The sequence below is a fragment of the Neomonachus schauinslandi genome, chromosome 2, assembly GCF_002201575.2.
Source record: "Neomonachus schauinslandi chromosome 2, ASM220157v2, whole genome shotgun sequence".
NCBI lineage: Eukaryota > Metazoa > Chordata > Mammalia > Carnivora > Phocidae > Neomonachus > Neomonachus schauinslandi.
The window spans coordinates 8910721-8982809 of record NC_058404.1 but is presented as its reverse complement, the minus strand read 5'-3'; the positions used below and the strand labels follow the sequence as shown (position 1 = coordinate 8982809).

At 41.0% G+C, this 72089-nt stretch overlaps 1 protein-coding gene across 1 annotated transcript; it reads right to left on the bottom strand.

The window, feature by feature from the left end:
• Window positions 1-11875: 11875 nt before the first annotated feature.
• Window positions 11876-64302, bottom strand: NEIL3 (nei like DNA glycosylase 3). Its single transcript, XM_021694248.1, has 10 exons — window positions 64147-64302; window positions 50173-50300; window positions 41237-41371; window positions 40731-40944; window positions 32743-32817; window positions 30764-30930; window positions 21831-21988; window positions 19949-20369; window positions 14041-14215; window positions 11876-12058 (listed from the first exon to the last, which is right to left on the bottom strand). The coding sequence occupies exons 1-10, from the start codon at window positions 64300-64302 to the stop codon at window positions 11876-11878; spliced, it is 1812 nt and encodes a 603-aa protein (XP_021549923.1).
• Between the last annotated feature and the right edge of the window lie 7787 nt (window positions 64303-72089).

Genomic DNA, 72089 nt, shown 5'->3' with positions numbered 1-72089 from the left:
AGGCTCAGCAAACAGGTAGGACTGAAGGTGGTTTCCATGGTAATTTGGATTCTGAAGGCTTATTCACCGTCCATTTGCCTACAAGGAGAGAGTGCACTTATCAGCAAAGCAGCAATCCTTATCAGTTTTGAGGCCAAAGGATTGCATTTTTAGAATTACAGCAATCACCGAAGAACAATCAGTAAAACTAATAAAGTAATTGGATACTATTAGCTCAACAACCATTTAGGAAATGGCTGCTGGCCTAGGAACTGGGGGGTTAGTTTTGAATCAGGACATCCTTGCCCGCATGGAGCATTCATTGTAAGAAGGAAGACGGATATTAAACAACTAATTACACGGTAGATTATTTTGTTATAATTGTGACTCTCTCTAAGAAGAAAACATACAGAATGTACTTGAACAGGAAAACATTACAGAGGCCCCTGAGCTGATGGGAGGTTTAGAGATAGCTTTCATGAGGATCCCTTTGGTCGATTTAGGCATATCTTATAAAGGGGAAAGGGATGAAAAAGACAAGAATAAATACAAGTTGAGGAGTAAAATTAAACTAACCCTGTGAATAAAGCGGGTGACAATAAGTAGCTCAGAAATGATCTGTGACAAAACAATTACCCACACAGAGACTAGAAAGACTGCTAATGTTCTCTTGAGAGTGGCACCAGGGGAGGCTTACCTAGTAATCCACATTCCAGAGATGATCTACTATTTAGAAATGAGCCACCTCGACATTTTTAGAGCTGGGAAGATTTTACACCACTGGAGTTGACCATGGATCAAAATTATCTATGTTCGCTCCAGAAACAAAATGAGAGTGCTGGAAACGCGTTGTGATTGCAGCCCCATATTGCAAAGCACCAGACGATCGGCTACGGCAGTTAGACCGATTTGGGGATGCAAGACCATAAGGCATAAAGGTAGAATGATTGCAAAGCGATGTGCAAATAGAGCGCTCCCCTGTAATTTCCTATCCGAGGCAGAGAACGGTTATTGAAAATTTTAGATCAACCATGCACATGCTCTAAGTGGATCTCAAGGGCACTCGGGCAGAAGCTGCATTACCTAGGAACGTGTTAGGAGTGGAGTGCCGGGACATAAAATATGGAGTGCTAAAACGCCGCTCTGTGTAAGATAGAAGGGAAATACCAGAACAGAAAGGAAGCAGGGGCAGATGGAGCCGCAAATAGGCAAATGGCAACACTGTACCTTCTTGCAAAAATACAGGTAACATTTTGGGAAGAAGCTCCAAGGACTGTAAAGAAAACCGATTTACTGACCGTGGCCAGGATTATAAGGCAGTAAGCACTGGATTCTTTATGTATTCCTTAAGCTTCGGTTGAGAAATCATTTGTTTAGGGCGTTCAACTTAATGTTATGGAGGGTTTTTACCAAATCTTGCCTTTTGGAAGTTTACAGTTAAACATATGCAATTTGGTGACAAAGTAATTCACCCCAAAGAAAGTCTGCAGAAAAAAATTTTTTATATGAGAAGGAGGGTGGGGGAGAGAGGAAGGAAGAGAGTGAGGGAGGGAAAGAGGGAGGGAGGGAAAGAAATTCTAAGGCACTGTGTACAAACAGAACAGTTAAAACTCTTTTCCCTGGGTCTCTTAGCTTCTGAATCTTAACTTCAGTGAATGTTTGTTTTCTTCTTCATTCCCATCCTCTGTGAATTGTTCAATTGACATTCAAGACAGGATGTTTCACACTCTGAGATGAGTGCTATTTGTTTTGTTTTCATCTAAAAGTCTATTGGGGAGTTTTAATCAAGGAGGCTTCATGGGAGTTAACATGTATAAAAGTAAGAGTATCTCATTTTAAACAATCCTGTAAATGAACCAACCACTGACCCAAAGAGGGAAGACAGAAAAAAAAGAAGGTCGAAAGTGATGGCCAGGAAACCCAGCAGAAAGCAAGGACCAGAGGGCTTGCAAAATACACTAGAAGCAGAAAAAACGATGGAAGGGAATCAGCAAAGAGACTGGTGTGATTACATTATTTAATTATGCAAATAATTCACAGTGTTTTAGACTTGGAAAGGGATATCAGAATTCTTCCACCACCACCTCCTTGTTTTATGTCTGAAGACTCTGAGGTCCAAGAGACGTTCCATCTCTTGGCAGGGTTGCACATTTTTTAGCAGCAATTATTTTTATTATGTACAAGACCGGCATTAGAAACCAGGTCACCTGATCATCCGTTGCTCTTTCCTCAACCTCACCTTCCCATTCCATTTCAAAATGAGTCATTATTACAGCACATTAAAAAAAAGAAGCATTACATGTTGATTTTAACATAGTGGATTAAAACATTTCCTAAAACCCACGTAAATACTCCATTCCAGAAGAGTGGTTCACAGACTGGAGTTTGCACAAGAGTTCCCCGAGGGCTCTCTATGGCAAACATCTCTGGCCCTAATCCTGGAAAGTCTCCCAAGCTTTAGGGTGATGCTGATGTGGCCGGCCCACATTTTTATTAGTTTTCCTAGCATGGCTCCGGGAAATGGCTAGTGTTTATAGTAGACCGACTCTGAGAAATTTGTGTGAGAGTAACCAACAATTTGCAATGAATGAAAGACATGAGAATAATTACCACAACCCAAGTTGGCTGATTGGCCTCTAGTTATCTTCCGTAGGTATAATACAATAAATAGCCTCTCTCCATGCCAAACACCTCATACAAACTCTTCTGTGCCTATGGGCTCCTCCTAATCTCTACCTGTTTGTGGCAGGCCAACTCCTCACCTCCAGTGTTTCCTCCTACAGGAAGCCTTCCTGGTGTCCCTCAGGTTGCCATGGGAACTCTTTGTCCTCTCTGTTTCTCTATGACAGCTCTTGTCATACTGGATCTAACTGCAATTGTTGCCTTGAATGTTTACTTGCCCCCAAGACTTTAAACAATTTAGTCAAGCACAGCAACAGCTCCCCAAATATCTGTTAAAATATTACAAAAATGAGGATAACCAGAGGAAACAAATATAAAACACATACAATAGAACTAATTCTCTGTGAGTGAAATTCATGGTTTTTAATTCTGTTTATTACCCTCTATCTATCTATGTATCTATCTTATCCTTGGTAGACCTATAAATAAAATGAAAACTAACTTCTGTCAAGAAATAATAAACATGCTAAACATCATTTGACATGATACAAATCTTCAATGCAAATATTCAGAAATGCCACCCAAAAGTTTAGCACCATCAATGATGATTCAATGATTGCTGAACCATTTCCTTTAGAGTTTTAATTCCTAGGATTTTACAATGGGAAGAAGCCTTTGATGGAACCTGAGGTCCTTTCTAACCACATCTGCCCTTGGTGGAGGTCAGTCACTGAATTTATTTGATGACATCTGGAAAGGACCTAAACATCTCACACTGTACCCAGTTCAGTTTTAAGAACTCTAATTTTGGAAATTTTGTGCTATTAAACCCATAATCTCATGTCTCTTAGTTCTGTTTTTCTGGATCTGTATGAGAAAACAGTTCTTTTTTTGTCGTATCAGTCCCTCAGATTTCTAAAGATAGTTATCATGTTCTGTTCAGCATGTTTTCTTTACTTAAAAAGACAGAAAAAAAAAAAGGATACTCATTTAAGAAAGAAATACTTACCAAGTACATTTATTAATTCAAATGCAGCCATATATTTACTGTAAAAATATCATCATTGAGGTATATATCTGAATATAATCTCATTCAGAAGGGATGTATGGGAATGTGCAAATCAAATTTGACCAAAAAAGACAAACAAATATGAATGATACACACTCATTACAGGAATTTTACTAATGGATTTCCCTATTATCCTATTTCATAAGTGCTTTTTGGTCACTAATAATATCCTTGTTTCTATAGTTTTCACTTACGGAACTTTAGTCGCATGAACATAAGGAGCGCTATCAGAAGAAAATTTTAAATGGCCGTATGCCATCAAATGTTAGATTCCCGTCCCTAATTTCGTTTCATGGCGTTCCTCCCATCCAGTTCAGGACAGAGCTGATAAACCTCCCTTCCCCTTGAAGTCTCCATGTCTGATAAAAAATGGAATACTTGAGTTTATGCAGCTGTTCATGAGCTAATTATCTGCAATCATTTCTGATTACTTAATAGGCCATGGTAGGATGTGTGTTTGCTGCTATGTTGAGTTTAGACATTAGGCTTTAATGCGCTGATATGGTTAATTGTTGTGCTCACTGCTGCCTGCTAATAGACCATTCCTGAAAATGAGACCATATCTCAATGGAGTTTGCTTGTTTATTTTAAATAAGTAATAACTACAAACTCAGATCCTAGATCCAGTGTTTACCATTTTAAGAATGCACTTTTTAATGCTGTATCATTTCTAATGCATTTAAATTATTCAAGTTTGGAGAACACACGTTATTAAACTAATGAGTCAATAACCAACTCAAATACTTAGATTTCACATTCTTCCTGCTCCGTTCAGCTTCCTAAATTGTTTTCTGCCATTGATAGCAAAATAAATTCTTTTTAAATGCGGCCAAACAAGCTGAATGTAATAACACAATAATGAGAAAAATATATGCATATTAAAAGCAGACAAGTATTTATTAACATGTGAGCCAAGATGCCGACGCGAGAGGTCGGTCGGAGTGACATAGAAGCGTTAACACACAAGGTGGACGAGGAATTGTAACAATGCTGCTAATTTGCTTTGCAGTTTTGCATTTTAGGATAGCGTTTAGTCCAAAAAGCTAGTGTGCGGTTTTAAAAATTTAGAAGGTTCTTCTTTTGTCGACTTGCCATATATTTGTGTTTCTGATTGCCGCACAGATGCTTTCGTGTCTCTTCCTCTTTCCCTTGCTGTTCACAAGCTCTATTTTTTTCTTCTATCATCATGGTTTCATAGCTTCATCTCCTTTAAACTTCCTTTTCCTCTCGTGCTACTCTTTGATTAGAGGAGCCAGTAGGATCCAAATAATAAGTAGAAAGTGTTCCAACCCCCAAACCTTTGGCTTTCCTTCTGCAACTTCCAAGAACAGGGTCCTTCCATCCTCTGCCTACTCCAGACCTTGTTAGCACTGGATTGACCCCTTTTAAAGTAGAACTCAGTGAACGGGACCCTGTGGATTGTTTGGGTCCCTTGCTCTGGGTGACACGGTACAATTCTATAACTGGCTTTCCCAGAAACACGTATACACGTAGTGCTTCCATGAACTTAAAGCTGTGTCTCTCTCGCTCTCTCTCTCTCTTTTTTTTAAGATTTTATTTTTTTACTAGAAAGAGAGAGAATGAGCAGGGAAGGGGCAGAGTGAGAGGGAGAAGCAGACTCCACGCTGAGCGGGGAGCCCAATGTGGGGCTCGATCCCGGGACCCTGAGATCATGACCTGAGCCAGAAGGCAGAAGCTTAACCCACTGAGCCACCCAGGCGCCCTCCAAGCCCTGTCTCTTCTGCCGTCAAAGAAACGGGGAGAGAAGAGAACTAGAATTGTATTGATAGTGATTTACATTCCTTATTGGATTTATGGGATTTACATCTCGAATGCAATATATGCCTGGATTTCTCAGAAACTTTGGATTTCCTTCATGAATTAAGGTTCTTAGTGGTTCTTTCATGTTTTCTATTTCTAAATTTTTGAGGTATCACTGGAAACATAAAACTCACTCCGGCATCTCCTTCCTCATACCTTCCTTTTTTAAAGTTTTGGGCTCTCTGTTCCCCAGACTCAGCATGTACTTCCTCAGGCACTCACAAAAGCCTCTGTCTGGCGAAAATCAAATCCTTCTGTGAGACCACCAGCACTGCGCTTTCCTCTCTGAAACCTCCCACAATAGTCATGGCAATAGTAGTAGGAGTAGTAATAATAAAGATAACGAAATGAAACAGAGTTTTTTAACCGCAAAGTGCTGTGCTAAGCCCTTTAAATGGATACAGCATTTTATCCTCAAAACAGTGCTGTGGGTGGTACTGTTACCACGATTTCATTGACGAGTTAACTGGGACTTTGCTCTCAATAGCCAAGGCTTAACAGAGTATGTTCAAGGTCGCATGGTCAAGGTCAAGGTAAGCAACAGGGCGGGTCTTTGAACTAGCGGTCTTAAGAACTCAATCTTATTCCAGAATCTGCGTAGTTAAAGACCATACATTCAGTTCCCTGCAATGCTGGCCTTCTCATTTGTTCAAAAAGCCCCCTGTTCACATCCGTGATCTATCACAGGTCCCAGGGTGCACTGGCTTGCTCTCTGCCCCTCGGCTCCTGCAGGGGAGGCAGGGACTTACTTATTTTTACATCCTCAGAACAAAGAACGGGCGCATCTCGTAGTAGTGAAATGGAATTAAGTCTTCCTTTACAAAGATTTTTCTTTCTGCACATGCCCTATGTACATTTTTCTTCCTGTACGTACCTTTCCTTAAAATACAGTTTCAAGCCACCCAGGACTATTTGCTATCCCCCACACACTCCCTCTGTGTATGCAACGCTCACTGCCTGAAATGCCCTTCTACATATGCAAATCTTCACCAAGGTGGAATCCCACTTGCTTGCTGTCTCTTTGCTGAAGCTCTTCTAGCTCATGGATCCCATGTGAGTGAGTTCTCCTTCACTGTTCTTAACGCCCCTTGCTTACAGGGCTAGTATCCCTTATGATTTTCTACGTCACAGACTGCCAAGCTCTTCTTTAAACCTATGAAATATTGATTTTTTCACATAGTAGGTGCTTGATAAACATTAAATGAATTCAAAACTAAGAAGTTATTTAAACCAGTTGATTTGGTTTCCTATAAAATGAAGAGGATCAAACTCATGGGCACTGGGAGTTGTAGGTACATGTTTTCAACCCTACATTATTAAAAACAGTTGAGCAGTAAAGGCAGCATTATTTTTTCTATTTTTTTTTTTTTTTTGGCATTCACAAATACCTACGGAATGCCAAAAAAGAGAGAGAGACTTTCATTTAAATTACTAGAAAGATTGAACAGCTTTTAGAAACAGAGGAATTTCTCTTTTATAATAAACCAGCAACACTCTGTTCAATGACATTTAAGTGCATTCATGTTTGAGTTGTGGTAACAAGGTTAAAAATGTTCAGTAGACTGACATTATATTAAAGTTTTATCTATTAAATTCAACAGATGCTTACCAAGTTTCTACTGTGTGCAAGGCACAGAGCCTGGGAAGATTCTGTGAAGGACAAAGAAGAGTTATATAAAATCCCTTAAAGAGGGGACCTTCAGGAAATGCGGCTAGGACAAGTAACATTACAGGGGACACACTGTGGCGTATGCTCCAGAAGACACAGCAAGTTCTGTAAAGGTAGACAAAGAGAAAAGGGGGTTACATCTTTTGGGAAACTCACTAGAACCCTTATTCTTCCATTTCATACACCAACTTGCTATAACGGTGACTTGGAATATGCAATGACAGGTGCCTTTAGAAAGTACATGAAAATAATGGGTTAAAAAAATGAAAGGAAATTGAATAAATAAAAGCAAGAGAAGGCAGTGGAAATTTATCTTTTTTATTTTTTTTTCTTGCTTCTGATATTTTTTTTGGCATTTTTTCTTATTTTATTATGTTATGTTAATCACCATACATTACATCATTAGTTTTTTTTTTACATCATTAGTTTTTGATGTACTGTTCCATGATTCATTGTTTGCGTATAACACCCAGTGCTCCATGCAGAACGTGCCCTCTTTAATGCCCATCACCAGGCTAACCCATCCCCCCACCCCCAACCCCCTCCCTCTAGAACCCTCAGTTTGTTTCTCAGAGTCCATCATCTCTCATGGTTTGTCTCCCCCTCTGATTTTCCCCCTTCATTCTTCCCTTCCTGCTATCTACTTTTTTTTTAAAAAAAAAACATATAATGTATTATTTGTTTCAGAGGTACAGGTCTGTGATTCAACAGTCTTACACAATTCACAGCGCTCACCATAGCACAAATTTATGGGCATTTTAACATTGCCCATTTAACATGATAAATTTTAGGGGGAAAATGAGCATAATCTTATCATCGCACCACGATTATTTTCATTTGCGTTATGTTAGGTATTTGTGCTGTTCTAAGAACAGCACTTTTCTTTAACACGTAGAAAGGAGAACAGCTTATTTCAGAGGGTGGGCTTCCGCACGCTGCAAACCTCATTCAAGCCACGGCCTGTGTGACACGAACACCTCTCCTACTTAACCTACGTGAACCAGGTTTCCTAAACTGGAAAAGGAGAAGTAACGACAACAATAATAAAGCCGATTTCCTGGGTGGTCAAGAGGATTCAGTGAGATGCTCCAGGGAAATGGCAGCCACTGTCACAAAAGAACAGCCCAGGAAAATAGTGGTTCTTCACACCATCTTCCTCACTTTACCTCCTACCTCATTCTCAATCCCACCCTCCCCAGCTCCATCATTGAAATCCTTCATATTCATACGATATGGGTCTGAAATACCAAGGAACAGGCAGATTAACTCTAAAGAGCTGAATAGCAGCAGACCACGTAGCGTGTCCTGGAAATGCAGCACAGTGATGAAGAGCAGGCTCCGGAGGCTGAGCCCCGGTCCATGCTGTCGATGTGGGACAAGACCCATACCTGCTTCCCTCCAGCCGGAAGCATCAGGAGACAGAGATGCGATGGCTTCTGCCTTCGCCCCCCTGAAGAAGGTGGCCCAGACGCCCCCGGCAGCCCGGGGAGTCACCTTTTTGCCTGAGACAGTACCAGAAGCCCTGAGCAGGAGCCTCAGCAAGATCAGAAGGAAGCCAAGCAGAACCGCACTGCAAGGGCTCTGTGACCTACACCGCCCCTGGGCCCGACGCCCACAATTTACGCCAGAACCTACGCATCCGATCTAAGTGGAACAACAATGAGCTAAAGTAGAAGACTTAAACAGGCTCGAGAGTTTCTTAACATCATAACCAAATATCCAGGATATAATAAAAGATCACCCGTCATGCCCCAAACCGGGAAAGCCACAATCGAAAGAAGCAAAGACTCTCCACCAGTGGCGATAATGAGGTGAATCAGATGTTTGGATTATCTGACCAGGATTTTCCAAGTGCTTCCAGAATCAATTCTAAGTCCTCTTGAAACCAATTTAAAAAATGGAAAATCTCAGCAACCAGATGTTACACAAAAGAACCAGGTTGGAAATTACAGGACTGAGAAGCACAGTCTCCAACATAAACAAGCTTGCTGGATGGTCTCGCTAGTGGAGATGGCAGGGAGCCGCCTCCAGGACCACAGCAAATGGAGGAGCTAATATTTAAATCCTTGGGATCTCAGAAGGATGGCGGCAGTGTGTGGGACCGAGAAAATGTCGGAAGAAAGAGTGGTTGAAAAGCAGTAGGCATTACATTTACATACTTAACTTCCGACAACTGAGATAAAACGGTACCACTTCGCATAAGATGTAGAAAACCTGGAATCTTATAGCTCCTTCAAGCTCTCCATCTTCACGCTCGAGTCATCATAGTATACCTGCACACGTTACGCATCTCACAAGACAATGTTACATTATCTTGCATTCAACAAACAGCTCCATGTATTGTAAAGAAATTAAGAGAAAATAGGAAATATTTTATATTTTTTTAGATATTTGCCTTTTCCAGTTTTCTGTATTGCTTCTTAACGATTTGCATTTCCATCTGGCATCATGCTCCTTTGGCATGGACTTCAACGAGCAATGTTCGAATAGCTGCTTTAAAACCCTTGTTTGCTAATTCCCATGTCTCGGTCATCTTGGAGTCGATCTCTGGTGTTTGTCTTTTCTCTGAAACTGGGTCACATTATTCTGGTTCCTCTTATGTTGCATAATTTGGATGGAATCCTGAATATCACATGGAGGTGGGTCTGGATTTGGGATATCCCTCTAGAGTGTTGATGTTTTTGTCTCTTCTGGCAATGAATTTGGTTGGATTCGAACTGCAAATTCTCTCAGGCAATGGATCAAATCTTGATTTGGTTCTTTTGTCCTTAGCTGCTCTGTGTTCATTTTGTCCGTGAACGTGGCGGGGGTGGTCCAGGGGTCAGGCGAGGACAAGGGCAGAATTTAAGCAGAGAACTTGGGGCTCCCCCTCTGGGATCTCACCTATTTCCCCCTTTTCCAGTGGCCTCTTCAGGCCCCGTTTCTGCCAGACTTTGGCCAGCCTGCTTGGTACTGACTTTGTTCTGCCGTCAGAATAAAAACTGTTAACACATGGGAAGTTACCCCCAGCTGGTCTCCCCTCCCAAAACTTACACCTCACCGGAATCTGCCAGTTTTGGTTCGCTCCCTAGGATTGTTGCTGAGTGTGTGCAGAACCTGGTTATCCGGTTGCCCAGAAACTAGAGTTGGGTTCAGTCAGAGCTTGCCCCACCATGGAAGCAGAAACCTTCTTGAGGTTTTGAAGGGAAATGCAGTCAAAACCCAGAAGCAGGTTTGAATGAATGTCATTTTTCAAACATCCATTCTTTCCAGACAAGATCCTGTTTTGCCGGTCCATCTGGTTCTTTGATGCTTCTCAGTAAAATTTTCTTCATATAAATCCTGCATATTTCTCACCAGGTAAGTATCTACATGCATTATACTGATATTAATTGCATTTCATTTGCCTCTATTTCCCTGGCATTAATTTGCTCATTTATGGAAGCCTCGTTAGGGACGGGCCTTTCCCTCCCCGTGGCACAAGGAGTCTACAGTTTTGTTCTGAACGCCCACCCGGGTCAGCTAAGCTCACCTGTGGTCCAGCCAGCCCGGGTCTGCCTTGTACTCATTGTCCTGTTGAGCTCCTCGGGTTGGGATCACCGATCTTGGGCTGGTTCCAAGTCTGTCTCTTCAACATAGAGTTCAAACACAGATTACACCATAGCATATGCTCTGGCCTTGCTGAGAATTTCATATGCTGGGAACTCCGAGAGCTCTGCATGGACAATGTAGTGACAGAATGGGAAAGGGGGTCAAGCCATCTTCTCTGCAGTCCTTTTCTTGTCTAAAAATCTTTTTAATAGACTCAACCAGCTCTAAGTGGAATTTTCCACAAACATGCAGAAACAACATAAGACTGAGGTTTTCCTTTTCTTTTGGTAAATAATTATATAGTTACCTGCACTAAATTTGGGGGGAGGGGGTACAAAAAGACAGAGGGAAGTTAAAATGAGGGATAAAAAAACAATAGCACATTAGTAAGCTTTTTAAATGGACTTGATTTTAAAAATTAATTTCAGATATTAAAATCAAGATCAGAAAAACTGAGATCAACTTCTCTTTTTAAAGATCTACAGACAACTTCTGTTCCTAAATATTACTTTTATATTCTGAATCCCCAAAGGTTTCTAGGAAAATGCATTTGAAGTTATCCAAGTGTTTGGCTTATCTCTGGCATCTAACGGGGAACTTGATGTCTGTTGAATAGAATAAAACTAAGCAAATGTTCTTTTCCATAAAGGAGATCTCATTTCCTTAAATTTCATTTAAGAAAAAAGAAGTACTTTAATCGTATGCCGCGAAGAGTGGCGATACCCAAGAACATTACTCATTACAGATAGAAGACTCAGCTATTTCAGTGGACTACGTAAACTTTCCCTTAAAAAAAAAAAAAAAATCACTGCTTCCCCAAAGAAGTTACAAGAGACCAACAGCACACTAAAAATACTTTATTGTCATTACTAAATGCATTATATATACATGATAAATAGAATAAATGGTACATCTGATGAAACACCCAGTCTTTGTCAAGGTAAAAGAAATACCCAAAGAATGGAAAGATGGCACACATTAAGAAAAAAAAAAAATGAACAGGTCTCAAATATTGCAAGAACTATAAAATGTGCCACATTCTACAATCTTTCAATTAAAGATTAAACAATTAAACAAAAGGGGACTAAACATTACATATGGTTTGAAGAAATTAAATGCCAGATATTCTATAGAAGGAGCAAACATTAGCACCCTGGAATAATTTTTATTCCTGGTCCATTTTCTGCCCACTGGAAAAAATTGCACTGTTTTGCCTTCCCAAGAGGACACACAAAAAAATTCTTTCCGTTATTAGGTCCAATCTTCAACACCGTTCTCATGATGGAGCGTTTGCCATGGCTGCAGAATGGGAAGGACAAATCTGCCCACTACAGGGTGAAAACAGAAGGAATTGTAAAGTTTAAGTGCAGGTTAGAAATATGTGCAGGCTGAGCCTGGCTGCACATGATCAGTGCGCCCCACATTCCCTTCTACTATTAATCTGACATTGTAAATCTGACACAAGTCATGAGTTCTTGCCCTTAAAAGAGCTTATGGACTATAAGAAGCATCTCTTCTACAAATCTGTTTGAATTATGCAGAAAGCTGCCATGATTCTGAGTTTCTCTTTGTCTAAAGGCATACTTATAGGAGTTCCTTCCTCTTTGTTGAAAATATTTGGCAACGATCAGAATCTTGCTGGAAAGCAATCACCAATGTTTCTATCAGTCTGTTTCATTTAAAACGATTAAGATCAAAGATTTGTTATGAGTTTGATACTAAAGTTCCTTCATCTCTTAGGAAAAGAAAGAATCCAATACAGAATTACATGGATGAATTTAGGCAGATTCCCTTGTATTATTCTTAAAATTTTGGCCCCAAGGGAGCTTTAGAACAAGCTGTGATATTATTAATTTGCTACCTAATATTTTTTCCATTACATCCACAAAAGCTCCTTGAGGAGGAAATGTGTCAGTTCAGGACGATGGAGTTACATCTTGTGCAGGGGTTAAGACCTGGAAAATTCCTGAAGACAGAGATTTTCTCTCTCAGTGAGCCCAACCAAAAAATTTTTGTTCCGGCACTGAAACAGATCAGTGTTTTCTTTTTTTCAGTTATTCACCAGATACAACAACTGGAAAAACACAGATCTTTACACATTAGAGTCACACTCAGCATAGTGAGAGGCTCACACCCTGAGAAACACAGAAGGTGAGCCTGAGGAAGGAGAAGGACCCCAGATTCAAGTGTCCTATCCCATCGTCATTTCCAGGGACACTCACAGATCGGCAAGGAGGGAGGAATCACCCTCTATTTACATTGTTATCGTGCAAGCTTGTGTAATCGGATTAACTACGTTTACTCTAAATCCAAGGTATGTAAACTATTTTTCCTGTGTACTTCTATCCAATGCACAAACCAAGGGTTTCATAGCAGAAGTTAGGAAGAGCACGTTTGCATCTTGGATTATTCGCCACCTGGGTAATACCTTCCTATCTTTATAAACCAAGGGCAACACATCTACACTTGTGGTTACACATGTGACATAACTAGAATCATCTAACAGCTATTATTTGATTACTTTTTCTTTTTTTGATGAAGCTCTTTGAATTTTAAGTTCTTCAACATTCAGGCTTTCAAATTAAGTGTCAATATGGCAATTTAAAATTTAAAGGTGAAAAAGGAAATAAAATTTAAAGATGAAATTGGAAAAAAAATTGCTATTACTTTTTTTTTTTTTTTTGGAGAAGCAGAGAGGAGGGGCGGAGGGAGAAAGAGAATCTTAAGCTCCAACATGGGGCTTGATCTCGCAACCCTGAGATCATGACCTGGGCCGAAATCAAGAGTCAGACGTTTAACCGACTGAGCCACCCAGGCGCCCCACTATTCATTACATTTTTTTTTTAATTTTTTTATTCTTATATTATCCCCATACATTTCATCATTAGTTTTAGATGTAGTGTTCCATGATTCATTGTTTGTGCATAACACCCAGTGCTCCATGCAGAATGTGCCCTCCTCAATACCCACCACCAGGCTAACCCATCCCCCCACCCCCCTCCCCTCTAGAACCCTCAGTGTGTTTTTCAGAGTCCATCGTCTCTCATGGTTCGTCTACCCCTCCGATTTCCCCCGCTTCATTCTTCCCCTCCCGCTACCTTCTTCTTCTTCTTCTTTTTTTTTTTCCTTAACATATATTGCATTATTTGTTACAGAGGTACAGATCTGAGATTCAACAGTCTTGCACAATTCACAGCGCTTACCAGAGCACATACCCTCCCCAGATGGGGTGACTGGGTGATATTCATTACATTTTAATAACAGAAGTATTCAATTACATGAGAGGGAGCTTTAAAAATCTTACATGTACTTGGAAAAATCCACACTGTGCTTCTCTAGGTAGAGGACAAACATAAAACTGCCTGCCCTTGTTTTCGCCATCCTTCCGCACAACCTGGAGAACGCAGAGGCGGTTGTGTTTACTGCAGCGAGGACTGTCAGCATTTAATGCACCAGTGCCGTCTGTCATATTAATTCCAAGTTCACTGAAATGACAGGTTACAAAGTTACTGCAGTGTAACAGTGCTAAAAGGGATCATTCCCACCACCTCCCCACCGTGTTAGAATTCTGTTGGTACCCAGACACGGTACCAAAAAGTGGACCATGGCCAACTGTAGGTCATTACACACACTGTGACATCTTTTTAACTCTTGGGTTCCCCAGGTAATCCAAATTCACTTCCAAAGCTACCTATCACCCAAAGCACACAATTAAAATTTCTAAAGAATAAAAACAGCTGAAATGTGCACCCAGCACAACCACTTTACCTACTTTTCATTTGTGATATCCAGTTCTTCCCTTCCTCAGGATTACAGTGTGGCCCCTTTTATTTCCCCTAAAATATTCTCAAGTCCGCTGCTCCCCACCCCCCGAAGTAACTAGAATGAGTCTTCTCTAATTATGTTCTCATCGGTAGCAAACTCTCGCCGATGGCTCTGACAAGGCCAAAGAGATCACCCTTTCTATTGTCCACTTTAAAGCCAATTTTCTATGCTTTTCTTTGATCAAGGCTGCTATAATAGTTGCAGTCATATTTCAGCAAGGCACGGGCTGCCTGGCAGAGCAGAAATGTGTGTTTTGAAAGCTACTAGGGGAGCTTTATTCTCCCCGACAATTACGATCAAGAGTATCTGCAGGTTATTCCCACACAGAGTGGACTAAGGTCAGAAGCCGGACTTCTACTGTAGCTGGAAAAGCAGAATTTTCTCTTGGAAAGGAGCTTCATGATTATTTTAAGGTTTGGTTTTTTTTAATATTTTGCATATTTTTTAATAATGCCTTTATAAGAACTAGTCTTTTTAATAAAACGGTTGAAGAGAAAAAGAGTTCACATTAATTAAAACCAGAAGTCCTTCCCCTTAATATCCCTATTTTAAAACTTTTTAATGATAAAAAATTCATCCTTTCTCATTTGTTTTGGTTAAAATATCATTATTAAATAATTTCTATGATGGAATAAAATATCACTCTTAGATAATTTTTTTAAAAATACTGAAAAATCATAAATACGTCCCCTTTTTCTTGCTTCCTAAGCTACATCCTTCATATACTTGTTCCTATAATGATACCTCAAGGTATCATATCTAATTGAAATGTTCAGAGTTTGAGGTATTTTTTCCTTCCAGTTTTATTGAGATAGAACTAACATACGAGGTCTTTTATTTGTGATGAAATTGGTTTAAAGTCACCTATAAAACAGACACTTAAATACACTGTTTTAAATTAACTCAACTTTAAGTAAATTAACTTTAAATAAATAAAAGCTTTAAAAAGAAATTAATTAATTAACTCAAATATTCTGAGGGTCGTTTCTGAAGCTGGTCATGCAGTAGGCATTGCTAAGGAAATCATTATATTTCAGTATTTTGCCAGCAACGCTTTTGTGGCTACCTTCTTCGGGGTGGGGGACGGTAGTCAGTATTTTAGAATCAGGTAATACCATTCCGAAATAGCAAAACCTGAAGACAACCGGCCTTTCTTTTTCCATACTCCCTCTATTTACCAATGCCCCTTCCAAGAGAGGGGATATTAAAACTTAAACTTCGAGAGAAGCTAAATATGTAGATGGTTGCAGAGAAATCAAGAAATGTCAAAACCAAAGCAAGGGGATCATAAATGTGCTTAAAAAAAAAAAAAAAACTGTTAAGAGAGAAAGAAAAAAAGGTAAAGAATGCTAATAGAAAGGAGTGAAATGATGCTTTCTTACAGAAAAAAAAATGCACACATGCAAACACAGTTTTCTACATTATTTTGAAGGTGGCTGCCTTAGATAACAATTAGTTGAACATTTTCTAACCCATTTGCTTCAACCTAGGTATCTCCAGGGCTCCAAATACCCAGGAGAGGTTTAAATTCTCTTACCAGTAAAGCTTTCTTGGGGAGGGGCAAGGTGGAAGGTAGGATTACGGTGGGGGGAGAAAAGACCCCCATGTCCCCCTCGGGCTCCTCATTTCTGTCTGTCATTCCATTTCCTCCTTGGTATAAGTTAAAGACAAAAATATCCACACGCTATCCTATCCCTAGTACTTAGAGTGGGGTCCGCTGACCAGAAGCATCAGCAGTACCTGGGACAGCCTTAGAAACACAGAATTATCCACCCTGCTCCAGATCGCCCGCAGAATTAGAATCTGGATGTTAACAAGTTTCCCAGGTGATTCATATGCACATTAACTTGTGAGGCACTGAGTTAATGTAACCAAGGATGCCACCTGTGATCACATCAACACTAAATATGCACAGCTAATTTTAATTTTATGATAGAAAACATTATCCAGGATAATTAAATGTTCTGATTAATTGAGGACATCTTGGTTCCTCTTTGTTTCCATCATTATTTAAAAACTTTCTAAAATGTAGCAGAGCATTTTCTTAAGGTAAACTTAGCATACAAAATAGTTTAACTTATTTTGATAACTAGGACCATCATTTTGAATATTAACAGTGGATTATAAATGGCCTATTAATATAAGAGATCAGGGGTTGACAAATCTTTTCAGATGGCACATATTTTCGGCTTGTGGGTCTTAATAGTCTCTGTTGCAACTACTCAACTCTGCTGTTGTAGCATAAAAAGCAGGCATAGAAAATACGTCAGCCTATGGGAATGGAAGGTGTGCCAATAAAACTTTATTTATAAAAACAGGCGGTGAGCCGGATCTGGCCCTGCCAATGGTAAAGTAAAAGTCATTAGAAGTGAGCAATGCTTGATGCCTAATAGGTTCTCAATAAATACTTGTTAATAAGTAAATAGCACTGAACAGAGATCAGATAAAGACTATTATCAAGAACGAGGAGATGACCATGCATAGTCTGTAATTTTAAAATGGACAGTTTTCTTTTTTTTTTTTTTTAAGATTTTATTTATTTATATGACAGAGAGACACAGCGAGAGAGGGAACACAAGCAGGGGGAGCGGGAGAGGGAGAAGCAGGCTTCCCGCGGAGCAGGGAGCCCGATGTGGGGCTTGATCCCAGGACCCTGGGACCATGACCTGAGCCGAAGGCAGACGCGTAACGACTGAGCCACCCAGGCGCCCCTAAAATGGACAGTTTTCAACGATCGATTTATCATGGTTTAACTTATCTTACAGATAGGGTGATTCATTACAATGAAAACACTGCCTATAATGTTTTGAACTAATCAGTGCCGTTGAATGTAGATTTTGGAGCTCAGTGGTATTTCAAGAAATAAAACAGAGGTTCAGTGACTCATCCTAGATGGTCCCAGGTGGTTCTAAAATCCTTGGGGGCTGCAAACTGCAAAGGGGACAGGAAGTGCGTCTAAGGGGTCAGTGTTTCCCCGGTGTGAGAGGTGGAGCCTGCCAACCCTGACCAGGGACAGGAGAAAATGTCCGTGATTCTGCCAGTTTTATTTCCTCCTGCGAGTGAACCTCGGCTGAGCTCGGGAAAAGCCTTAACCGAAAACACATGTGTTCTTTGCATACGCACCCCAGTGTTTTGCTCTGCATTTACAATAATTGGATCAAAGACTTAAAACTGTTTCTAGCAATTCTTCTGAGCTGCTTAAAAACCGGTTCAACCCTCTAATTTATAATCCAGTAGCTGGATAAAATTCAAGTATATCCAAAGACCAATCTGGAAATATGCCTCATCAACATAGCATGTATCATGTGGTGATGAGATCAGTAATTAAGAGAACAAAAGGCGAATTAATTACCATATAATTATTAAAGAAAAAGAAATAAACTGGCTATAAATTCTCTGAGTGGACCACCTGCTTTAATCGTATTATGTTGTGAGCTTCTGCTCGGCATCTTGTCCACAAGATGAACACTGTAGCTGCCAGACAAGGAGAAAAATGAAATAAATGACAGTAATTTGCAATTTATTCCTTGTAAAGTAGCTGGGTGCAGAAGGGCTGCTGGGTGAATGTATTTCATCACTTGACATTTATTCTGCTAGTTGATTTTGATTGATTTTAGAGTCTCAGTCCTGGGGTTCTTATATTCAACACATACACAGGCTGCAGTGTTTCTAAGTAATGCTGTGTGCTGTGATTAATCATGTGACCCTATTACTAATGGCTTATGAAGAAATCATTTAAATTTAAAGTCACATTAATGTTTTTTTAAATCCCTAATTCATTAGTTAAATTGTCTGAGATTTTCTACAAAGCACTGAGGAAATAAAAATATGCCAAGATATTTCATCTGGGTGCAAGGAAGGCCACAACACTTTAAATTGCTCGCATCTACTTCTTTCTGCCAAAGCTACAGCACAGAAAAGACTTCAGGGATTTTCTTAGAGAATAGCCTCCCAACTCAGACGCTCCAGACCCTAGCTCCTTCATGACCTTTGATTGGGCTTCATTAGACATTAATTAGGATGAAAGTGTAAAGGGAGTGTCCTGATCCAGGCAGTTAAATGCTTGGCCTCCACAGCTTAATTCACATGTCTGTCATTCCCGAGTATTACGGACAAAAGTTAAAGCGGTTATTATAAATGATTATGAATAAGATTTTTTTTTTAAGAAATCAGCCAAGGATAAATCATCAAGACTAACTTGATGGTAAATTTAGAGTTGGGATAGAAGACTCGAGACAAAAGAATCTATTGACCAAACACTGCCTCAGAATTATGAAATAAGCTCCAAGGGTTCCCAGAGGCTAGTCTGGGACGGTACCCCAACTGGTCCCCTGTCTTGCCGCCTGAGGGAGGAATCTTCCCCTCAGCAAAGACACAGCCCATCTGAGGAGAAGCTAATAATGCAACCCCCCGCCAATGATCACTTTAAGTCCCACGCACACCACCTCTTTTCTGCCTGTCTCCCACAGGTGCTAAGAGACCCCTGGGAAGAAGACTCTCCACCTTCACCTCATTGTAAAAATGCAGGATGGACAGCCCTTGCTTTCTGAAGAAAAAAAAAAAACAGAACAGCAGGGGAAAAAATTGTGGAGAAATGTCTCTCTCTGAGGGAAGCCTAATATCAGGTTGTGAGAGTAAGGAAGTCTAGATAAAGGGTCTAAGCAAGGTAGTATGGAACAGGTAGTTTTAGGCGCTGCCAAAAATCCTGAGAAGGGATGACACTGTTTATTAACATTGCTATATCTCTGGTGACAGCAATTGACGGTGGGGGGGGTGGTGGCTTCTAGATGTGAAGTTCATAGTCTCAAAACATATCTGGTCTGCTAGTATTTACTAATCAAAATGACAACTTTTCAAGTTCAGATACAAAAGTGGCAGACATGTTCTTTGGGCCTTATTGGCTGAAATAAACAACACCATCCCACACGGCTATTGAGATAAAGTCACTTTCTTTAGCAGAAATGTCACTAAAAGTATCTCCAATTCCCTCTCTTTAGAAGACACTTAACTAAACTGTCATGAGTAAGTCTCCCTTTTAGAAGAACTATCTTTCTTTAGAAGGAAATATAAAAAAATGCTAACAGTGGTGACTGATATCAGGTGGGATTATGGGGGATTTAAACATTTTTCTTTATACTTTCTAATATTTTCCAACTATTCTGTATTGAACTGTAGACAGTTACAGTCAGAATACAATAACTTTTTACAAAGAGATGTAGAAGGTTCTGTTTTCATTCTGTTCCCTTCTCTAACATTATAAGCTAGAGAAAGCAAGGGAAGTAAATTACCATAATCATCTTTCCAGGTTTGATTTACCTTCCAAATGGATGACTTCCCTGCCTTCTTAAAACTTAATGCAACTACCTTCAAGATCAAGGTTAGAAGTATCACACCTGTGAGAAAATCCAGGGTCACCACTTTTGAGGTCTGGTGATGAAGTGTGGGTTGTTTTCAATTTTTTATATGCTGGGCTAAATAATTTAGACCGAGAGCAGACCGTAGGCGATACGTTTACTTTGTTAGATGGTTGAGTTATCTGGTGTGCTCTCTCCTCGCAAGGGTGCAGTGGATCACTAAAACAAACGTCAGCCAGAGGAGGGTTTTGAAATTCTCCATGTAGTATCTGGTTTTGGCTTCTTTTTCTTTCCAAAGCACTGGATTTATTGCTGAAATCGGTCAAGACAAGCGTTGTAGTGCCAAATGCCGTTTTCCTGTTGATCTTCACTTCTGTACTTGGTTTTGCAAAGCTATTACACGGATACTTCACTAAGCTGTTAAAGTCAATAGAATGTTCTTCATTCTTGATTACTGAATCTGGGAGGAGAGAGAGAGGATATTCTGCAGTATTCCTATAGTATATGGACTATTTGAAATATATATAAACATATATATTTGTAATATATTGACTATTTGAAACATCTATTTATATGACTAAAACTTAGTCCCCTATGATAGTGAATACATAGAACGAATAACACAAAGTTACTTTGGACAATTCAGGATTAGCCACGTTCTCGCTAGGAAAATAAAGTATCAAAAGTTCAACTACTCATAGAGGCTCCGAGGAGGGTTTAACAAAGATTTGTATTTGCTTCTTACTATGTCTAACCATTTAAAGGTCATTCAGGTATCAATTCTGTTACTATGCGGCAACATATTAAAGCAGCTGTAATTAAGAGGTTGGTATGCCATGAGGTTTCAGATCAGCAGCTAGAGACCTGTCTCTAGATTATCAGGAATGTTTCTGTGAATGACACAGTAAAGGGAAAGGCTTAGTAAAATTAAGCAAAGATGAATTACAAAGACTTAACGTTAATTAAAAATGTTTCAGCAACGCATCCCAGGATTTTGGAATCGGTGCTGTAATATGTTCTAAATTGTAGTCTTTTGTACTCAGAGAAATAACAAGAAAATAGTTAATGAGAGGCTAAGAGGCATTTCGGTTGAAATGAACGAGGAGACCTAAGTACTGTGGTTTTCTGAGGGCTTTCTGCTCAAATATCCAGAAACAGGAGGCGCTGTCCCTTCCAGCAAAGCTGTGCGCGGGGCCAGGCCCGCCTTTCTGGCCCAGAGAACAAAACGCAGCTTGACAGCCAGCACAATGTGGGGTCCACAAGTCAAGGATGAACTTTCTCATCTCTAATTGAAGGAAGAAAGAACGCTTTGAGAACACAATAGGAGCTGCATCAATGAGCGGGTTCTTAATCACGGGCTCTCTCTGAGGTTTAACTTTCTCTGAACACATGAAATTGTGAGCTGTAAAGACTTATTTTGAAGGATTTCAATGAAATCAGTACAATTGTCTGGGTAAAGATTTTAATAACAAGGGGTAGGAAGGATAAAGAAGGGAAAAAATTCAGCATTTTTCTATTCCACCTGCAACGATATTCTTGCAGAAATCCTCCCTTTCGGTTTATGAAGCACTTGGACTGAATAACAAACCCAAAAGTTGCTGAAATCTGCATAAAACAAAGCTTTATTGAATAATTCATTAGAAATAGTAGAGAACAGATGTGATCATCTCCGTTTTTTGAGATACAAAGGCACATACTCTTTTAGCACAAGCATGTTTTCCCTCCCTGTTGGGGGGAAAAAAAAAAGTATTCAACAGAATATTAGTGTGGTTTACATGCAAAGTCTGGCAATTCCTTTAAACCTTTCAGAAAGAGAGCATTTTACTTAGTTATGAAATATCAAGATGGAACAAGATATATACCTTTGTATCATTAGCCCTCTTTGAAGTGTTAGGAACTCAAGAGCAGAATTCAGGCTTACCGGTAGGCCTTGAAGTCAGGCAAGCGTCACAGGTCTTCGAAGATGGCCTATTTATCAGCGTACAGACCACACACGTCCATTGCTCTTCACATTTGCCAGCCAAGTGCTCCCCGCTGCTAGATGGCCACCTGACTGTAGTGTTTCTTGTGGGCAACTTGCTACAAAAGGATTTTTAAGGTTACTCATTAACACTGTTACTGTTGTTCCTGTACTTTCTAGGTATTTTAGAAATTCTTATAACCATTAATACCCAAGTGGGTACAGGCCCTAACTCTCTCGGAATAAGATGTTTCTTCTTGGGCCCTGTTGATTGCTATTAAAGACAGAAATAACAAATAAACCTTTTTATTTAGAACAAGAGTTGTTTTTGTTTTTTTAATTCACTAAAAATAGTTGACAATAACTGCTAGGAAGCATTTCTCAAATAAGGTTTTAAGTACGTGGTACTCTTCCCAAAGCCAAACTATCTTTACTGAACCAAATTTGCGGGGTGGGGGGTGACATGGGGGGAGAAAAGAATTAGGCAGAAATTAGAACATGTAAAGTAAAATGAGAAAAATTTTAGTTACTTCATGTGCATGTCTCTCTAGAATTTCTCAACACTGTCCACTAAGCACTATATCGATCAGCTGATCTATAATGAAGAAAAAGATACCTGGCCTCATATTACTTCCCCTCAGGTAAAACTGTTTCCTGTTAGGTATCTAATGAATAGATCAGTAAGAAAACAATAAAACCAACCCTGACTTCTGGACACAAATGTAAATCGTGATTTCCCACCTGGAATTCTTTTCTTTTTTTTTTAAAGATTTTATTTATTTGGCAGGGAGAGAGCACAAGCAGGGGGAGCAACAGAGGGAGAGGGAGAAGCAGACTCTCTGCTGAGCAGGGAGCCCCATGCAGGACTTGATCACAGGACCCTGACATCATGACCTGAGCCGAAGGCAGACGCTTAACCAACTGAACCACCAGGGAACCCTCCCACCTGGAATTCTTAATTGACTATTTATTGTTACACAAAATGCCATTAAAAGCTCTGATAAAGTCCTACTCTTAAATACCTAGTTCTGCAGAGCACGTTATGTGGGTAAGCAACATGAGAGCATCGCAGATTCCTTCAGGATTCCAAACATTCATGCTGAGAAAAGCTTTTTGGTAAAGGCTATGGGACCTCCCTTTTCAGAGCATGAGTTCTTTGACTTCAGAGGTACCCTGTCTCCTGTAACATTTTGCTCCTGACATATAATTACACCAGTTTTTAAATTCAGGCTTGTCTGGTGAAATAACAAATAGCATAAGAAAGTCTGAAAGTGAGATGCATCTCATTATGGCTCTTTTATCTTCACTGACTTTTAATGCTCCTCAGTATTTCTTATTCCTATGGAGCCCCAGACCTCCCATAGAATTTGTATACTTGACCTAACTCCTGCCGTCCTACCAACTTACTCTGAAAGGGAGCTAAATGCATTTATTCATAATTAAATAAACACAATTTAAATAATCTTCGGATTTTCTATACTACAATTTTCACCATTCTTATCTTCTAACCTACGGATTTCACTAATCAGAAACCTACGTTCATTGTTACATGCAGAAGCTTTGGAAGCATTTCTTCCCCTTACTGTCCCACTTCTTAATCACCTACTAAGAAATTCTTTCCAATCCCCATTTGGATGTGCAACAGGAATCTCAGAGTTAATATACATCTGTCATGGACTGAGTAACCATCTCCCAAAGATAATGGGTCATAATACCAGGAACCTGTAAACGTTACTTTATAAAGAAAGAGGACCTTTGCAGATATAATTAAAAACCTTGATGTGGGGAGATTATCCTGGGTCATCTGGGTGGCCCCTTAATCCAAACCCCAGTGTCCTTGTAAGAAAGAGGCAGAGAGAGATTTGATACCCCTGCAAGAGAAGGCGATGTGACCACAGCAGCAGAGACTGGAGTGAGGCAAACCACAAAGGAAGGAGCCCCGACCACCACGAGAGGCTAGAAAAGGCAACGGATTCTGCTCTAGAGCCTCTGGAGGGAGCACAGCCCTGCCCACACCTCTGGCCCCAGAGAGCTGATGTTGAGCTTCTGGCATCCAGAACTTCAAGAATAACTTTCTGCTGCCTTAAGCTACCAAGCTTGTGGTCATTTGTCAGGGCCACCAAGGAAACTAGTGGAAATAAAATTCAAGATCACCCCCCCCCCCCCCACCCCCACCTTGCAACTCTGCTAGTTTGTCTCATCTCAGTAAAGGGCTTCACTGTGCCCTCCACGGATCAGGCCAAAAACCCGGGAGTGGTCCTTAACCCTTCTTACCCTCACGTCCCACATCCAGTCCACCAGCAAATCCTGTCGGCTCTGCTCCAGAGCCAAATTTACTCTGAAGCTTCCATAGCTCGGTGTGTTCTCACGGACCAGAATGGGGAGTGGGGAGAATGCAGGCAGTAACCCCAGCCACGAGACGGGGTTAAGAGCACCGTCGGGGGCGTCAGTCCTGGGGTTCTGGCCAGGCAAGGCCCATGCACCGCCAGCACCATCTTGCATCTGCTCAGTGCCAGGGACAAGGTGCCCCGGTGGCATCGGGAGCAGGACTGTCTCTACTTTCAGAAGGACCTGCAAAGGTCTGCCCCATTCTTTGCTCAAGGGCCGTTCTGACCCAGGCTGCAAGGCCATTTGACACATTCAGCCCCCAGCAAAGGCAAGAAGTACGAGGCCAAAACGTGGAAGAAAGTGATTACACAGTTGTAGCTTGCAGCTGATGAGAGTGTCTTATTTATCTCATGTTTGTGGTGTTTGTAAATTATAATTTGTTGTTTCTCATTCTGAATACTCATAGTAGGACCAAACTTAGCATTCATACTCATACATTTTTTTTTCATAAAGAAGGCCCCCTAAATTGTGTAAGTTTCAGCCCTTAACCCTACCTCAACTTCTAAAATGATCCTTAATTCAGCCATTTCTTGCGCCCACTCCCTCCACAAATTGCCATCGTTTATCACGGGCGCTACTCTTGAGGGCACCCAGGCTCCAGCTCTTCACTCTGGTCACACTTACCATCCCTTGTCCGCACGGCGGCTCACGGTCCTCATAAAACACAAGTCCGTGTATGTCACCCCCCCCCCACAACGTTCCCGCGGCTTCCCAGCTAACTCAAAGTCAATACACCCCACGCCACCCAGAGCCATCTTTCAATATATAAATCAGTTACTTCTCTCCTGTTCAAAACCTCCGAAGGCACCTCATCAGACTCAGAATAAACCCAAAACTCCTTGCCCCTCGGCCCACATTCATTCTGCTCGGCTCCCAGCCAAGCCTGCCTCTTTTCTCCCCATAAAACCAGTCAGAGACTTCACGCTTCTGCAGTTACTCCTCCACACCCAGGAGGCATCAGACTCTCAAAAGTCTCCTCAGAGGGCGCCTGGGTGGCTCAGTTGGTTAAGCGACTGCCTTCGGCTCAGGTCATGATCCTGGAGTCCCGGGATCGAGTCCCTCATCGGGCTCCCTGCTCGGCAGGGAGTCTGCTTCTCCCTCTGACCCTCCTCCCTCTCATGCTCTCTGTCTCTCATTCTCTCTCTCGCAAATAAATAAATAAAATCTTTAAAAGAAAAAAAAAAGTCTCCTCAGAGACTTTATCCACCCAAACTATTGAAAATGAACTTCCCCGTCACTACGTGTCCCCTCACTGAGGGGGATGTGTCGGCAGAGTTCTGTGTTTCGCTGCCGGATACCTTATACATCCAGGGACACGGAGCTTTGTTTTTAAGATCTCCTCCCACTGGAATATAGAGTTCCATGAACAGGCCACAAATACAGGTGAAAGGAATGGATGTTGCCCTGCGTGCCCATGGAGGCTGCTTTCTGGAAGATCAGCGTTTCTGAGTCGTCAAAGGCCGTGGCCATCCCTCAAGCCCCGCCTGCTCGAACTCCCTGGATGTCACTCTGTCAAAACTTCCCACTGCTCTTCCTTGGGCGCGTTTTCTTCTTTTGGTCAGCAAAGTCCAGGTAACCTCAAGGCTCTCTCCTGGACCTTCCTAGTTTCCCTCTCTGCATACTCTCAGGGAGTGCAAATACTACCAGATTCGACTCTCAGCTCAGATTATCCCAAGATGGGTCATGGGGAGGAGCTCTGTTCTCAGAAGCCAGAGGCATGAAAAACAGGCGGAGGATGACCATGTCTCTAAGGAGTCTTGGCAATTCTCAGTGGAGACCAGTCGCTGGCATGGCAAGCAAATGATTTCCCTTTGTCTACCAAACCAGATTATTTTTTAAGGACAGCATCGTAAATGTTAATAAAACAAAAGGTACACAAAATAAAGTAGCATTTAAGGGTTGGAATAAAAAGAACGACTAAGCTGTTGCCCAATTGCTATTTTAGTGCAATCTAGTCTAATCTGATCCCTCACTCACGGAGCACCAATACTTTGTGGAAGCCCCTCCAGAATGTGTTTCTTCTGCTGAAACTAGAAGGAATTTACGATCGTGAGGCTTGAGCACGACACAGCTCACACCTGCCTTTATTCTTTCTCGTTGTTCTAGCTGTGGAGAGCCCAGGCAAGGTGGCCTTCAAGGGTTCCAGGTCCCGAGACTCAAGTTTTTTTTTTTTTTTTAAAGATTTTATTTATTTATTTGACAGAGAAAGACACAGCGAGAGAGGGAACACAAACGGGGAGTGGGAGAGGGAGAAGCAGACTCCCTTCCGAGCAGGGAGCCCGATGCGGGACTCGATCCCGGGACTCCGGGATCATGACCTGAGCCGAAGGCAGTCGCTTAACCAACTGAGCCACCCAGGCGCCCCCGAGACTCAAGTTTTGATAGCTTTGTTATTAATCCTGTGAATTCCACCAATATTCATTTTGGCCACACGACCCCAAGATTCCCCTTTCTGTTTAAGATCATTTGAGCTGGGTTTCTTTCGTTGTCCTCAAAAGACTCCCTTTTAAATTGTGTTTTTAAACATGACAACTGTGTCATCAAACCCTCTTGCCAGAACAAGCCTATCCTATCAAGGTTAACCCATTACAGATTTTCTTCAATTCGTGTCTCCCAAGTGCTCTGTAATTGCTCCATCCTCCTCAAAAATCTCTACCAGCTCAGACCTGCCTTAACAATTGGCTTGCAAACATCAGTAACTTCTCATGCACTAGCAACCAATTCTCAATAATTTCCTAACTAGATGGCTTTCAGAGACCCAAACTTTTTTTTTTTTTTTTTTTTAAGATTTTATTTATCTGACACAGAGAAAGAGAGAGCTCAAGCAGGGGGAGCAGCAAGCCGAGGGAGAGGGAGAAGCAGACTCCCCACTGAGCGGAGAGCCCCAGCGGGGCTCCATCCCAGGACCCTGGGATCATGACCTGGGCTGAAGGCAGATGCCCAACTGGCGGGGCCACCCAGGCGTTCCACCAAATGTATCTTCTTACAGGAAGAAAACACCCCCCCCCTTCATGTGGCTCTACAAAACACGTTCCTTCCTCTTGTCTTCAATGAATCTCTATTTCCTTCCACACTGATCTCAAAGTTCACCTTCTTCAGAAAGCCTTCCTTGTTCTTCCTGCATAGATTTAAGAATTTCCTCCTCTCAACTCCCACTGCTATTAGTAAAACCGTGCCCTCTGCAGAGCTTCCATCCCAAACCCAGTGGGGTTTTAATGAACTATTTACTCATTGACTCCCCGCCTTAAACTTTGAGTACTTTGAGGGGCTGCGTTTTATTTTGTCTCTATATTCCCAGTACCCAACATATGACAGCTAATAAAAAAAAAAGTAGTAACAAATGATTTTTTTAAGAATTTATAAAATAAGGACAAGTACGGAAAAAGAAACGATAGCACAGTTTCCTCTCAAGGAAAAAATACTCACCTGTATAAACTATGCTAGCTCGTATATAAATTAGAGCCAACAACAGATGATACAGGTATTCAAAGGGTAGTGTGATCAATAAAGATGCAAAATTTGGGGAGGACTTCATGAAGGAGTGAAGTAAACTCTACAACTGAAGGAACACGGGGATTTAGATCAATGCTGTGGGGCTTTTCCTATTGCTTCAAATTAATTCGAAATGACTTTAACTTAAAATGAAAAAATGTAGTCAACATACAATGTTCAAAAACTCATGGAGAAAATGAACAGAATATAATTCATTATAGAACTCTCTAATAAGGCAAATACTATTGGTTTTCAAATGTTTTATTATGTACACATTTATTTTTAGTTGCTTTTCCAAATGACATCTTAAGCTGAATGCCAATACATAAATCAGAAGTAGCTGAGGAGGGAGGAGGGACTGCAGGGCTCAGAATATTTCCAGTAGAGCAAGGCCTCCTCTAGCTCATCGGTGCCCCATGTCTCTTGCAGGGAACCCCTGAGCTTTTAAAACCTAATTTCAAAAAATCTTTGGAATTGACAATTATCTTATTTTTATGGTAAATAACACATTTCTTTGATGATTTGGAAAAACTTTTTTTTGTTTTTTGTTCTTTTTTTTAAGATTTTATTTATTTATTTGAGAGAGAGAGGAGAGCAAGAGAGAGAACACAAGTGGGGGCGGGGGGAGGGGCAGAGGGAGAAGCAGGCTCCCTGCTGAGCAGGGCGCCCAATGCGGGGCTCGATCCCAGGATCCTGGGATCATGACGTGAGCAGAAGCCAGACACTTAACCGACTGAGCCACCCAGGTGCCCCAAGAACACTTTTTTTTTTTAAAGCCTCAAAAGTTATCAATTCAAAGAAAACAAATATAGAACATTAAGCATTTATTCAGTAGACAAACACTTATCGAATGTCCTCTATCTACCAGATACTGTGTTAAACACATTTGGTCATACGTACACCTATAATATTAAAAATAAGAAAACCACAAATCTGCACAATAGATATATTATCTAAATATATCACAGATCTCTATGACAGTACAGTGGGGTGAGGAAGAAGCTGTGAGAGATTCAGGGAGAAGGAGCTGAGAACAAGAGAAGGAGAGATGAAAAGGGAGTCACAAGCGGAGGACAGGAAGAAAGTCACAGACACACTAGAGAAGGCGCTGGTGGGGGCCTCCCCGCACACCACGTCCAGCCCCTGGCCCTGTAGCTTGCCACAGGCAAGATGGCGCCCCTCCCGCCCCAGGTTCCACAGTGGCATCCTGCCCTGCTTGGCCACCTATTCCCAACCAAATCACTGTGCTTTCTTGGCTCACTCTTTTCTTCCTACTCTGGATATTCCCTGAAGTTCAGACCTCGGTTCCTTCCTCTCTACTTTCTCTGTGAACTGATCTCTTTTGAATACTTCACTTAACCACCGTCAAGCCATCACCTGCCACCTGGGATGTGACCCATAACACATCTCTTCAGACAGTCCACTGTTGTTTCACAGACGCAAAGTTCATCTGTTCTACTCTATCCCAACTTTCCCAGACCCATACAGTGAACATTTACTTAGTCTGAAACTTTTTGCACTGTTCTACAAAATCAGATCTGTCACAATTCTTGTCGACTTTTTTTAAAACTTTTAACCGAAGTACCTATTTTCTTTTCCATGTCCAGTGTCCTGACCTCAGGCCCGGTCACCTTCTCTCACTGTCACACTGCACTAGCTTCTTTACCTCCAAGGTTTTGTCTCACCATTTCCCACACACTGAAAAGTCCTTAATCTACGGATTTCGGCGAGACATCAAACATTCCCAGAACGACTAACGATCCCTACTATTTGATCCCATTCTACGTGTACAACTAGCTTTTACGATCCAACACCTTGGAGCCTTCCTGTGGCTTGGCCAGTGTCCCCATCAACCCTCCAACATGCCATGCTTATGAATGGTGGGGGTTTGTGGCTATGCTCTGTCTTTCCAATTAAATAATCTTTGTTTTCTCCTTTACTTACCCCAAATTCTGTCTTTTTAAAGTAAACTTCAAAATCACACTGTTTCTGTATCTTTCCAGCTTTGTGTGCGTATATAAGCCTCTAAAGTCCCTGAACTCTTGTAGCACTTAATGTCTGCACTGGTTATTTATTTTTTTTTTTTTAAAGATTTTATTTATTTATTTGACAGGGAGAGACACAGCGAGAGAGGGAACACAAGCAGGGAGAGTGGGAGAGGGAGAAGCAGGCTTCCCGCTGAGCAGGGAGCCCGATGTGGGGCTCGATCCCAGGACCCTGGGATCATGACCTGAGCCGAAGGCAGACGCTTAACGACTGAGCCACCCAGGCGCCCCTGCACTGGTTATTTTGCTTATAATCACACACTCCTTTATATTATTCATATTTGTCCTGGTCTGTCCCAAAGGGATGTAGGGCCTTTTATTCAGGGTAACTGTGCATCAGGGAAAAGGAAGTAGTCAGGCCTCTTGGGAACTGCTGGACACTGGTTGCAAACAGATCCTAATTCCAAGAGACTCAAAACATGCTCCACCAGTCAGAGCTGGGGCTTATGGAAGTCAGGTGATGAATGGAGTTATAGCTCATATCCATCTCAGGGCGTCCCTGAGCCTATCCTGCATTTATTTCCCTAGTTGTGGAAGGCGTAATTAGAACAGACATACTCAGCAGCTGGAAGAAGCACTGCATATGTGTTTAGTAAGAAGTCGACTGTTTGACCAAAAAGACATGAATTTTGTAAAGACATCTTGCTTGTGTTTTATAGTATTACTTCTAAATAAAGCAAAAACTTTTGAAGTTAGTTGCATTTTTCCAATTATTGACATATCTACACCCCCTGGTGATCACTTTACGAACAGGATTAAAGCAAAATGCTCGATATCAACATCTGAGCTGGATCTTTTCTACTGAATCCTGAAGTGGTCCATACATCATCTTCAGCTTATCCAGTTTTCTTGATGATATTATTTACTATTTCCTTCCAAGGGTTCAAATATCTTTGAATTATGTTCTTATTAATAGCCTTTGAGTTAGTGATTAGGGCAAATAGTATACGTTTAAATTAGATAACTCACCAAATGTCAACATGTTGAGGATTTTCTTTTTGACAGCGAGGGCAGAAATATGTCATTCTGTTATTCTCTCCTAAGCGACACACTGTTATTTTGCAACAGCACTGACAACAGTTAGGACGCTTATAAACCTTATAGTGTTTAGAGATAACAGATCCCGTTTTATGGCACTAAAAACAAACAAACAACATTATAATATTATCTATAAAACAGTGTTGCTAAGGAGCCAAAGATACATTCCCGAAAGTCACTTCTGAAAATAATCTGTTGAAAATTTACATGTTTGTACCTAAGTCCATATAATCTTTTCTTTCATCTGAAAAAAAGGTAGTGACAAGATTCAGCAATATTTGTCAAACAAGTTTGTGTGAAATAATTAAGCCATTATTTTATAACTTATTAGTATTCAAAATTGTTCTTCGCATAGCATTATCTTTTTATCTAAATGGGATGTAAAAGTTCTACAATTTAAAATGTCTTTTATGCTTTTAAGTTTTTTTAAAATTAAACATAATTATGTGGTTATTAGAAAAAAGACTAGATTAGCTAGAAATCTGATTATTTTTAGAACACTAAAGCTGCTCACTTTCTTTCAACAGGCAAAAACAAAAAATTTATTTCTACAGTGAAAAACCTGAGATCATCTTTTTTCGCTGACCTGACAAAGGATGCTTTTTCATTTTTAATCTCACAAATTCACTAAAAAGGAAAATAAAAATTCAAATGCCTTCCTAGCAAAGAACATGTCCCATTTGGTATACATCTAATTCAAAAGACATTTTGAGGGGCGCCTGGGTGGCTCAGTTGGTTAAGCGACTGCCTTCGGCTCAGGTCATGATCCTGGAGTCCCGGGATCGAGTCCCACATCGGGCTCCCTGCTCGGCAGGGAGTCCATTTCTCCCTCTGACCCTCCCCACTCTCATGTGCTCTCTCTCATTCTCTCTCTCTCAAATAAATAAATAAAATCTTTAAAAAAAAAAAAAAGACATTTTGATATTCTGTCACAGTTTTATTCTACTCATATATTTAAAGCTTCTAAAAAGACAATGTTTTGGGTTTATATCAGCACTGTAAAAATCTCAGGGCGCAGAAATATGACTCGCCATACATAAGTTGAAAATTACACAAACAACTTCTATTGATTTAAGCAAAGTATTAAAATATCCAAAACTTAATCTGGGTCAAAAATGGGTAGTGGTCTACAATCACCTTTCCCTGAAAGAGTAAGTAAGCACACAGAATATTAAAATAGCCATAATGCTCAAGGCAGACTTGTAAAGCAAGAAGTTCGTTAAGACTTTAGGCCAATAAATGAAGACTCCTATCATACCTGCCTTTCTGAACATAGTAAAAATAAAAATTTTGAATACAGAAAATGGACTGTGGAGGGAAAAAAAAAAAGACATACTTATTATACTTTGTTGAAAAGAGAACATGTGTTTTTCTGAACTCTATACATGCACATGTATACACATACATATTACTTTCTAAATTTACAGGTCAACAAGTACTTCATTCTCAAAACAGTCTTTGTGGTAGATAGAAAAATATTATTATCCCATTTTACAGATGAATAAGCTAAACCTAAATTATCTAAATAATCTAAACCACACAGATAGAAAGTGGCAAAATCTGACCTAATTGAGGTCCATTTATTCCAAAGAGTTGAATCTCCCTCTCTCTGGAGTTCCTACATTTTACTTTCAGATGTCCATAAATAGAACAAGAATCTAAGTAAAATGCTAACACTGTTGTTCCCCAACTTAGTATAAAGATAATTTAATACAATTATTGTTAGACGAGTTTAGACTGACCCATGACATGAAATTTCTAGAAGTGAATTATGCCACCCACAGGTCCCTCTCCCTTCCTGTACCTCTACATACTGACCACTAGATGGCTACAAACAGCCTTAACATTTTTGGTGCAATCCAAAGGGAAATAGTTGACATTTTACATAGTAGAAACATTTTTCCTCTTACCCTGTAAAAAAGAATGCTGAAGTCACGTATCATTTTCACAAGGTAATGAGTCTGTTCAGCTGTCAACTGACAAACCTTAAAATAGAAAAACAACTGAGGACAGTTTCATAACTTGTTACTGTTGAAAAATAATACCAATTGCAAGTTCTAAGAAAACTATACACAGATTTAAAGTATATACATTTCTTCTAGATCTCTATTCCTTACACATCTATTTAACGTCATTAACAATGGCTTTAAGTGACGGCACTACATATAAAAAAATACCATTCTTGTTTATAAATTTTAAATACAAGTAATTCTAAATGAGTATCTCTTCTGTATCAGACATCGTCAAAGTCCCAGCATTGTGTGTCAGCCACTTTGAAAAGTCTCGCTGGATTTGCAAAAACAAAACAAAAACAAAAAAAAACAGAAAGAAGGAAGGGAGGGAAAAGGGAAAAATCAGCACAGGAATAGATGACCATCAAGGTCACTATCGAGCTTTAAAAAGATATGAATTTATATACATGTATTAATATCAGAGGACTTGTTAACACCTGGAAGAACTCAGAAATAGCCCTTACTGAAGAATTTTTTGTGTCATGGCCTGGCATAAATCTCAGTGTTATCTTTGTAGGATACAATATCATTTGGCATGTGCTTTCAATGGTGATGTCAGAAAATATCCTGTCTGATGACTTACCCTTGCTTATGTACATGAATGTAAACAAACATCTATATACAATAGAAACAAATTTATCAGTGACTATACAACCTAAAATCATTGAATCAACATAATCATTATGAGAATATTATGTATATTTTTCATTTATTTAAAGTTTAAAACAAACAGTTTGAAACTGAGTTATTTCTTAGCATATCTTATATACTATGTTTAGTCAAATGTTAAACTACTTTTTCAATAATTGCGCATGCGTTTTTAGGTGGCTAATAGCTCAACTTGAGAACTGTCATTAATTTTTAAACTCCCAGACATATGGGCAAATGATCTTTTACTAGATGAAATGGCCTGCTGGATATACAGATAAAAAGTAAATTCCCAGTTTATCATAGATAATGACAGTACTCTGAGTAACAATATTCTGGGTTCTTTTTTTCTAAAACATTTTTCCATTGATGTCTAGATGATTTTAAAAAGCTTGTTCTTATTAATATTCTGTTTCATTACTCCCATGTTACAGAAATTTAACCAACTTGTTCCAAGAGTCAAAAAGCAGAACCTAATCTAGAAAAATCACTAACTGGTTTCTTCGAAAACTTATTTCTTACTGATTTGAATTTAACAAAAACTATCTAGGAAATAATTACAGAAAATCCAAAGGTATCTTTGGACTCATGTAAAAAATGATTTCTTTTAAAGAGACCAGTTGGATGTAGATAAAAGCCCTAAAGTAGAGTTGTTCCCTTAGAAACTAAAATATACATAGCCTTCTACCTGGCTTTGGGTTCTAATCTCTCTTTCTTACAACTTGGCCCTATTAATCACCATTCTCTTTCCTACAATTTTAACCTTTCCCTCCTGACTATTTTTTTCTTATATAAATAAATTTGTGTCTCTGCAGTTGAAGAACCCAAGGAAAATACAACAAACACGGTCCTTGTCCTCACCCCCCCCCCACTCCCAGTGGTCTGTGTTTTCCCTTTATTCCAGTAAAGCTGTTTTACAAGTGCTCCAAATTTTGTTTCCATCTCCCCACTAGTCCCTTATTCCTCAGTCCCCGCTCCCCAACTGCAATGCTTATTCCCTCGAAACAGCATTTGCTAATGTCAAAGTAGCGAGAAATAGGAATACAGGAGTGTGTATAGAGTGTGAATTTATTTATTTATTTATTTATTTATTAAAGATTTTATTTATTTATTTGAGAGAGAGACTGAGAGAGAGCATGAGAGGGGGAGGGTCAGAGGGAGAAGCAGACTCCCCGCCGAGCAGGGAGCCCGATGCGGGACTCGATCCCGGGACTCCAGGGATCATGACCTGAGCCGAAGGCAGTAGCTTAACCAACTGAGCCACCCAGGCGCCCCTCCTCCAGGCATTTTATTTTAAAGATTTTATTTATTTATTTGAGAGAGAGAATGAGATAGAGTGAGCATGAGAGGGGGGAGGGTCAGAGGGAGAAGCAGACCCCCCGCTGAGCAGGGAGCCCCATGCGGGACTCGATCCCGGGACTCCAGGATCATGACCTGAGCCAAAGGCAGTTGCTTAGCCAACTGAGCCACCCAGGCGCCCATAGAGTGTGAATTTAATATGCCAGGTATGAAGAGCAAGTTGTGAGCTTACTTCATTCCTACACCCAAAAAATAATTCCTGAATGCCTTCCTTGTGCTAGACACCACGTTCTAGAGGCTTGGATCCATCCTGTGAACACAACAGATACCTTCCTCATAAGAGATGGCGATGTAGCAGGAAGAGACAGATTTTAAATAATAAATCTAACAAGTAAAAATTAGGTTATGTTCGAAAGTGATGAATGGTATGGGGCAAATACAAAGCAAAGCAAGTTATAGAAGACAGGGAAGGTGAAGTGGGAGGAGGGGACACACGGAGTGGACAGTGTTGGATGCGTTGAGAAGCTGACACGAACAAAGACCACAGAAGTCTCTCTTTGGGGACAATGTTTTACTGAAACACAGACTTGAGTGTTCCATGTTGGTCCCTCAACAGTATCTAAAAATACAGAATTGGGGGGCGGAGCAAGATGGCAGAGGAGTAGGAGACCTGGATTTCGTCTCCTCTCAGGAATTCAGCTGGATAGGGATCAAACCATTCTGAACACCTACGAAGTCAACAGGAGATCGAAGAAAAGAAGAGCAACAACTCTCTGAACAGAAAAGCGACCACTTTCTGGAAGGTAGGACGTGCGGAGAAGTGAATCCGAGGCGATATTCGGAAGGATAGACGACGGGGGAGGGGACCTCCAGCCGCTTCTGGCAAGTGATAGAGCCGCAGAGAACAAAATCGGAACTTTTAGAAGTCTGCTCTGCTGAGGGACGTCGCTCCAGTGGCTAAGCAGGGGGTGGAAACCTCGTGGGACAGTGTGGTCTCAGGACCCTCGGGGTCACAGAAAGACCGGGGGTGCCTGAGTGCGGCAGAGCTCCCGGGCATCGGAGCAGGGAAGCCGGCTGCAGAGACGGAGCCCAGGCCCGGGCTCTCAGCTCGGGGTTGCCATAAACCGTGATCTGCGGCACAGTCGGGCCCCTGCTCCTCCAGCAGGGACCCAACAAGCGGCAGATCCGGGGAGACTCACCTTCCTCCCCTGGGAGGAGCAGCATGGGAGCGCACCGCAGGGATCTGCTGGGTTTGGAGACTCCACCAGGGGTCGGGTGCCAGAGATAGAAACGCGCGGTCACAGGCCGGGTGAGCATGGAGTGCGGCCAGACACCAGGGAGACGGGAGTGACTGACTGCTCTTCTCTGGGGGCTCACTGAGGAGCGGGGCCCTGAGTTCTCAGCTCCTCCAGGGCGGAGATTGGGAGGCCGCCGTTTTCACTCTCCGCCTCCAAAGATGTACGGAAAGCTTGCAGGAACAAAGGCTCCCGAGGGCAAACCCGAGCAGATTACTTAGTCCGGCCCAGGAAAGGGCAGGGCAATTCCGCCTCTGGCAGACATTTGGAAACCACGGCAACAGGCCCCTGCCCCAGAAGATCAGCGAGAACAGGAGCCAAGACCAGGTTTACCTATCAATGAGAAGAGCAGAACTCCAGCACTAGGGGAATAATGCACATAGAATCCAGGCTTTTTTACCATGATTCTTTAGTCTTTCAAAGTTAATTTTTTTTTAACTGTCTTTTTTTTCTAATTTTTCTTTTTCCCTTTTTCAACCAACATCTTATCAATCCCTTTTTTAAAAAACATTTTTATTTTTCATTTTTAGAGTCATATTCTATCCCTTCATAGTAGATACCCTTATTTTTGGCATATATATATATAAGTTGTTCTCTCTTTAAAATTTTGAGATAGTTTCTTTTTTTTTTTTATTCTTATGTTAATCCCCATACATTACATCATTAGTTTTAGATGAAGTGTTCCATGATTCATTGTTTGTGCATAACACCCAGTGCTCCATGCAGAGAGATAGTTTCTTCTAACAGATCAAAATATACCCTAAATCTCTAGCATATGGTTTTGTTCTACTCTCTTGCCTGATCACATTCTCTCCCTTTTTTTTTTAAATCCTCTTCTTTTTTCAAACAACTTCTTATCAATTCCTTTTATAAAACTTTTTATAATTTTCATCTTTACAGTCATATTCCATCCCTTCATCATTTCAACCCTTATTTTGGTACATATATAAGTTTTTCTTCCTTTAAAATTTTGGGAGGCACTTTCTTCTATCAGACCAAAATAAACCCAAAATCTAGTGTGTGGCACTGATCTATGTACCAGCTTGATCATATTTGATCATATTCTGGTTTTTTTGGTTTTGTTCTGTTTTTGTTTGTTTTTATCTTTATCTTTTTCTTTTTTTTTCTTTTTTTTTTTTTCTTTCTCTTCCTTTTCCTCCGGCTTCAGTTCTTTTCTGATTTGTTTACAGTATATTTTCTGGGAACGTTGTTACCCTGTTAGCATTTTGTTCTCTCATTAATCTATTCTCCTCTGCACAAAATGACAAGACGGAAAAAATCACCTCAACAAAAAGAACAAGAGGTAGTACCGACTGCCAGGGACCTACTCAATACGGACATTAGTACAATGTCAGATCTAGAGTTCAGAATCATCACTTTAAAGATACTCGCTGGGCTTGAAAAAAGCATGGAAGTTATTAGATAAACCCTTTCTGGAGAAGTAAAAGAATTAAAATCTAACCAAGTAGAAATCAAAAAGGCTGTTAATGAGGTGCAATAAAAAAATGGGGGCGCTAACTGTTGGATAAATGAGGCAGAAGAGGGAATCAGTGATATAGAAGACCAAATGATAGAAAATAAAGAAGCTGAGAAAAAGAGAGATAAACAACTACTGGATCATGAGGGCAGAATTCAAGAGATAAGCGATACCATAAGACGAAACAACATTAGAATAATTGGGATCCCAGAAGAAGAAGAAAGAGAGAGAGGAGCAGAAGGTATAATGGAGCAAATTATAGCAGAGAACTTCCCTAATTTGGGGAAGGAAACAGGCATCAAAATCCAGGAGGCACAGAGAACCCCTCTCAAAATCAACAAACAGGTCAACACCCCGACATCTAATAGTAAAACTTACGAGTCTCATAGACAAAGAGAAAATCCTGAAAGCAGCTCGGGAGAAGAGATCTGTAACCTACAATGGTAGAAACATTAGATTGGCAACAGCCGTATCCACAGAGACCCGGCAGGCCAGAAAGGACAGGCAGGATATATTCAGAGCACTAAATGAGAAAAATATGCAGCCAAGAATACTATATCCAGCTAGGCTGTCATTGAAAATTGAAGGAGAGATAAAAAGCTTCCAGGACAGGGCGCCTGGGTGGCTTAGTCGGTTAAGCGACTGCCTACGGCTCAGGTCATGAACCCAGGGTCCTGGGATCAAGTCCCACATTGGGCTCCCTGCTCTGCGGGGAGCCTGCTTCTCTCTCTCCCACTCCCCCTGCTGGTGTTCCCTCTCTTGCTGTGTCTCTCTCTGTCAAATAAATAAATAAAATCTTTAAAAAAAAAAAAAAAGCTTCCAGGACAAACAAAAACTAAAGGAATTTGCAAACACAAAACCAGACACAAAGAAATGGAAAAACGTTCCATGCTCATGGATTGGAAGAACAAATATTGTGAAGATGTCAATGCCACCTAGAGCAATCTGCACATTCAATGCAATCCCCATCAAAATACCATCCACTTTTTTCAAAGAAATGGAACAAATAATCCTAAAATTTGTATGGAACCAGAAAAGACCCCGAATAGCCAGAGGAATGTTGAAAAAGAAAAGCAAAGCTGGCGGCATCACAATTCCGGACTTCCAGCTCTAACAAAGCTGTCATCATCAAGACAGTATGGTACTGGCACAAAAACAGACACATAGATCAATGGAACAGAATAGAGAGCCCAGAAATGGACCCTCAACTCTATGGTCAACTCATCTATGACAAAGCAGGAAAGAATGTCCAATGGAAAAAAGACAGTCTCTTCAACAAATGGTGTTGGGAAAACTGGACAGCCACATGCAGAAGAATGAAACTGGACCATTTCCTTACACCACACACAAAAATAGACTCCAAATGGTTGAAAGACCTCAATGTGAGACAGGAGTCCATCCAAATCCTAAAGGAGAACACAGGCAGCAACCTCTTCGACCTCAGCCGAAGTAACTTCTTCCTAGAAACATCGCCAAAGGCAAGGGAAGCAAGGGCAAAAATGAACTATTGGGACTTCATCAAGATAAAAAGCTTTTGCACAGCAAAGGAAACAGTCAACAAAACCAGAAGACAACTGACAGAATGGGAGAAGATATTTGCCAATGACATATCAGATAAAGGGCTAGTATCCAAAATCTATAAAGAACTCATCAAACTCAACACCCAAAGAACAAAGAATCCAATCAAGAAATGGGCAGAAGACATGAACAGACATTTTTCCAAAGAAGACATCCAAATGGCCAACAGACACATGAAAAAGTGCTCAACATCGCTCGGCATCAGGGAAATCCAAATCAAAACCTCAATGAGATACCACCTCACACCAGTCAGAATGGCTAAAATTAACAAGTCAGGAAACGACAGATGTTGGCGGGGATGCGGAGAAAGGGGAACCCTCCTACACTGTTGGTGGGAATGCAAGCTGGTGCAGCCACTCTGGAAAACAGTATGGAGGTTCCTCAAAAAGTTGAAAATGGAGCTACCATACGATCCAGCAATTGCACTACTGGGTATTTACCCCAAAGATACAAATGTAGGGATCCGAAGGGGTACGTGCACCCTGATGTTTATAGCAGCAATGTCCACAATAGCCAAACTGTGGAAAGAGCCAAGATGTCCATTGACAGATGAATGGATAAAGAAGATGTGGTATATATATATAAAATGGAATATTATGCAGCCATCAAAAGGAATGAGATCTTGCCATTTGCAACGACGTGGATGGAACTGGAGGGTGTTATGCTGAGCGAAATAAGTCAGAGAAAGACATGTATCATATGACCTCACTGATATGAGGAATTCTTAATCTCAGGAAACAAACTGAGGGTTGCTGGAGTGGGGGGTGGGGTGGGGGGGACAGGGTGGCTGGGTGATAGACACTGGGGAGGGTATGTGCTATGGTGAGCGCTGTGAATTGTGCAAGACTATTGAATCACAGATCTGTACCTCTGAAACAAATAATGCAATATATGTTAAGAAAAAAAAAAAAAGAAGATAGCAGGAGGGGAAGAATGACCTGTTAATTTTAGCCATTCTGACTGTTGTGAGGTGGTATCTCATTGAGGTTTTGATTTGGATTTCCCTGACACCGAGCGATGTTGAGCACTTTTTCATGTGTCTGTTGGCCATTTGGATGTCTTCTTTGGAAAAATGTCTGTTCATGTCTTAATCTTAGGAAACAAACTGAAGGTTGCTGGAGTCGGGGGTGGGGTGGGAGGGATGGGGTGACTGGGTGATAGACACTGGGGAGGGTATGTGCTCTGGTAAGTGCTGTGAATTGTGCAAGACTGTTGAATCTCAGATCTGTACCTCTGAAACAAATAATGCAATATATGTTAAGAAAAAAAAAAAAAGAAGATAGCAGGAGGGGAAGAATGAAGGGGGGGAAATTGGAGGGGGAGAGGAACCATGAGAGACGATGGACTCTGAAAAACAAACTGAGGGTTCTCGAGGGGAGGGGGGTGGGAGGATGGGTTAGCCTGGTGGTGGGTATTGAGGAGGGCACGTTCTGCATGGAGCACTGGGTGTTATGCACAAACAATGAATCATGGAACACTACATCTAAAACTAATGATGTAATGTATGGTGATTAACAATAAAAAAAATAAAAAATAAAATAAAAAAATAAAAATACAGAAATCATTTTAAAAAAATACTTATGACCTACTTTAAGAGCTGGGTGGAGGCCACTGTCAAAGAGAGCTTCGTTTTTGATGATGTTCCCTACCCCAGGCAACACTTTCTGGTCCATTAACACATCACACAGCATCCGTCCTTTCTGCTTCTTAACTTCACTTTCTGCTCTTGAGATACTAAATTTAGGGGAACATACATCTAATTCTTCCATCATTCTTACTCTCTGTTGGCTTTCTGTGGAGTTTCTGTAGCAACGAATATAAAACACATTAATCATATGTCTAGTTATAATTTCACAAAGTGTCATTTAAAAAGAGCTTTGATATAAACACTTTCTGTTAATCGGGGTATGAGTTATAGAGCCAAACAATGAAGACCCTAACGAACTAGATTATCTGAAGGCGCTGTCAAAATGAGGTTTTATCAGTTATAGACCATTTTTAAAACATCTATCTATCTCCACATTTCAAACCAAACTGCAGACTCATCACTGCAATTTTTCAGCTGAAGTACTTTTCTTTTCTTTTTTTTTTTTACCTGAGTTCTACTGATGAGTCAAAGAAACAAATCAGATCTTTGGTGAGCTGTACTTCAAAAACAGGAGAAACTCCATTTTTATTTTTATGCTGAGGTGGATTAATCATGATGGACCCTTTCATTCCAAAATGAATCCTGAAACAACATCAAGCGCAGTTTTGAGTGGCAGAAAGTACATAGTGTACCTAATTTTTGTTCCTTCATTTCACTTTTTGGATTATAAGCAAACAAATGTTAGTCAAGATAGGCACTTTTAGGGGGCAAAAAATATAGCCAATATTATATCTTTTTCTGCTATGGTTTTGTATCCTCATAAAACTAGAAGAGGTGACAATTCAGTTTTTCAAACCACAAATAAAATAAATTCCTAGAGAGATAATAGGGTCTGACAATAAGCCCAAGAATACATACCCTGTTCTTCTTTTCTTGTCAGATGAAGTACTTTTATTCATGCAACAGTCTAGTGTTTCAGCTTTCTCTCAGATTCAAAGGCTTTGCATGAGATGAGGCTAAATTTAAATTGCCTACTGTTTTGTTTTTTTGGTTTTTTTTTTTAATAAATTCTACAAAGCCACTGACATTCAAATTCTATATTTCTAGCCACAATGGATGGGAAATGTTTACCTACTCCAAAATGATATCTACATTTTAAGACACTCTTTTTTCCCCCTTGCTCTGGGATACACAATGAAACAATTTTTTGCAAAATCTTATGCATCAAAAGAGAAGAAAACAAGTCAAAATGCTATTGTCTTCAGTTCTTTTAGTTTTCTCTTACCTTTATATGTATTGGGAAGAGGGGATTTATAAATATTTACGGTTAGCTTGAAAGCCACAATGCAGTGATGAAAAATTTATAACCTTTCAGTTTTTATAGGATTGATTAGCATGTCCAGTAAAAAACAAAGAAAAAGAGAGAGAGAGAGAGAGAGAGAAAGTGGTTTTATGAGACCTCTGATGATGAAGATCAAAATGATTCTCAAGATGAAATACTGTGTTCCGCCTTTTAAATCCTTCTCCTTCTAGCTTTGTTGAGTTAATAAATATGGCTCTTTTGGCATCAAATGTTACTGCACTGTGCTTCTAATTCCAAAGCACCATGTTATAGTATTGTACAAGGTTAACCAGTCTAACTTTAAAAATGTGGGTTTTAAACTCTGTGTGCCCTACTATCAATCATAAATGCATTTTACATGCCCCATAGTTCTTGACAGGAAAAATGTGTGCCTGTAAGTACTCCATAATTTAGCTTATGGAGGTTCAACCCCAGTGAAAGGTGTACAACTGTCATGCCCAGAAGCCATCATATCTAAAATCTTTTCAGCTGCATGGCTCATAAAGTGGATTCTAAATCACTTTCTATAATGAAACTGCATCCACATTAAAAATCTCAAAGGTTAAGACCCAAATGAAATGCAGGAGTACCCCCCCCATAAGAACTCTGAATCAAATTATGCTTTTTTTGGCCTTATTAAATCTATTCAATTTAGAAAAAAATACGCATAAAAATCAAAATTTTTAGTTCATTCTTATTTACTTTATTATTATTAAATAGCAAACTGTTGTGATAATTGAGCCCAAATCAACCAACAAATGTTGGGTTTATTGTTAAGTACCTTTTACATTAGTCTGAGAAATATACACCACTATCATGGAAATTTTTTGGCACAGTAACATCTGTACTGTTATAACAATTGCCATATTGATCTTTTATAGACCAGGACATAGGCTCATATCACATTTACATTGAAGAGTTCGATCTGCTTTTCAAGATTCCTCATTATAATCAACTTAGTTTAAGAAAATTTTATTAGATCCTTATTTCTAACTCTTTATCCTCTCAAATCCCTTCCACCCCCAACCCAACTGGTTACCTAAGATCATTTACTCTGCATAACATGACTGCCTGCCAATAGTGGGCATTAGGCCCAACTTTGAGTTGGTGTCTTGTTCCTTCCTCAGATCTTGTGTTTTGACATAGTTGAATCAGAAATGGACACCCGAGTCAAGCTAGTCAAGCCAGGTACCAATCCAGTACCTGGATTCATCTGCCTTCTCCTGACGAATTTATGGATTTGGGCTGCAGAGAGATCAGTTTCCCATTAGTACTAGGAGATCCAGCATGGGAACTGTCTACGGGAATGTTACCCAACATGGGCAGCAGAGAAGCCAAGGGAGGCTTGTCTATAGAAAGGAAGAGTACAGCAGAATTCAGTGAGGGACAGAATCAAAAAATGCAGAGACCTCATAGCAGTTAGCTTTTGCTTCCAATTCTGCCTGAAACCTGACCGCATTATCTTCAGGTAAGATACCCCATAATCTTGTAAGAAATAATTACCAAACTCATTTAAGTTGGGCTTTTGTCACTTACAACCAAAGTTCTAACATAAAAATTATGTCCAAACTAAACACTTAAGTGATATTAAGAAAATGCCTCTAGTTAGACATAACTTCCTAAAACAAATCAGTAAATAAGACCTGATACTATTTTAAACATCAGCCACATGCTTCCAGGTTATCACTATGAGAATGATCAGAATGATCAGAACATCCTTAAGCAAACATAAGTAGCATAAATAATGGCATTGTCACAGGTTCATCTGAGTGACAACTAACTATACATTGCTAATAAGGCAACTGTTTATGAAAATTATCAAGTGGTCAAAAGTGACCTAAGGATAATAATGAGTGTAAAATAGTTGAATATAATTATTGTAAAGCTTATGCTAGGAATTCAAAGAAAAAAAGTTATAAAACAATATGGAATGAACCATGTTAAAAAAGGAACAGGGAGTTCTGCATCTACTTAGGGTGCAGAAGCTCAAAGGACATAGAGCTCCTATCCTAACATGGAGAGAAAAGTCATATTATTTACAGAACCGTAAATTCTCTTGAACCCATCAGAGACATGAGGCTGCAGGGAGCCAGGTGAGCTAAATTCCAAAGAGTAACAAGCCCCTTCCCCCTCCATGGGGAAAGACAGACACACAAATTATTTTACCTGTGGCAGAGTACAGGCAGAAGAGACAGCTATGGTAAAAGTAGGTAAGAAGGAAACAGCTAAAATTTTCCACAAACTTCTAAATACTGGGCGTGGCTAGTATAACTGTTTAGAATCCCTGGAGTCCCAGACACAAGGAGAGCATGGGCTCACACGTAAGCTCTTGTCCACAGGTATGCACCAGTTGGGCGTGACAAAGATGAGTCCTGGGAGGGGATGGACAGAGCCACTCTTGGTGACATGGCACCGGTCCGTAGCCAAGGGAGAGGTCCAGCCAAAAGCCCTCTGTCCCTGAAGGAATAACAGGAAGCCTCGTGCACACACAGTCAGTCTTGCACCGGGCAGCAAACAGAAGCAGGAGGCCACGGGGGAGGGCAGGAAAGTGTTTGCCACCAGGCTCAGGCCAAATGCACTCTGCTGAGGATGAGCAGAGCAAAAGACATCTGTCTTTAGGGGTGAGGTAGGGCATCAGCTTTGTCACGGAATCCTGCAGTGAAATGTGGAGACATCTGTTCCCACTGAGAGAGAGGAAGGAAATGCTCTTTTACTGGAGATCACCCACACATGGAAGGAAGAATTTGACTGCCTTGGGGAGGAAAGGATCAGTAGCTCTGAGAAAGTGCAACCCTGAGGTCAGTGAGCACAGGGCCTAAGATTAAGGCTGGTCTAGAAGAACCATTTTCCCCATCATGGACTTCTCCCTGAAAAATGGACAACAGCAGTATACCACTGGGGTGGGAGTGGAGGAGGGGAGGGGAAGCATGTGGAGAAATCCCCTTGTGATACGAATACCCAGGGTCTGCTAAATGCTGCGAGTAGAGGGCAGAAACACAGAGAACCAGCTCCAGCTACACCAGGCCACACTCGAGGCATAAAGAAGTCGGAGCCCCTGAAGTTTTTGATGTCACTGGTGCACCAAAGCCAACTACAAACGACAAAATCCAAACCAAGCTCAACTACTCATCCCCTGCACTAATGACCTGATAGAAGAGGCATTACTATTTTTGAGGTTAAATATTATTTAATTCAGTTCTACTGTTCCTCTAAACATGACTATCTAGAATTCAAAAAAATTATGACACATAAGGAAAAAACAACAACAAAGGGACTCAATGTCAAGAGATAAAACAGCCAACAGAGCCAGACCCAAAGATGTGCCAGATGTTGGAACTATGAGGCAGATAATTTAAAATCAACTTAACAATTAAAATTACAGTTGTCAATTGAGAATACCATGCCAGGTAATTCTGCTATGATAAGATCTCTAACCTTCCACAACTACTATAATGCTGCACATGCATTTTATGCTAACATGTTTCCAGGCTTTTATAACCTTGCACAGAGGTGTGGATAAATCTACAAAATCAGAGCCAAGGCAGGCCATGAATGGGACATTCTCTATCGTATGGCCAGTTGTAGATGCTTCCCACTCATGACAGATTTCTATATGCCTTCAAATAAGAAAGCATCAGTAACCAAGATCCTGCAAATCCACATCTAGGAATTTATCCTAAGAAAACATCAAAATGGTAAAAGATATATGCTCAAGGACGTTAACTTCAGAGTTATTCATTAGAGTGAAAAATGGGGGAAAATTCTAATCAGTAGTGATGATATCATGATCTGTGCATATGTAATATAAATTATGTATGAATATATGGTATATACACAATTTATATTTTATCTATGATATTTATAAAAACTGTTAAATGTGCCCCTTTTTGGTGGTAATAATTATGGGTGGTATTTATTTTTGCCGTTAGACTTTTTGGAACTATCTTAATGTTTTATAATTGACTTTTAGATTACTTTTAAAATAAGAGAAAAAATGCAATAAAATGATGTGTATTATTAAATAAAGCAAGAAAAGGAAAGCAGAACTAGTAATCATGTAGGCTGTCAGGTGCAGAAAGGAAAGCCAATGAAAAAGGTAAAGATTTCTAGATTTTCTCCAGTTACACCTGAAAGCATCATGGTAACTGAAATAGAAAATAAAAATTTCAAAATCTACCATTTCAAAACTAAAGATGTTTCATTTTCTGCCTGTAGATTACTTTTAATGGTTAGTTTTCTTATTTTCTCTTTCTTTCTCTCCTGCTTCCTTCCTTCTCTCCTTCATTTATTTTATTTTTTTTTTAAAGATTTATTTATTTATTTGAGAGAGCGAGAATGAGAGAGAGAGAGTACATGAGATGGGGGAGGGTTAGAGGGAGAAGCAGGCTCCTCACCGAGCAGGGAGCCCAATGCGGGACTCGATCCCGGGACTCCAGGATCATGACCTGAGCCGAAGGCAGTCACTTAACCAACTGAGCCACCCAGGCGCTCCCTCTCCTTCATTTAAATCGAGGTGTCATTGACATATAACATTAAATTAGTTTCACGTGTACAACATAATGATTCAGTATTTGTAGACACTGCAAAATGATCACCACAATTAAATCTAGTTAACATCAGTCACCAAACACAGTTACATTTCTTTCTTGTGATGAGAACTTTTAAGATCTACTCTCTTTGCAACTTTCAACTCTGCGGCACAGTATTGTGAAACACGGTGGTCCCCGTGCTGTATGTCACATCCCCAGGACTTATTTCCTATCTGGAAGTTTGTGCCTTTTGATAATGGTCAGTTTTCTTAAATTGCGGGTGACAGAAACCCAACTCAAACAGGTTTAGGCACTAAGGAATACTTAGTAGCTCACAGGATCTGAGGGAGGGTTGAAGAATCAAGCTGTAGGAAAGGAAGGAAAGCAGCTGGATCTCAGAAACAGATGGAAGGAGGGGCTAGAAGGCCTTTAGGATTCTCAGCTTTGTGCAGGCTGGTTTTATTTCTCACCACCTCACAAGCCAAGTAACACGGCCACCTACAAGTCCTAAGGCCTCACATCCTAGCTTCCCTACGTTACAGAGCCTGACCCTCCTTGGCTCCAGATGAGGAAATCTCATGGAAGAACCGCACTGACCCAACTGACAATGTACGAGACAGAAGGTCCGGTAAGATCGTGCTAGAGTTAACTTGAACTCTGTGGTCAGTGTGACCGGATGACCAGTTTCCAGAAGGAACGCTGTCCCTAAAAGACAAGTGAGCATGTTGGGCAGACAGAAAGCAGGACTGACCACGCTTCAAGTATCTGATTTCATTTAGAACTTTTATCACGCTTCAATTTTTCTAACATGGTAACGTGGCAGATCACAAAAACTATGTCTAAGCTGTAAAACCCTTTTCTGAGTAGTGTAGAATAGACTCCTTAAAGATTGTTTCACAAACTACAAAGAACTGTCACATTATCTCATGCATTGCTGTTTCAAGGATCAGATTACTTAAACTCCAATAAATTACAAAATGGATAATGTATAAGGCTTCTCTAAAATGGCAAAGCCTGTAAAATATTTTGGATATGCTTCCGGAAGAGGATCATTGCAAGCCATCAGAGTCATATAAATCACAAATTGGAAATAGCAAAGTGTTTTGGAAAGAGAGATTCATTAAAAAAATATATCTTTTAAATGCGAGTCCAAAATGTAACAGCTGGGTTCATTTTGATGGAAAATGGCAGCTTCCAGGGTGGGTGTGTCTGAGTGAATAGACGGGTAGATACATGCCCACACAGTACTGATAATGTATATACATCCACAGTTAACAGAGGTTATATTTGGGAGTGAGAGTGTGAATATATAAATTTATCCTTGCTTGTTCCTTATGCCTCAGTTTTCTCAAATGAGTATTTGTTACATATACAGCCAAAAAATTAAAAATGATCTGTGTTTTGTTAAAGATGACGAGCTTCTTTAAAGCATTCAGGAGTATAGGTATTAATCACAAATAACACCACAACTGTGCTCCAAGAATAAATGCATATCAAATAATTTTTTGCATTCTATGGCACTTTTAGGATCAACTTGAGCACTTTGATAAATCTTTTAGTAACAGAAATAGTTACTCTGATTTGTATCTCTCTGAAGTGTGGATTTTTGCATGACAGATTCTCTCTCAGAGGGCTAGGTCGGTATTCTATTTCCGTGACAAATGAATCCTAGGAAGATTCATGGCCTGCCCTGTAAGATGCATTAAAATCCAGGGCAATTTTAACTGTAAAAAGGTGCGCATTAAGAGGTAAATGTAAGTGAGCATTAAGCGTGTTTCCTGCTACATGCTCTCTAAAATGCAGACTAGCCTGGTGGGTAGCAAGAAGAGTTGAGGAATGAAGACTACATTTCTATGTCATGCTCACAGACTTGCAAACTCACACAACGATCACATTTCTGCGAGAGTCATCCATTCTCTTAAGAAGCGTAGGTTGGGAGTGAGTGAGTGAGTGAGTGAGTGAGTGAGTGAGTGTGTGTGTGTGTGTGTGTGTAAACAAACTTCTATTAAATTGTGAAAGGGGATGCAGTTGATTTTAGGTTGCTCGGTTTGTATTCAAATAGCTGATCTGCCACTGCCCTTGAATTATTTTATCAAATAGTCATTAGGGCTGTAGGAAATTAAAAGGAAGCAAGCCACTGCACTTTTCCCCATGCATACACTGAGATACGAACTCCCCGGGGATGGTACTAGTTCAGTGAGTTTAAGGAAGTGACTGCCCTTGTTTAGAACTTCAGGGAACATTTACTGACAGCCCTGCACTGAGAAATGATTCTTCCTTTATCAGTCTGGTGGAGAACAATTGATAAAAACCTCCATCTCATCCTACAGAAATAAATCCGCACCTAATACCAGGGAATCAATAGCATATCAATGTTCAACCGTCTTCCATGGATGCCACTGTGTCCTCCTCCATTCAGAGCAAAGACTTCTCCATCACATCCATCTACCACCACAACAATATAATCTGCAGTAGATCATTCCTGCATGAGCCAGAAAGCCTATGCTGACATTATCCTTTCCAGACTGAGAAAAAAACCCCACCAAGTGATGCTGTTGTCCAAGGACGGCAGCCGCTGACAACAAAGAGAGAACATTTCAAAGGGGAAGCAATTACATAAACTCTGACATTCTCGAAACGTGCAGTAGATGAGGGGCAGCAAATAACCATCATACAGTCATATTAGCTCTCGGGTGAGCATCAGTCACCTTCAGTTAGAGGCCCAGGGCCTAGTAACAGGGCATTCCTTTAAGGTGAAATTGTTCAATAGCTTCCAGAAACATTAAGAGAGATTCAAAGGAGCACTACCTTCGTTCACGCATTGCAATACCTTAGGGTAAACTCAGAGAAGACAAAGATTTGGTAGACATGTTAATCCATAGGCCTTTCTCTTTTTCCTGCAAAAATTGAACAGGTGATCATGCTCTGGCAAGTACACACATTTTGACATTCTTATCATTAAGTCAACCAACGTGGGAGATTGCCTGTCCTTCATTGCCAACACATCAGCAATGAATTTCCCTAAGGACTGTGGAAGAATGGAGAACTTGGGACTTCTGGGAAAAGTTCTGAAATTCTATAAATAAGTTTCCAATTCCATACAAGGCTTCAGAAAAAGAAGGAAGACAGAGAACGATAAAAATCTAGAGACAGGTTGAAACCAAACTGGAAGCTGTTATACATATAAAGAAACTAATGTCGCTAATACAATAAAAGCTTGGGGAAAACCCGAGGGAAAACAGGAGGGGAGAAGGGCCGGGAGAAGAGCCGTGTGGGAAATTTGCAAAGAGCCAAGCCGAGCTGTGTAGCTCTACCAGCTCCTGGAAGCCCGTCTAGCCGATCCGTTTTCCTTGAAAGAAATAAATTGACTAGCCCTCCAAGTAATGATGACATCACAACCTATTCATCTTCTTATTGCTTTCCACGATAGAATCTCAACCTCTTATATTAGAGCTCTCTTAAAAATGGAGTACTTTCTACATGATTAAATGTGACACTGGGTAAGCGGCGAGAAAAGTCTTTTACACATCTCTAAACAGAGAGATAAGATGTACTGTACAGGTTTATCTTACCGTAAAGCTTTTGGCCCAAAGTACATAAAGAGCTCCTTCCCCAAAGTCTGGACACCGCTGTAAACGTACCCATTAAACAGTCTCAAGGAATTCGGGCTGGAATCTTTGTTATTGTTCAGTGCAGCAGCCTAGGAGAAAATACACCCACATCCACGTAAACACACATACAAACTCTAAACAAAATTATAATTTCATTCTTAAACGTATTTCTATTACTTCAGGCCCAGGTGCATCCCAGTAAGAGGAATAATCTCCAGCAAGTCAAGTAATGTAATCAGCTGTTTACACACATTTTGTCAAATTACTATGGAGTCATTTCAAAAGAGAGGCCAAAAAAAAAAAAAATTAAGTGGAAAAGACAGTAATTGGCTCACAACCAAAATGAGTTTCTTCCAGGACCATATAGCTCTGCACATATGAAAAGAAAGCACAGAAAAACGATGTGAATGTTTTAAAACTAAAATATAGGAGAGTCTTCCATTTCCAGAAGCATAGCCAAGATCTCTGAGAGAGGATTCAGAAACAGCTAAGAAACAGTGGATAAAATATGGAAACCAAATATTTTTACCTGTGATGATGAACTCAAAGGCCAGGAAGGAACAAGAAGAGGTTGAAAACCAAGTAAAAATGGGTGAGAACCCCAAAGATAAGCAGCTCTCTGAAGCAGGCTTTTGTTAGAAAGGCATTTACGGGCCCCAAGGAAGGAGTTTCAGTTTCCAAGGTCTTGTGGGGTGTAGGGAATCAGTGGTAAAGACCAGGCTCCCCTGAGTGACAGGATCTAATGCATGACCTGCTCTTCTCTCCCTTCTCAAACCACAGCATCAAGAATAAAGGAAAAAGAGGGGCTCCTGGGTGGCTCAGTCCTTAAGCGGCTGCCTTCGGCTCAGGTCATGATCCCAGGGTCCTGGGATTGAGTCCCACATTGGGCTCCCTGCTCAGTGGGGAGCCTGCTTCTCCCTCTCCCACTCCCCCTGCTTGTGTTCCTGCTCTCGCTATCTCTCTCTCTGTCAAATAAATAAATAAAATCTTTAAAAAAAAAAAAAAAAAAGAATAAAGGAAAAAGAAACCCACTACTTCTTCCTCCCATCACCGTGCAAAACCAAACAATATATTGTGATAATTACTATATATGCCCTAAACACTGTAAAGATCAAGGAAGTTATAAACTTTCCCCTCTGTGGGGCAGGGAAAGGAATGGTACTGGGTTTAGATATTGGTAAGGCTCTTTTTCTCAATGGGCAGTAGGTAAACTGATGTTCTTTGTATCATTATTTTTCGCTCTTGAGATACGTTTATAAATATTCTTTAATTTGCAATCAGCATATAATAAAAATTTTAAAACCATCATTAATGCCTAGCTAGTCTATAAGATACAGTAAGTACATATAATTATATTTACACATTAACTCTTCATCTAAGGGAATATCCTCGAATACTTCTAACCTTTCTTTCCTTTTTCTCAAATGGACCTATGCATTCTCAGAAGATCCAGGATAAAATCTTGGCAGGGGGGTGAGGTAGTGATGATGGGGGTGACAGGGAGATAATTATAAAACAACTTAGACATAGTCTAGGAGAAAATCACAACTTCCCCTCCACTTATGGTAGAATGATATTCAGTGATTCTCAAACTTTTGGTTTACAGACATCTGTCATTCTAAATAGTTAAGATGGTACGTCCACTCTATTCTTCAGTTTCCTCATTTGGCCCTTGTTTAAAAAGACACATTATAGTATTTAGTTCAAAGGAACAGGAGGATAAGAGATTTTTAGGAAACCCCAAAAAACAAAAAACAAAGATTGAAAATGGCTAGGGACTGAATTTGTCCCCTCCAACACTCCTATGTTGAAGCTCTAACCTCCAGTGTGACTGTCTTTGAAAATAGGGCTTTAAGGAGGTACTTAAGGTTTAATGAAGTCATAGGGTGGGGGCCTGATCCAGCGGGATTAGCATCCTTAGAAGAGACCACAGAGAGTTGGCTCTCCCCATCCTGTGTGCTCAGAGGCGGTGCCACGGCAGACAGAAGTGGTGTCTGCAAGCCAGGAAGACAGCTCACACCAGAAACCAAACTGGCCTGAACCTTAACCTTGGACTTGTGGCCTCCAGAACTGGGAGAAAATAAATCTCTGTAAGCCTCCTGGGTGATGGCATTTGTCATGGTAGCCCAAGCAGACTAAGACAGGAACAGACACCATCCTTCCACTAAACCCCGTTTAGTTACAATGGCTATGGCCGATGCTGGAATCTCCCAGCTGCCTGACGTTCAGTGGACCGGCTTCAAATCCCTCCTCCACATAATAAGAACTGGGAATCAGTCACACGCTTGGAGTGACCAACGAACCAATGCACAGAAGCGATTACAAGTAGCAGCCTTCCAGTTCTGCCCAAACCGCAAAAAGAACCTTTAGGAGAAGAAAGGGAAAAATAATGAAGGGGCAGGGGTAGGGGGGGATCGGAGTGGGAGACGAACCATGAGAGACTATGGACTCTGAGAAACAAACTGAGGGTTCTAGAGGGGAGGGGGTGGGGGGATGGGTTAGCCCGGTGATGGATCTGCCTCTGATTCCTTTCCTCTTTCTTGGCTGAACCCCAGGGCCTAGCAGGGATCATCAAGCACTCTCACAACAGGCTTGAGGACTCAGGGAGGGAAAAATACACTTGCACATTTGCCTTGTGTTCATAAGGGAATTTGCTAGAGCCCTGAATTGAGAAGCACCAGGAGTCCTGATGTTTTCCTGCCTAACGGAAGACTTTACCTTGCCACATAAATACACTTGGAGCCAAGTGTAGGTTAAGAGGGTAGGTTTCAATGCAGGTTTCCATGACAACCAATTAGTAGGTAAAAAGTTCTTCTAATCTAGCCTGGACACTCTTAAGATGATGATATACAGAGCAGATACAGATCTGTTATGAGTTGCCTTTGCCTCAGCATAGACTGGGTTTGATACATTTTGATACATTTTTGGATCCTGGATTTAAGGTCCTAGGGACATTTTAAAAACCTTCATTTCTAGATTAATGTTTTCCCCACCACTCCCATGTCAACAATCTCTTATCCTCTCCCAACACTGTTTGCTAGCAAGTGGTTTTAGCCACGCCCTGCAAAGTCCTTTGGCTTCTGTCAGGGTTCCCAGCAAAGGCTAGCTGGTCGATCCCATGTGATACGTACAGCCCAGACGCTGTCGTGGCTTTCCTGCTTGCTGGCCGAGGGGGAACTGGCGACCACTGCCACCATAGTGCTTTCATCTTTAACCCTCCAAGTTTTACAAGTTCATCTAGAACTCAACCTGTCTCCAGTGTGTGGGGAAGGTAATCATATGCAGTCCGTCATACGTCCATCCCCTTGGCTGCCTAAAAAGGAGCCCTGGGCCTGGAACACTTCCCATCTAGAGACAAAGAGCCCTCACACTCTGTTGCCTTGGGAGGGAGTATCTTTGCCTCTTCCAGGCTTGATGTACATTCCTGTGTGCGCCACTAGGCCCTCAGGCACGACCCCAGCTTTCTGAATTGCAGACCCCAGGGGGAGGGTTCAGCGTCCTTCCACCTCTGCACAAAGTGGGGGGTGTGGAGTCACACTGAACGTGTCTCCTGACACAGGACATGCTGGCCGTGGGGCCCATGCCTTGTGAGGGGCTGGGTCTGGGCTCTCTCTTGCCTCGGGCTGTCAGCACATACTGGACCACTTGAACCTGCTGTGCACGTTTTCTCAGCAACTTGGGATCGGGCTGGTTTCTTCCAGTAGCACTTAGCTGCCCTTTAACCTTGGCCACCGTCCTGTTAGGGTCTAGCCTTCCGCACAGCCTGACCCCCAGGGAACAGTGAAACACGGTATCCCTCTCACTTCCCACGTTTCGGTTTCTCTGTTTCTCACGGTATCGCCCTGAAGCTAATCTTGCCCCCCACGCTACTTCACCCAATGGGAAGCAGCTCTTACTCAACCACTTCTCTGTTCCCTGCCCACACCTCCTTTCCTCCACCTCATTCCGAATTTACCGCGTGTTATCATGGCTCCTGGCAAAGAGACAGACAAGGTAACCTTGAACTAGACAGGTTGGCACAACACCTAATAAAACAGTACATGAGTCCCAATTGTCTCCTGTGAGGTCTGCTCACATTGCCAGATTCACAGCTTTGACGAGCACTCGCACCATTCAGGTTAAAACGCACCGTCAACAGCTACCACAGTTCACTGTTACTCACTCTTCACTGGGCTGTGTCTGTAATTTGACCCCGTCTGACAACAAAGGTGGGATGTGACATCTGGAAAGATGTCCCTCACCATTAAAGACGCACCATTCATGACTGTTCATCAGAGTCATTCATTTTAGAAAAGTTTATTGACCTTCCAATATGTATTAGACCTTGTTCCAGATGCTGGGGATGCATCAGTGAGAGAAAAAAAAAAAAATTAAAAATCTCCTGCCTTCACAGAGCTTATAATCTTCCAGGCAGGGGAGAGTAAGCAATAACTATAATAACTGTGTTAAAACATTTGGAAAAGAAATCAAGATTAAGGGAGGGTGTAGCAGGTTCTAATTCTAAATGAGGCAGTCATAATCTCATGAAGAAAATGGTATCTGAGCATGTCTCAAGGGGGTTCTGAGTGAGCCATGATCCACGCATAGGGAACGGTGATGCAAAGGCCCTCCAGTAAAGTGTTTCTGATCACCAGTGAGCAGACCAGGATGGCTCGCAGGGGAAGGTGTAGACAGATGAGAACCAGACCACGAGGCCCACAAGGTCTACTCTATGGACTGGCTGCTTCTCGACACAAAAGAGCACGAAGAAAAATAGGACCTGCATTACTTTTTAAAATGTTCTCTCTGGTTGCTGGGTAGAATTCTGGCTCCGGAAAAAATTATAAAAAAAAAAAAAAGAAAAGAAAAGAAAAAAGAATTCTGGCTCCGGGGATTAGGGTGCAAGCAGGCCAAGAACTCAGAAGAACCAGTGCAATGATCCAGACGAGACAGGAAGGAACTCTGGGCCGATAGGGTAGCGACAGAGGAGGTGAGAAGTGGCCAGATTGCTGGAGGGATTTTGAAGGTGGAGCAAAGAGGATTTGCTGGCATACTGGATGTGGGAGATTTTTGGCCTGAATTATTGGAAAGACAGTAGCGCTGGCAATGAAGATGAAGATTTGGGTGGAACTGGGTGGGAGAGGAAGGTGAAGGCTGGGTTTCAGGGAAGTTAAGGTGAGACGTCGAGCAGGCAGTTGGGTGTGAGTCTGGAGATCAAGAGAGAGGTCTAGGCTGCAGATATAAATGTATCTAGTCATCAGCATTCAGATAGACAGTTTCCAAAGCTCTGAGACTGGATGACGTCAGCAGGAGCGTGCGTACGGATCACGAAGAGAAGGGGCCTAAGAACGGTGTGTAGCACGTTGCCATGTCCTGGTGGTGGAGCTCGGGGGAGGAATGGGAAACCGTCAGGGAACATGGACAGTCCATCTACGGCATCAGGAAGAAGGCAGCTTATATGGGTACAGATGCTCATAGGCAGATGTGGTTGTGCTGATTTTCTTGTGGTCGACACATTTTCTCAGTAAAATGGGAATCAAAGTATCAGCTAAGAGGAAGGTAGGCCTCATGACCCTGCCTCCTCTCTAGGTATATGTAGCGCCTAATAATAAGATTCATTTTTGCCAGATTCTGACCGGATTCAGAATCATCATTCACAGGTAGAGGCCAATGGCTGGACACAAATGGTGTCCCTCAATCCATTCTAGAGACATCTATGAAAAAATGTCATTAAAACCCCACTGTTTAGGACCACATTGGGTATCCTTAATTACTTACATCAACCTAATGCTCATCAGTTGATGGCATCAATCTTCTTAAAAGGAAGTACCCATTTGTATTTGTCTACATAATCGGGCTTACTAGGATCATAATGTTCCCTGATTTTTTATTTTATTCTATGCCTTCTGAAAACCCAGATTATTTCCTGGGAAGTTTTCCACTCCGTAAGGACTAGTGCTCAATGTTCAGTGGCTAGACTGGACCATCCATAGCTGCCCCATTATCAAAACATCCAAATTTAATTCAGCAGTAGTACATCATTGGGTCTTGTTGCAATTGGTTAAACAAAATATTTAAGAGTACAATTCATATCAAATTTTTTGTGCCACTCATTCTTTGAACCACTCTATGACATACATTTAGAAGACATTCATCAAAAGAAATAGTAAAAACCTGGTTAAGAAAAACATATAGGTTTTTAATAAAAACCTCTGTCTTTTGTTTTGTTTTGTTTTAATCCATGTAGTCAAATGCCCCAGAGCTCCTAATATTGTCTATCAAGAAGAAATTCAAACCTAGCTTATCCTGATTTCTATCCCAGATTTCCCTCCCAGGGAATGTCTAATAATGGGTGAAAGGGGTCTATAAGGTCCTTCCTCAGGACTATCTGGAACCCTCACTGTGGGAAATTTGGTTCCACAGACAGCTTATGGAGAGCACAGCTGAAACATCCTTTATGGCCAATGCTAAGGGGTAGGTTAAAAAAAGTTTTTATATCCAGGATCAATTCCTCAAGGCATCAGAGGTTGTCCTGGTGCAGGCATCTATACGCTCCCCAAATTATTGTCAACTATCAGAGATTTTAGAAAGTCTAAGAGATCCAACCATGGGAAATTTGGCTATTTAGCAAAAGAAAGTCTCAGTGGATGGCCCTCTAAAACTTTATGGTTACTGGACCACATATTTAAAAGACCAAAGGGGAGTACGTGCCCTTGTAAATAAATTCTGTTGTGCTTAGGAGGATGAATCCAAAAATATCAAGGCCGATATACTTAAAATGAATGAGACCATTAAATCTCTTTGCACAGCAGTCAGTGAAAAGTGAAATATGTCCTTCTGGTTGAGAGGGCCTCCAAGAGAACCACACACCAAATCCTTACAGGTGTAATACAGGTCTTATTTTACTGGTGTTTTACCCTCCTCTCTATGATTAAAGATAACACACAATATGACATGAAAGAAAGGAAGGGAGGGAGGGAGGGAGGGAGGGAGGGAGGAAGGAAGGAAGAAAGGAAGAAAGGAAGAAAAAGGGGCGCCTGGGTGGCTCAGTCGTTAAGCGTCTGCCTTCAGCTCAGGTCATGATCCCAGGGTTCTGGGATCGAGTCCCACATCAGGTTCCTTGCTCAGAGGGAAGCCTGCTTCTCCCTCTCCCACTCCCCCTGCTTGTGTTCCCTCTCTCGCTGTGTCTCTCTCTGTCAAATAAATAAATAAAAAAAAGAAAGAAAGAAATGTTGAAACGGTCATGAAACTAACAGCTCTACACATACTGAAAAAAGAGGTTTACGGCCCGACGATGGTGCGGAGGACAACACAGATGTCCGCAGGAGGGCAAGTGCAGGAAGGGTCGCAGGTAGGGCAAGGACTCTCAGGTGACTTCAGGGCGGCTGAAACCGTTCCAGCTACAGATGCTGCGTGACCTTGGCTTGAATACATTTCAGAAGTAGTTTTTTAATACTTGATGAGGTGTTTGGGAATTAAAATGAAATGTTAGCCTAACCTCTTCCATGCTCACATGTATAGATTGCACTTCTCTCTGGGACTAGGATTTCCCCACCTGGGAAGCAGAGTCATCTTGAGGCTTTCTCCCTGCCAAATCCAGCAACCACTATCGTGGTACTTTCCATACTGAGCGAGTATTTGACCGGGACTTGTGTTTCTCCTCTGACTGCCTCTAAACTCCTTGGGGACACCGACTATGGTGTTTAATTGGTATACTTGAGAGCTTCACACAATGCCTGGAGTGAAGTAAACATGTGTGGGATTAATCAGATCCCTCCTCCTTCCCCTCCTAAAACTACGCATGGCTTTAAAATACAGACTCACTCATAGCATAATGTATAGACGTGTCCAATCACCACATTGTACACCTAAAACTAATGCAACACTGCGCATCAACTATACTTTAATGATTAAAAAAAAAAAAAAATACAGGCTGTCTCCCCACCTACCATCTCCATCCTTACTTAACCTTTCCCAGGATTTCTTGGCAAAAACTTCTACTCCACTATCTGTTTCATCTCCTCTGAAAATTATTAACACTCCGGTCTCTTGTTTTCTTTCTTTCTTTTTTTTTTTAAGATTTATTATTTGATAGAGAGAGCATGAGAGAAAGAGAGAGAGAGCACATGCGAGCAGGGGGAGGGGCAAAGGGGGAGAGAGAATCCCAGACTCTCAGAGCTCCACACGGGGCTCGATCTCATCGTCCCCAAGACCACGACCTGAGCTGAAATCAACAGTCAGATGCTCAACCGACTGAGCCACCGAGGCACCCCCAATATCTTGTTTCTAATGATCTGCAATGGAGTGAGGCTTGCATTTTAGAGAACCATATTCGCATAAGGACCAAAAGCTAGATGGGAGTAAAATCCTGTATTTACCAGAATTTCGCATAAAGTAAGCTTTATGGGAAGGTTTAGGAATTCTGTTTCGGAATTCTTCAGGGGGGGCGCCTGGGTGGCTCAGTTGGTTAAGCGACTACCTTCGGCTCAGGTTATGATCCTGGAGTCCCAGGATCGAATCCCACAGTCTGCTTCTCCCTCTGACCCTCCTCCCTCTCATGCTCTCTGTCTCTCATTCTCTCTCTCGCAAATAAATAAAATCTTAAAAAAAAAAAAAAAAAGGAATTCTTCAGGGGGGGGGACGTAGGAAAGGACTGATGTATTTTCAGCCACCAGTGCCTCATGCCCTGGTTTCTGTTTGAGATGTTTACTCAGCATTTAAATGGTTGCTTTAAAACATCGATTCTAATGCTTCATGTGGGTTTTGAAGGTAATGATACATGAAGTTCTTTTAATTCATGGGCACTAGACCCAAGTTACCTGATTCCCGGCACACTATCATTTATAAAATAATCAGCTTTGGAAAATATACTTAGGACATAATAAAATTTTCAACTTATGAATGACCATCTCAAGCACCTACATATATTTTGGAAGTTTGTTTTGTTTTGTTTAATTCCATCTTAGGAGGAAATTCTGGTATACCAATGATGGCTTGTTCCACTTGAGAGCTATTGTGTATGAACTGGCCAAGGCTTTTGCAATAAACCTAAGATTTGCAAGATATTCACTTGTGCTACTGTAGAATCTGGGGTTATCACCTCTTTATACAAGCTCTAGCTGCCCTGATAAATTCAGAAATTAATTTTCACCAGCCTATTATCTTTGTTATAACTATACACAAATGCCCAATATGTGCTTGACTTTCTCACATTGACCCTTATAATCCTGTTACTGTGTGATTTGAACATTTCATTTTTTTTTCCCCTGAAATAGAGACGAAAATCTCCTATGCCACAATTTTAAGCATGATTGAGAAGGGCTCACCTTCCCATTTTCAAGTGGCTTAATAATATGAAATCGTCAAAACAACATGTATCTTCAGAGACAGCACATGATTTATTGTGCTGATTACCATTTATCCTGCCTATCAATGGGTGAACAAGGAAGATGAACTTTTCAGAACACAGCAAGACTTTTCCATAGATAAATGTTTCAACTCTAGTGCAACCATATATTTTCCCCACAAAGAAAACACCATATTTACTTTCATAGTCTCTCCTTTTTTTTTTTTTTTTTTGCCACATGCCTTTTTCTCCCCTATTACAACAACACTTTTCTTAATCAGAGGTCACTTACCTACCAATTTAAACCATCAAAGAACCTAATTTTAAAATGGTCTCTAAGTACCAAAAGAGGTCTTTAGGTTCATACATCAGAACATATTCTACAATCTTTTTAAGAGCAGAGCCTTCAAGCATTTACCCAGAGGCTAAATGCTTTGTACATAATTTGAGGGCACCAGATGATTGCAAACCCTTCATTAAGGAAAAGAGCGTTCCTCCAATGTATGGGTCTGGCAAGAAAGCCCGATCTGGGAGAAAAAGTAACAATTACCAGGACATTTACTTTGCTAGACACTAAACTAAGAGTTTCATGCGTCCTCTAATCTAATCCTGACCAAATCCGCAAAGATGTCAGTGTATGCATCTCTATAGGAGGAAGTAACAAAAGAGCTGGAATTCAAAATCAAGATGGTCAAATGTTCTCTTCTCTACATCAAACCAAATACTTCAGTGTCAGATTATAAGCTACAATGGCCATGAAAAATCACCTTCCTTAGTCTTCTCATCTGTAAGATTGTTACCTGTTCTCCGTTATTCTTTGTTCCATGATTCCATATAAGGCTGAATGCTGATAATAATGATCCTCAGTCATTAAGGTAAAACCATTATCAGTATGCATTTAAAAAGATAAGGGATTATATAATGCATGTTCTCGATCACAGTATCTACCCTGCCAGGTCAGTATCATATTGCATGTTCTATGACATTTTAAAACCCCTTTGTAAAGGAATAAGCTTCCTTTAGCTAGAAAATGAATCTCTGTGGATTAGCTCATCCCTTCATACAATGGCACTAAAATGAGCTATGATTTCTTTTTTCCCCACTATGAACAAGAGGAAGAAGGGAAGAAATCTTTTACTTTGTGGCTTCATTATTTTCTCATGGTAGGAATTTCCACATAACATACATAACAAAATACACATACCCATAACGAAAGAGTCCAGACTGAATTTAGTTTTAAATCCTTAATCATTTTGGGCTATTCAAACTTTTCTGTTCTCCATCCATTTAAAATGCTTATTAAATGCCTACTCTCTTCACGACACTGTGAAGGACATAAAAAGATGAGTAAGAGTCGCTATCATATTGAATACATGTATCAAATCTTAAGGAAGGATAGAAGAGCCAGGGCATCATGTTTCAAATGAAAAGAATGCTTATAAATAAACTGTTTCACATCCAGTTTGGTGAAAAGGAAATTGAAAACATATGCAGATTACACACCGATTTCACTAAAATATTGTATCTACCCAACAATTAAAATCGGAGGATTGACTCTTAGCAGCTCATCAACCAGAAACGGTCATCGATATTCCAATATTGTCTCTTACCATAAGGTTCCACAAGCTCTAGCAGAGTTTTATGCAATGTGCTTACACAGTCGCATAATTTTATGCTGACAAGACAATGGATCAAAACTCAGAGAAATAATACAATGCATACACGACTAGCAGATGCTGAGATCTTGTACGGCTTCTTCAAAACGAGGATCAGTTGTCACAAGGAGACACACATTATGGTGTGTTCTCTCTGAACTCCAAACTGAAGCAAAAAGCAAGGAACGCTATCCCATACACTAACTGGTTCATTAATGGCAGCAGCTACACAGGTGGGGGGTTTTCTGGTTGGTTTTTCAGGACAGTGATTACCTGAATTATTTTAAACGCCCAGTTAATATTTAACTCTTTGTATTTTTTCATGTTTAGTGCAATGTAATTTAAAAATAAGTTAACAACTTATTTTTAAACAACAGTTTATTTTTAAACTCTGCCTTGTGAAAACTAGTGATTTCAAGCCAGTAGCAGAAACATTTAAACAGCTTTAACTCCCTGCCGTAAATGCCCAGGAAACGCGGGATCATCTGTTAAAGTAATGACCATAATCACTACTATATATTGGCAATATGGTGTTTCTGCCTCTGACTTAGCCACTTTCCCACTGAATCTTTTATATCTGAGAAAAACTACAATTAAGAGAATAGGCTTTGGATCCCAAAAGAGGGAACGCACCCCCCCCCTTCACCCCTTACTAGTCATGTGATCTTGGGCAACTCAATTAAACTCACTCTGAACCTCCCATTCCTCAACTGTAGAATCACAGGGTTATTATTTCTCCAAACTACATAAAATGTAAAGGTTCTTCAAAGGCACTTTATGCTTTGCCACCAGAGATAATCACAACAAACTTAGAGGAAATGTTCCTGCTAGTTTAGCCTAAATACCCATCAGGTGATATTTATTTAAAACATTAAGTTGGATTCTCACAGCAGGAAGTTTATCTTATTCATCTTTGCATCCCCAGGAGTTAGGATAAAACATAACACAAAATACATGATTGTTAAATGATGTAAATCATGATACCCATACACATATTCATAGCATATCCACTTCTGAGCCCTACTGCCTTTATTTGGGAAATAGCAACTCTGTCCCCTCTTCACCTCCACCACCAGCCCTCCCCGCCCTGGATTCCTGCAGCCCTCTCCTAAGTGAGGGTGCAGTATCTACTTTCCTCCAGTCTTTTCTTTTTCCTTTTCAAGATAGAGTAATCTTTCCGAAGTGTGAGTGGATCTTACCACACTTTGAAGACTCCCATTACTCGTAAGATAAATACGAAGTCCCTAACCAGGTCTACGATCTCCATGGTCTGGCTCCTGCCCAGCAACCTCAAGAGACCTACCTTCTAGCTCATTTTCTGTTTTCCAGTCACACTGATTTTCTTTCAATCCTTCAAATATTTGAAGCTTTCTTCCTTTGCTAATGTTCTGCCTAACGTGTTCTACCCGCCAACCTCCCTCCCAGGTGTTGCTTATTCCTTCCTCCCCTTCAAACCTCAGTTTAATTGTCAGCCAAGCCTCTCCTGACCTTCCTGAGTCCTTATAAAACCAGGTAGGAGAGGCTTCAGAGAATTTATCAATTTATATTTATGTTTTTTTTTTAAAGATTTTTATTTATTTATTTGAGAGAGAGAGAGACTAAGAGAGAGAGAGCATGAGAGGGGGGAGGATTGGGAGGGTCAGAGGGAGAAGCAGACTCCCTGCCGAACAGGGAGCCCAATGCGGGACTCGATCCAGGGACTCCAGGATCATGACCTGAGCCGAAGGCAGTCGCTTAACCAACTGAGCCACCCAGGCGCCCAATTTATATTTATGTTCTTAATCATTGCCCATGTACCTTCCCAACTCAAGTGTAGGCTCCACAAGGGAACCGTTTGTTTTTGCTCCCCAGGTGACTTGAGTATTCAGTTTTGTGGAATGCGTGATTTTTATAAACATTAATATTCTAAGAGAACACTCAAGATCCAGCCCTGTGGTACCCTGACCCGATTTTGAGAAACACTACACTAAAAGAAGAGGTGCAGAGCACTTGACGTATTAAGTCAAAATAAATAAAATACAAGGACTGTTGGAAGAAGATGCAAAACTTATTCTTTTCCAAGTTTGAAAAATATTAATTTCTCAGCCTTAGAGCCTCATTTCTTTCAAGTTGTAAGCATATGCTAATTTCATAGCAAGCCACTATTTCTTCCTGAACCAAAGGCTAGGAGGGAGTTTTGCAGGAGAAATTAAGTACAGCACAATATTGCATGCATCCATGAAATACAATCATCCACACATCTAAAGGGCTTTTTAAGGCATGATGGCTTAATCAGAATGTTTTTAGTGCAAGTTCTAAATTCTTAACAAATGAATATTCCACCATCTGCAATGAATGCCTTGAGTGGCCAGAAGCTGTGCTACAATTTATTTTAAGAAGAAAGAAATTCACTTAAGGGAACCAGAGCTGGGTTCCACAGCCCCTTCAATAGACTGGCAATATTAAGTTGAGTGGGAAGGTCACTGCTAAATTTTCTGTGTGCAATTTTAGAATTATATGTTAGTTCTGCTACACTTATCAACCGCAGAATAGCAGACAGGCGAGAAGCTGGAATTTCATGCTAAAAGCTTATTGTCTTAAAAATGTGCAGAAAAAAAATGGAGAGGTCTGATAATATTAACAGCAGAAAATGCACTTACAGACACAAGGAGAACATCTTTTGCTGGGTTATAGCAAGTTAAGCAAGGTGATTCGTAATAAAACACCTCCGGTCAATTCTTGCCTGGGCATCTCTCTCTGGCAGCCTTCGCTCGGCTGTCCGGTAGTCTCTAACCACACAGGCGCGTGAGCACTGACTTGTCCCTCTTGCAAAGCCAAGTTCAAGTTAGGGAAACGTGGAGCCCCAGGGAGCCTGTTCCAGAGCAAAGAGATGACACTTTGGGCCCTGGAAACCTGACGGCGTCTTTATTCCACTGTCCCCTGCTGACCCCATAGCAAATTATATTAATGGCTCACCTGGGAAGAGACCACAGCCAGCGAGGCTGCGTGAGGCCACACCTGGCCTCCCAAGCTCTGCAGGGCGCTTCCCCGCACGTCCGCCACCGCCTGGCCGGGGCGCACTCGCGCCCGAATTTTCTCTCCATTTAGAGTACAACCTGGTCCTTCCACCATTTCGCCTCCCCGAACTGTGGTTCACTAGTTGCAGGCCCCCGCGGAAAAAGCCGCTGCGCAGCTCAATCCCTACGCGGGTACTTGAGCGGACAGGAAATTCAAATCTCCCGCGCTTCCTGCACCGCCTAGGCCGCCAGGCCCCGCCCAGCTGAAGCCCGACTGGCCCCGCCCCGGCCCCGCTCCGGTCCGCCTGGCCCCGCCCCAGCCCCGCCCGTTGAGGTCCGCCTGGCCCCGCCCCAACCCGCCCCAACCCGCCCACAGTGCGTGGAGCCCACCCAACCCCGCTAAACTGTGAGAGCCCAAGCAATTGGGACCTCCGAAACTCCAACATTTTGTTTTGAGGTTTTGCTCTTGCCCTTGAGCTACTCAATACACGTCCATTTTGTGATCTTGTGCTCTTACTCTGCCATAAAATTCAAGGTCCTCAGTCTTGGCAGGCTTTGGTTTTTGCATGCCCTATTCAGATGTGGGTAAGGAGGAGAAGGACTCAGAAAAGGGTTTTTAGAACAAGCAGCTTACATATTTTCTCCTGTAGAGTTAGCATATTTTCGAAAATGTGGCTTTATATGCCAAATACATTATAGTCTCTATATTAAAAACCCTTTCATTTTTTAGATAGCTGAGCTAAGTGAGCTCTACCCAAATTCATCAACCATTCTTTTATGGGATGCCCCAGATGAATGTTATTTGAAATTGCTTTGTAAAAGGCAGGGCTCTATAGAAATATGAAGGCAATGCATAGCTTTTCAAATTTACACAAAGATGCATGCAAATATATATATGAAGCTAATGACTCCATAAACTTTTGTAAATAATAAAAAATCTAATCTTTTTTGAAAATTAAAATATAGCACATTAAAACAGAATGTTCATTTGTCTGTGATTTAATCAGCCCATCACTGTGCTGTAGTTAAACCAGAGGAATATATATATGTACTAGAGCCTTGAACTCAAACATTTAAGAAACATTAACTCTTTCTCTTTGTGGGGAGAGATTAGGGATCAGGTTAGGTGGATCATGTTCAGGATTCTTTGTACCTTACTTCCTTGTTTAATTGTTGTTTACTCTTCTAGGTCAATTACTAAATAATCGAGAAAGAATCCTCCTGCTCATTACAACCCAAATTCAGTCATAATCTCTGCCCTTTGATGGAGGAAAGTGCTATATATCTTATTTGCTTCTACCTTTGTATTAATTATTTATTGCTACCTAGTAAATTATCCCATTTTTTATTTCAGAGTTCCTGCAGGTCAGGAATGTGGCAGTGGTCTGGCTGGGTGGTTCTGCATCAGCGTTTCTCAAGCAGTTGCCGTGAAGATGTTGGCCAAGGCTGCAGTCATATAAAGGCTTGATTTTAGCTGGAAGATCCATCTCACTTGCACAGCTGTTGACAGGAGGTCTTGGTGTCTCATCCTCTGAATCTTCTCCCGACATGGCAGCTGAGTTCCCTGGGAGGTATGATCTAAAAGAGAAGGCAAGGAGAAAGCTGTAAGGATCTTTATTACCTAGTCTCTGAGGTGACACATCCATACCTTTGCTACTTCCATTCATTAGAATCCAGTCAATCAGTGTAGCCCATAGGGGGTAGAGGAGGGGAATGAATCTTTATCTCTTAGAGGGGAGAGTATTAAATAATTGGTGATGCTATTTTATTTTATTTTATTTTTTTAAGATTTTATTTATTTATTTGAGAGAGCGAGAATGAGAGAGAGTACATGAGAGGGGGGAGGGTCAGAGGGAGAAGCAGGCTCCTCGCTGAGCAGGGAGCCCGATGCGGGACTCGATCCCGGGACTCCAGGATCATGACCTGAGCTGAAGGCAGTCGCTTAACCAACTGAGCCACCCAGGCGCCCCTGGTGATGCTATTTTAAAGCCATCACCGTCTTCATTAATCTGAATGATTCATCATGGACTTCTCATTTCTCTTCAGGTTGCACAGTGTGCCCATTTGGATCAAATATGATCTTTAGTTAGAATTAGGTTTACCATTCTCCAGAGAGCTCAGTAAGAGTTGGGGAGTAACACTGAAGATCCTAAGAGACTTCATGGATGTGCCCTGAAGAGCCAAGCCAGATTTTGTTTATACGTGACTTGCCTTTGAGTCTTTTGATACTTCTCTTTGTTATTCTTCCTTGCATCCAATTACGAGTAAAATCACATGCATCATGCATCTGAGGTTCCTATGCAGAGCTGCCTCACCATTGCAAGCAAATCTACCTGGGTGCAGACTCTTGGTGGTCTCCTCAGACTGTGTCAGAGACCTCCTAACTGCCATCCTCCCTGCCCTTAACCTTCCACACTCTTATCAGAGTCATCTTCTTAAGCATGAAGACTTTATAAAACTCCCTGTCTTCATATGCAAAATCAAATATATTTTTCCTGTTAACCTCCACCCAAATAACATAACATACGTGAAAGCACTTTGAGAAATGTAAAACACTCTACAAGTTCAGGGAATTAAGATACATTCTGTTTACTACTCTTAGAAGATTTTCTGTATTTTGTTTCTTGGCTCATGCTATTATTCTTACCTTTTTTTTTTCTTTTTAACTCCTCTTCAACCTAGCTTACTGATATTCTCCCACCTTTAAATCCTAGTTGAATGCATAACCTCTGAAAAACCTTCCAGGTATAGTCAGAATTAATCTCTTGTCTTCTGAAGTTGGTTTTACCAAACCTAGATTTTACCAAACCTACCTCATATTAGAGTTAATTGGGTACATACCAGTCTCCCACTAGATCCATTCCTTGAAGACCGTCGAGTGAGTGTCCTGTTTATCTTTAGACTTCCCATAGCACCCAGGATGCTCTTTTGCACATAATAAACATTCAATGAATATTTGTTGAATTCAATTATTATTATTGGGACTCTCTGTCCCCAAATACCTTTTCTCATATCTTTAGTGTCATTCTTATGAATTGAGATTTTCTGTTCTCAGAAGTCCTTGCTAAAATAAACATCAACAAAAATAGGTAATACATTAAGTTACCCCTATGGTATACTTTCTTTATTAGATCAACAACCCAAAAATCTTGATGTATCCTTGAGGAAATCAGATCAACCACAAGTACAATCATCTGTGTACATTCATTTCTATCTATCTTCACAATAACCCTGTAAGATAGTCAGGATAGATAATATTTGTATTTTATGGATGAAGAAACTGAGTTTCAAACCAGTGGTTATTTTCCACAATCACACATCGGGACCAACAAACATACAGAAATGAAACCCAAATTTTCTGACTCTGAGATCAGTATTCTTTTCACTAACACCACAGGTAAGTGTAGATGAAATAAAGATGTCTAAAACATTGGAAAAAATAGCTTTCTGCAGGACCTTAAGTCGCTAATATATGGCACATAGGTATGTGGCGCTAGTGGAAAACATGTTGAACAGGGTAAGAAATCTTCAAAAGGAGATGGGGAGGAGCTAAACATAAACCTGAATTTTACTTCCAAAGATTTGCATTGATAAAAACATACTTAATGCCTGCTCTGCGTGAGGCACTGAGTCAGGCTGCATGCAAGAGATTTCAGTGTAGTTAGGGATACTGACATTAAAAGATGTAAAAGGGAAAGAGAGCTCATGGTATGTAAAAAAAGGACTTGGAGACTGAGAGAGTTCATTGAAGAGACACACCACTCAGAAGCAATATGTCTGGGAGAGGCTCAGAGAGGAGATGGAGTCTGAGCCAGTCGTTTAAGAAGGAGGGCCCTTGGCAAGTAGAAAGATCAATTAAGAACCTTCTAAGTCAGAGGAATACAGACAAACATGTGATGTATTTGAAACACAGTGATTAAAGCAGACATTGTCAGGCAGGGGAGTAGTGGTAGATAATGCTGGAAAGACTCCTAGGGAGCGTTGGTGGAGAGCCCAGGATAAGGAAGAACGAAATTCATTTTCCTGGGATATGGGCAACCATGAAACATTTGAGCAGATGTAGGGACCCCAAGCTCCACAAATTCATGATACTTATTTACTAAAACTGAAATCCAGAACTTCATTCAAACTATGAAGAGGAACCCGCTCTGCAGTTTGGATCCCTTATTTGCTTATTCTTCATTAAGAAATAGATGGGGGAGCCTGGGTGGCTCAGTCCATTAAGTGCCTGCCTTCAGCTCAGGTCATGATCCCAGGATCGATCCCCGCATCAGGCTCCCTGCTCAGTGGGGAGTCTGCTTCTCCCTCTCCCTCTGCTGCTCCCCCTGCTTGTGCTCTCTCTCTCTCTCAAATAAATAAATAAAGTCTTTAAAAAAAAAAAGAAAGAAATAGGTGGGTCACAGTTGCTCATAGTAAGTGGGCAGAGTTGCTTACATAACGCTGAGTTCATACCACTTTGAAGAGTCCTTAGTTCAAAATTCCTCTGTTTTCAGTAACAATTATCCCAGATACTTATTTAGTGCTTCTCTGTGCCAGGCAGTGTTCAGAGTGTTCTGCAAATACAGACTCTTTTGATCCTCGCAATAATCCTCTGAGGTTCGCACGATCCTTATCTTCATTTTACAAATGAAGGAACTGGCACAGAGAGGTTAGGTAATTTGTTCAAGGCCACAGAGTTGGGATCCAACCAGGCAAGCCACGGTCTTAGCCAAATATTTTCAGCAACATTAATTATATCACACGGGCCTTCAACCAGATATTTTCTGCAATGACTTAAGAAATGGTGGCTTAGAGGAAAAGCAACTGTTTAGTCAGCCTTATGTAGGAATTAAAGACAATCTTAAAACCTTCCCTTAGTGTATTAAGTTTTGACATATTTTGGATAGTGAAATTTTGTTTTCAGCCCTCTCTTTACAAAGTCTGTGGGCAGATTTTTTTAGGTGGAATGATAAAAGTGTAGCAAGGGGGAAATTTCTTTAATTTCTGTGTTTTACATAAATTACCTGAATATACTTAACAAGTAGAGAGATAACATCCATCCTCTCTCAACATCCTCTTAATTTGAGCTCTGAATAGAGCAAACAGTCATTAGTGAACATGAGGTGCAGGTGTTTTTGGTGATATTTACTAAAGAGTCTCCAGTTTCTACCCATTAAGAGAAACTTTTAACATTCGACTACCAGAAGAATAATAAAACACACAGCAGCAGAAACCATTTCAACGGTTTTATTGTTTGAGGCAGGTACCAAATGTTGAGACGTTGCAGCGGATTTCGTCCCACTGCCAAGGCTGGAAGAGCCAGGTGACAGTTTTCTGCCAGCAAAGTCACAATCGAAACTACGAAACCAACCACGGCCTCCTAGGTGATGCACACCACCACCCTGACATACTGAGTCTTTTCAGAGTGTTGTGAAATCAAGGATGGCGGGGCTTTCATTCCAGCTTTGTTTCGCACAATTCTCCGCAGAAGGGGTTCTTCTCATTTGTTTGTAACTTAAGCATATTAAGCAACTAAAGGTGGCTTCTGAGCATGAACTTGATTTGGGGGAAATCAATAGCTAAAGAGTTATTAAGCACTCACAGAAGAGCCAAAATAATCCCTTTGTGAGGGTTTTCCTCCATGAGAGAGGATAGAATTGATTTCTTTCCTATTTTGAAAGAGACCAGTGAGTTATTTTTTGTTAATATCTTGGGGCAACATTCTTCATCAGTCTCAGCCTCCAGAGAATGGATTCAGGTTGAGGCATGAAATGCACCATTTACTCATTCATTCAAAAAACAATCACTGGGCTCCTCCTATGTTGCAGGAAGGGTGCTAGATCCGCAGATACAGATGGAAGTCAGAGATTGAAGCAGCTCATAGACTAGCACAGGGAGAAGAGGAAATGGATACCAGTTCTCTTAACAGGTAAACTCCGAGCGCCACAAGCAGATGTGGTCAGGAGACCTGGGATTGCAGACACCCCAGCTCCCTTTTGAGGAGGAAGAGGGAGAAGTGCATCTCATGAAGAGTCGGAGAAGGGGATTTTCAGGCAGATGGGGAAGAAACACTTTCTGAAGCCAGGAGGTGTGAGAGAACTTCATATTAGGGGAACTGTAAGAATGTCCGGAAGACAAGAGGTCAGGAAGTGAGGGCTGATGGCGTCCAGAGAAGTCAGCAAACCAAGATTATGAAAAATCTAAGATGATATGCAAAGAAGTATGGATATTATTTTGAGAGTAACGGGGGAGCAAATAAAGAATCCTACGCAGGAGAATGACGTGATTGTATAAACTTTACTTAATGGTCACCAGAACAGTGTGAAGCAGTGATTCTCAACCGGGGCGATTTTGCCCTTTTGGAGACGATTGGTCACATCTAGGGGGAAGGGAGTGCTATTGGCATCTAATGGGCAGAGGGCAGGGATGCTGCAAAATAGCTTACAGTGCACAAGACAGGCCACCACAACAAAGAAGTATCCAGCCAAAAATGTCCATAGCGCTGACGTTGAGAAACCCTGATGTGCTATGCTGATTAATGCCCTGCTCCCCTAGCTCACGCACTAATCCTTGGAACTTGTGGCTGTTTCCTTACACGGCAAAAGGGATGTTGCAGATGTGACTAAGGATTGTGGGATGAGGTGAATAGCCTGGATCACCCAAATGGGCTCAGTGTAATCATAAGTGCCGATAGGAGGGAAGCAGGAGGGTCCGAGACAGAAAAGGTGACGTGAGCCCAGAAGCAGTCACTGAAGATGTGGTGACACTATGCCTATGAAGGTGGTGATGCCTATGAAGATGGAAGAAGGAGCCACGAGCCAAGGAATGTAGGTGGCCTCTAGCAGTTAGAGGGGCAAGGACAGAGTCTCCCTGAGAGCCTACAAAAGGAGCCAGCCCTGCTGGCTGACCCCTTGATGTCAGGCCAGTAAGACTGATCTTGGACTTCTGACTTCCAGAATAGTCAGAGAATAAATTTGTGTTGTGTTAGGTCGCCTAACTTGTAGTTTGTTATAGCAGCAATAGGAAACTGATCTATCTGTTTTGGAGGATGGGATAGATAGGAAGCAAATCTTCAGGCAGAATAAACAGTAAGGAGATGTCCATCATGCCAGGCACTTGTCTGAGCACTGGAGATACAACAGTGAGCAAGGCAGGAAACGAACAAAATTCCTGCTCTCTTGAAGTTTACAAACTAGTGATTTATATGAGTTCTTGTTATACTCCAGAAAATAATCTCTTGTATAATGCTAATTTCCTTTCCCCATCCCTTATACATCAGGTAACTTTTTCTATTTTGAATAGAAAGTTTTATTTTTAATATATTCAAATTTATCAGGATTTCACATTATGATTCATACTCCCCTCCCCATCCAAGGTCATTTTAGTGTCATAAAATATCTCTCTACATTTTTTCTATTAACTTTATTTATAGTCTTCTTATGATCAATTAGTTATTGTTCCCAGTTATTACTCACCTCTTCAAAACAATATCATTAACCCTACCCTTGCCGTGTGTTCTTATAGAGGACTAGACTTCACCACCCCATTGTCAGGACCAGCCACGTAACCTTTGCTCAATGGAGCGTGAGTTCTCTCATCTGATCATAAACTTGTGAAGGAGAAATAGAATGTTTGTTGTTGGAAGCCACTGAGATTTGGGGATGGTTCGTTATGCAGCATAACCTAGGGAAATGTAATTAAAACACTTATGTTTATATTTAAGTCTTTTAGCTATGATGCCGTCATTGTTATATGCAAAGTTATCCTTAATATATGAATATGTTCGGTCTCTCTGTTGTGTTTCATTGATCTATCTGTTCCTGCACCAATTCTATACTATTTTTATGACTGTGATATTATACTGTGTCTTAATGTCTTGTGAGTTCCTGCTTTTCAGTCTTCCCTCTCAAAATTATACTAGCC

What these genes read in the sequence shown, in the direction of transcription:
- NEIL3 (XM_021694248.1), bottom strand. Translation starts at nt 64,302, where the DNA reads ATGGTGGAAGGACCAGGTTGTACTCTAAATGGAGAGAAAATTCGGGCG. An exon ending in GCCTCCACCCAGCTCTTAAA is followed by an intron (nt 32,818 to 40,730) that starts GTAGGTCATAAG and finishes TTCTATTTTAAG; the next exon opens with GTTTGTCAGTTGACAGCTGA. An exon ending in CCTCAACATGTTGACATTTG is followed by an intron (nt 21,989 to 30,763) that starts GTGAGTTATCTA and finishes ATCCTTTTGTAG; the next exon opens with CAAGTTGCCCACAAGAAACA.